This window comes from Cervus canadensis, chromosome 15 (assembly GCF_019320065.1).
Source record: "Cervus canadensis isolate Bull #8, Minnesota chromosome 15, ASM1932006v1, whole genome shotgun sequence".
Classification (NCBI taxonomy): domain Eukaryota; kingdom Metazoa; phylum Chordata; class Mammalia; order Artiodactyla; family Cervidae; genus Cervus; species Cervus canadensis.
The window spans coordinates 9,339,819-9,411,907 of record NC_057400.1 but is presented as its reverse complement, the minus strand read 5'-3'; positions in this window follow the sequence as shown (position 1 = coordinate 9,411,907).

The window sequence follows — 72,089 nt, the reverse complement described above, 5'->3', positions numbered from 1 at the left end:
ACCCAAATCCCCATTGATGGATAAATGGGTAAGCAAAGGTGGCACGCATATACAGTGCAACAGTATTTAATCTTTAGAAAGGAATCAGATTCTGATACATTCTGCAGTATGGATGAACCTTGAAAACATTATGCTAAGAGAAAGTAACATATTGTTCTCACTCATATGGGCATCTGGAATAATCAAATTCATAGAGACAGAAAGTAGAATAATAATTACACGGACCTAAGGGGAGGGAGATGCTGGGAAAGACTGAAGGCAAAAGGAGAAGAGGTCAGCGGAGGGTGAGATTAGACAGCATCACCAACTCAGTGGGTATGAACTTGAACAAACTCCGGCAGAGAGTGGAGGACGGGGAAGCCTGGCGTCCTGCAGTCCATGGGATCACAAAGAGTTGGACACAACTTATCAACTCAACAACAACAAAGGGAGGAGGTAGTGGGGAGTCCCTGTTTAATGGATATAGAGTTTAAGTTTGGGATGATGGAAAAGTTATGGCCATGAATAGTGGTGATGGTTGGCAATAATGTTCTATATTTGGTTCTGTGTGTAGTCACTCATTTGTGTCCAACCCTTAGTGACCCCATGGACTGTAGCCCCCCAGGCTCTTCTGTCCATGGGGATTCTTCAGGCAAGAATACTAGCAAAGGTTGCCATGCCCTCCTCCAAGAGATCTTCCCAACCCAGGGATTGAACACAGGTCTACCCGCACTGCAGGTGGTTTCTTTACTGACTGAGCCACAAGGGAAGCCCATTTATGTTCAGTATATGTTGCCATATTTAAAAAAAGACAAAAGTTAACCAATCTCTATAAGAATAGCCACAACAAAAAGCTACGCTAAACTAATTAAATAATATCACACTTCAAGTTTCTTCAACAATCTAGCAAATAAGTCATGAGCCAGAGTTTCTGAGAAAAATGCTTTCGGTACTTTCTCACTTAGCTCTCACTTTTTTTCTCCACAGTAAATATACTGATTTTAGGCTATGACTAAAATGTGGAGGAACTGATAGCATATGGATACAATGCTGACAGTAGAACACAATGAATCTAGTAAAAGACATACAAACACTCCACAATTTGGGATCATTTGGAATTAGGGCAAGCAGATCTGCACATACCTCACTAATTGCTACATGTATCTCAATTGTTCCTGCCTTGTAGCTCTGTGGAGTATGAAAATGAGCTTTTCGTCTTGAGTTAGCAAGAAACATGCTCAAGCTATTTCAGTGTTTATGTATTTTCAGTACTTAAAGATTGTGTGGCTATGTGTTATAGAGTCTCATCCAAGAGAAACATAAAGATAGAAAATAAAGACTTAGTAAATGAAGTCTGAGTTGCCTTTATTTAGAAATGTGGGTTCAGTTCAGTTCAATCGCTCAGTCGTGTCCGACTCTTTGCAACCCCATGGACTGCAGCACACCACTCTTCTTTGTCCATCACCAACTCCCGGAGTTTACTCAAACTCATGTCCATTGAGTCTGTGATGCCATCCAACCATCTCATCCTCTGTCGTCCCCTTCTCCTCCCGCCTTCAACCTTTCCCAGAAGCAGGGTCTTTTCAAATGAGTCAGTTCTTTGCATCAGGTGGCCAAAGTATTAGAGTTTCAGCTTTAGCAACATTCCTTCCAATGAATATTCAGGACTGATTTCCTTTAGGATGGACTAGTTGAAACATGGGTTACAGGGAATCAAGTCCCACAAATTGATGTTATTGGATAAATTAGTTTTTTTATTTATTATATAAATAGTAAAAGAAAAATAGAGGTTGGCAAGTTTTCAGAGAAGTCTGAGACAAAAAAAAATCAAAAATAATTTTAATCATTATCCAATATTTTATTCATTGATTTAAAGATATGTGGTAACTAATTTTTATTTCTGTCAAGTTCATTTAAACTACAAGTCAGGAAGAACCAATGTAAACAAATTTATTTCTCAATAAAGTACATTGTTGTTGTTTGAAATAGCTTGAAGATATACTCTCCACAACTCATATGGGATGTAAAAGTCATTACTGGAAATTCAGAGTACACACTTAAAAGTAAAGATTTACTTGGTACTGTTTTTGAATCATTGAAAAAATGGAATGAATGTTTTAATTTGAATTATGTTTAAATATGCCAACTTAAATTTGTCAATTTTAGTTAAACATGGTAAATCCAACCTATTAGTTGAATAAGTTATCTGCATATGTACAAAAGTATATTTAGACATAATCTTTCAAAGGATTTTAACAAGTTAATGTAAAAGAAAACTGATTCTAATGTAGACACATTGGGTTAAGTGCTATGATAAGAGATATAAACAAAGTTATTAGTATATAGAAAAAATTCATTCATAGAGATATGCTATTTGGCAAAGCATTTAAATGAAAATAATTTTTAAAAACTGATAAATGAAAATTATGATGTTATATATGGATTGGTTTTGATGGCTACAGATTGAGACTATAACTTGGCTGCCAAAGAAATTCAGAGGAAAATTAGTCTTCACATCTCTGAAAATCAGTGGGAAGTTTATCTACACTGAGGATGAGGTACATGCAAACTTGTTTTAACTGCAACAAGCAATTTTTGACAGGGAGGAAGAAGAGCTTTCTGACTTTCAGACCATGAGCTCTAAGCCCTGCCAGGCTCATGTGCCCACTCGACCGGCCTTTTATCAGTGAAATCACTTACCCATGCAAAGGACAGGTGGATGTGTTATAATATAGAGCTCACTACCAGGCACTAATTTCTATAACAGCCAGGATAGGCAACGTTATGCTGCTGTAACAACCACCCACCACCATTTTAGAAATTTATAACAATATAAGACTATTTCCTGCTAAGACTACACATTTGCTGTGGGTCGGCTGCAGGATCTGTTCCACATACTTCATCCTGGGTCCAGACTGACAAGGCAGCAACCGCCCCAAACTCTGTCACTTGTCGTGATAAACAAGAATGTGTCTAATCGTGCACTGGCTCTCAAATCTTTGCTGTGTGTTTAACTGGTCAAAGCAACTCACACAGATACAAATAATTTAATTATGTGCCTGAGGAAGACAAATGGAATTATTTGATTAATACTAGTACTGATTACCACACACTTTCTAACAGCATACACAACCTGACTTTTCCAAATAAATTAGTCCTTGATTTGGATGTGAGTTTTCAGTTTCTAATCCTCTGTCTAGACATACGTTCACATTTTTATGGACAAGATAACTGAAACTCCATGAGGATTTATTAATGAAAGAAACCCAGCAAGTGAATGTCGGGTACTAATCCTCACTAAATTGCACAGAGCAGTGTGCTGTTTCAGAAAGAGCCCAGGCTTGGTTTCAGTATGAATTGGGTTCAAGTCTCAGCTACACAAGTATGTTTCTGAGTTTATGTAGTTGTTAGTTTACAGCTCTGAACTTCGTGTTCTTCATTTGCCAAATAGAAAGATATTAGAACTTGCTAAACTGCATGAACTGCTGTAAAGTTAAAAAAATTATTGAAGATGCTTCAACAATTCTACTGTTAAATTAATACTTATTGCTGAAATGTGTCATTTTAGTGTAGACAAGTCATGTCTTGCTAGTTGAACTTAAATTTTCAAGGACTCCTAAGCAAAAGGTGATTGCTCTTGGCCCGTATGTGTTTCAGAAGTCTTACTCTTCAGGAGGCAGCAAATCATCTCATGAGAAAAGAGACTCAATTAGGCAGCTGAGCAACAAAGTGGATTTTTTTGTGATCAGCGGTGAAAGCTCAGTGTGACATCAAATGTTTGCTTGAGGAAAGAAATCAGAGAACAAGATGCCAGTTGGAGCCAGAGTCCTTTACTGTAGCCAAGCTTAAGGATCTTTGAAAACTGATTCCCCAAGGAACACCCTTCAGTTTGACTGAAGAGTATGCTGACTATGCTAATTCCTGAAGGAATTTATTCAAGTCATGAAATTTGATGAATGGAATTCAAACTGAAATGACACTGGGCTTCGTTCTGATCCCTCTCGGAAAATCCATCTAAACTTTTAAAGGGTTAGGAATGAGGTATTTTCTTCTGAATTAACTAAATGTTTTAGTGTGAAAGCAATGGTTCCCATACCTGTCCATAATTTTCCATAAGCATCAATTGTGAAGCATATAAGACCACTATGATTTCAAGATTCAGCCACCAAATTCCAAGATTTTGATTTGATAGTTTGAGGATCAGGCCTGGAAAGCTGTTTGCATTTGGACTATGATTTGAGAAATTCCAGACCTATTTTGGCTGCAAATTAGAATCACTTGCAAAGCTCTTAAAATTGAACTGTGTCTGGGCTCCATCCCCAGTGTTTGGTGTTTGAGAATTTCTGAGGGTGAGGGCCTAGGCATGGAATTTTTTTTAAGCACCCAAGTGATTCTAATGTGTAGCCAAGGTTGAGAATCTCCGTATCTAGTTTAAAGAGATCTCTGTTAGGTAAAAGGATGCCACGCCAGTATCCTGAAGGATATTTGACAGGATAGGTTTTCTTCCTCTTCTTTAGTGTCATAGAATAATAGAGTAGAAAATGTCTAATGGGACTAAGGTTTTTTAACTTAGAATGTTCGCATTTTCCTGTCAGAGACAAAAAGGGTCAAGAAAGTAAATTTCCAGACCAGACTCTGGAGAAAAATGGTGCAAAGCCCAACACCTCTTTCCAGTCAGATCCATGCAGATCCTCCCAATTCCTCAACACTAAGACATCCTTAAACCTTCCTTCTACTCTTCATTTCTGTCCTCCTGGTTCTTCAAATTTGTCTTCTGTGTGCAACTTCCTGCCCTTACCAGGGTTCTGCAAGCCTGTTTTATCTACATTCCACAGACCATTTTTCTCTCAACCAACTCCAGCTTGCTGCAGAGTCTTTTAAGTTGCAAACTGAACTCCTGAAAGCCCATGGCTTTATACAGATATTCTGCTGCCCTGCATATGTGCATACTAACTTGCAGCAATTGTGTCCGACTCTGAGACGCTATGAACTGTAGCCTTCCAGGCTCCTCTGTCCATGGGATTCTCTGGGCAGGAATACTGGAGTGGGTTGCCATGACCTCCAGGGCATCTTCCCTGCCCTGAGATCAAACCCACGTCTCTTCCTATCTCCCTTGCATTGGCAGGTCATTTCTTTACCACTAGCTCCACCTGGGAATCCCCGTTCTCCTGTCTTCTCATCCTAACTACAATTTGAATTTTTCCTAGCCACATGTTTCACTAAAAAGCATCTCCAAAGGAGACCACAACTCCTAGTCTCACCTTTTGAGTTACAACTCACATAGTTATTGTTCTTCACTGAAGTTTTCAGATAAGTATTACAGGGCTTTCATTGCTCAATGAGTGAACTTTTCTGGTTTAAATTGCAGACCCGTCAGCCCCACACTGTAGTCAACTGATCTCTTTCCCAAAAGTTTATGTTTAACTTAACATATATTGAGCATCTTTAAAAAGCTAGACACCAAGATAGGCACTGTAAAGAAGCATAATAAGATTTATACTCTTACTGATAGGAAAGGAAACTGAGTTTCAGTAAGGTGTGATTTGTCAAGTAAATGAGATGGAGAGGTAGAATCTGGACTTAGATCTATTTTGACTGCAAATTGCAAGATCTTGATATCCATTCATTTTTAAATTATTCATTCATTTATCATTAAATATTTCAGAAACACACAAAGATTTTGAGGGCAGAGGAAGAGAACCAGATATAGCTTTCCTGACATAAGAGAAACCATTTGTAATCCAAATCTGGCCATAATATTCACCCATACAGAAGACCAAGTCTCTGTATTTAATGATTTTAAGGGAACATAAGAATGTAAGAACAGCTATTGCCAGGAAAAAATTGTAACCCTAACAGAGATAATAAATCAGTCATAAAGACTCTCAGTTCTGTTTCAAAGGTAAAGGTTAGTCTGTTGCACATTCCTGAGCTATTTTGTAGGGCAGCAGGCCCAACCTTTTTGGCACCAGGGATCAGTTACTTAGAAGACAATTTTTCCATTGGAGGGACGGGGGGTGGCGGGGTTTCAGGCAGTAATGTGAGTGGTTGTTCAGGCAGTATTACAAGGCATGGGCAGTGACAGGGAGTGGCAGATGAACCTTCACTCAAGTGCCCACAGCTCATTTCCTGCTATGTGGCCGGGAGGTTGGAGACCCCTGTTGTAGAGTTTGGATCTTCTTGAGTATTCAACCACCAGAGTAACTGAAGCCAAAATTGATGATGCTGATCTTTGCTGGTCCTTGTGACTTAATTAACTAGAGCCTGGATTGTGTCAACCTAGAGTGACTTTGGTCCCAATTCTGCGCTGACATTACCTCTTCACCACTCAAGCACAGGTAAGTCTCACTCTTCCTGGATGACTGTACCTGCCCCTCATGATTATGCATGAACCTTTAGCTGAAAACTTTCCCAATTTTGCTGTTCAGAGAGACACTGCTTTGGAAAATATCTTAAGTGTTCTCTTTTCTTGTTTCAAATAACAAAATCCTTCTGGTTTTTCACTCAACTTGACTTGGCTGTGTCTCTTGGTTCATAACCCACCAAGAGTTGTACCCAGTTTTCAGGTAACAGGGTAACATGTAATATAATGAACATCCAGCCACTTTGCTTAAGGAATAGACTATTTAAAACAGAATCAAAAGCCCTATAGATACCAATCTAATTGCATCCCCATCACTCATCTTCCATCCCAAAAACCAACAATAGAGCTGGAGTTGGGATGGCCCTTTAAAGTTGTCTCCAATTGAGATAAGAGGCCAGGCTTTTGGACCCCAGCATTTTTTCAAGTTCTTATGAAATACATATGTGATTCAACTTTGTGTGGGGCCTTAACATGACTTATATTGTGGCTCTGTTTCATTGTGCACTATAAAATATCTAATTGGGAAGTCATCGGGGTGACACAGGCTTTTCTCTTCTTTTCTGGCAATTTTCCTCTTCTGGTACATATGTTTGAACTTATAGCTCCTAAAAGAAAAACAAAAGACAAAAACTAAAGGCTTCATCCATTCTTAGGCTAGGAGTTCCTTGAATATTGGTGAAACCAAGCAGGACCCTGTGGGACTCCTGGGCTTGGAAGCCTTTCAAACAGTTGCTAATCAGGGAAGGGAAGGGATGCAGAGACAAGGAAGGAGCAGCCAAGAAACAGTAGTGCAACCTTGGGGCGAGGTCCTGGTTCAGCATCAAGGGACACATCACAATATCTTTGAGCTCTTTACAAAACTAAAATCCCCCCAAAATGAAAGATGTTAGCCTTCTTCAACCAGGGAAAATTATACTTTGATAATCTTCTGAAGCTCAAGAGACCACCTGCAGCCCAATTAAAGGAACGAGAAGCTCATTAGGAGAACACCTGAGGTCAGATTAAAAGATTAAAGAACAGGCCCTTTACACACCCTAAATCCTTATTAGCAAGCCCACCTCTGAACCACTGATATAAAATTCATCACCAAGTCCTCCCAGGTTGGGACACACAATTTTTGAGTGGCAAAGCAATAAAGCTATTCCTTTCTACTTCACTTGAAATCCTGTCTCCAAGATTTGATTTACCACTGCACAGAGGCTAATGTTTCAGTTAACCACTTCATTACTTATTCTCTCTCCGGTTTCCCTTCTTAAAAGGACCAGGAAGGGACTCCATGCTTGTCACACGTATGTCATGTATGTCACAGGGTAGAGTGAGGCATCTACAGTGTCCATGCCTTTAATCCACATATGTGGCAGAACATAGAGTCACCAGAACCAAGAGTTGGTCCAGGAATTAACTGGAGTGCAAACCAGGAAGAAATCCAGTAGCCAGATTCCCAAGTTTGAAAGAGGCCATTCTAAAGAAATATGTATGTGTGCTTAGTCGCTCAGTCATGTCCAACTCTTTGTGACCCCCATGGATTGTGGCCCGCCAGGCTCCTCTGTCTTTGGGAATTCTCCAGGCAAGAATACTGGAGTGGGTTGCCATGCCCTCCTCCAGGGGATCTTCCCAACCCAGAAATCAAACCCAGGTCTCTCACATTGCAGGTGGATTCTTTACCATCTGAATCACCAGGGAAGTAGAGCTAAGTTCAAATGGGTGCCAGCCAGGAAGCCCAGGTGGTCCCAGGAGTGAAGTTCAGAGAGAACAGCAGAGATTCTGGGGCCAGTGGAGCGATATTACTGCACATGATCAGTCCCCAGGTGTCTGGGCTTTCAGGTGCTCATCCAAGATCATTAAAAGTAAAACAAGAAGCAGACCAAGAAGAGAATATTGGAACTTGAACTTTGGGCTTTTGTTGCTATTTCTATTTTTTCTGCTAGGAAAGAATCAAGCCCATGACTCAGATGGTCCAAATCCACCTGCTCTTGTATCAACTGATTCACTTGAGAGGCATGTAGATGGCAAGCAAGAGGGATGGCTTAAGGTTAATCCTCAATATCAATGACTCTTAAATTTTAATTTTTTTCTTTAAACAATTAACAAAGTTTTAATTTTAACCTTTTTATCTAGATCTTCTGTCTAGAATCAAGATGAATTTCCCTTTAATCTTCTTAGTACCCTAATAATTACATTGGCAAAATTCCCTCACTTGCCTAAGAAGATATAAATTAAAAGAATTTACAAGTGTTAGCATCACTGATGGAGAAGGCAATGGCAACCCACTCCAGTACTCTTGCCTGGAAAATTCTATGGATGGAGGAGCTTGGTAGGCTGCAGTCCATGGGGTCACAAAGAGTCATACATGACTGATCAACTTCACTTTCCTTTTCACTTTCATGCATTGGAGAAGGAAATGGCAACCCACTCCAGTGTTCTTGCCTGGGGAATCCCAGGGACGGGGGAGCCTGGTGAGCTGCCGTCTATGGGGTTGCACAGAGTCGGACACGGCTGAAGCAACTTAGCAGCAACAGCAGCATCACTGAAAATGTGAGTTCTGAGAAGAGGAGGGACACGAGAGGCCTGATCCTGGTACTAGAAACCATTATCTTCTTATAAAGATCCCTAAAAAGAAATACATTCAGATTTAAACAAGCCATTACATATATTGCAGTAGCATCCAAATTCTACATGGGGTAAGATCTTATGTAGGAATAATTTTAGTTCTCAAGTCTCTTTCAGTCTAAGAAAAACAATCAAATCTACATATCTTCTCTCTCTTTATTTTGAAGAGATAATCTCTATTTTTCCCTCATCACAACTTTCAACAAGCCACTGTTCTCCTGAACATACATATCTGTCAGCAGCAGGCTTTGATTCCTGTGGTGTTGATCTCCAGCTCAGACACGAGCCTATTTTTGAAAAACAAAAGTACATGTTAGTGCATCTTAGCTGCCAGGGTTTCCGCTCATTTTCTCTGAAAGCACAGATTCCCTCACCTCCCTGACTCAGCATCAGTCTCACTCTCAGCAGGCCTTGTTATTCAAAAGGCATAACCTCCTCCTCCATTACCAGAAACCTGTTTGGAGAAAAACAGACATCTTTAACTTGCCAGCTCCTTCACAGCCTCACTCAGCTTTCTCTGCTGGTGACGACTGAAAACCTCCTTGGGGAGCCCAAGGTCGGAGTCTGTTAGTGTCTGTGATGGAAGGGCTCCTCTGAGTACCTGTTACCAGGGGTGCTGGCTGCCACTGTGCCTTTGTAGGGAGGCCTGATGACGAGGGCATCGCAACACTTTGTTTTTATTACAAGATGTTGAATATAGTTCCCTGTGCTATACAGTAAGACCTTGTTGCTTATTTATCTTATATACAGTGGTATACATCTGCTAATCCCAAATTCCTACTATATCCTTCCTCCCTTCTTTCCTGATCCTAACCATAAGTTTGTTTTATGTGTCTCTGAGTCTGTTTCTGTTTTGTAAATAAGTTCACTTGTATTATTTTTGGATTCCACAGTAAGTGATATCACATTTGTCTTTCTCTGACTTACTATCTTAGTATGATAATCTCTAGGTCCATCCATGTCACGGCAAATGGCATTATTTCTTTCTTTTTGTGGCTAATATTACATATTTTTCTTTTAGTGTGGGATCAAGAGTACCTCAGAAATTTGTATTGCCTTTTACAAAATGTGCCTCTGAGACAAGATGAGCTGAAAAGCTGAGAGCTCCCAGGATGAAAACTGTAGGAGTGTGGGAAGGTATGGGAAAAAAACTGCAAAAAAATACTAAAAAAAAAACCAAAAAAACCTCTCTTTTGTTTTCCACCTCCTCCCACCCCACCCTATATTATTTATTTTTCAAAAATCGATCTATTGTATGGAAATGCCAAGAATGAGTCAGGTCCAATTTAAATTTTTGGGCCCCCTTCTCACAGTAAAAGACAAGCTATTTAAAATATTTCCCAGGATCTCTCCTCAGTCCCTTCTGGGCCTCTGGACCCAACAATTTGTACAAATTCCTTTCCCTCTCTTACTCGTTTTAGCTACCTCGTCTTTCTGATTCTTATCATCAGCAAACCTCTTTCCCCATGACCAAATCAAATGATAACCTCTAATGACTCCAACTTTATGTAAGGCTGTGAGTGTATGTGTGTTTATGGAATCAAAGGCTATAAAGTATATAGAAAAATTTCTATTCCTACATTATTTCTGAGTTTATTGAGGAGCAATTACATGAACCAATCCTTCTGTGAGCACAAGGAGGGAAGCACCGTTATTCTGGTACTTGGTTTGGGATGTACACAAGGAATTGGAGGCTCACACAGTTTAAATGATAAATCACTATTCATGTTTAAAGCCATCATTTGAAGTTAAGTTTGCTGATTGCAAAGCATTTGCTTTTTACCATTCACCGTACCATTCTAAGAGACATGTACACAGAGTTAAATAAGAGAGCAAGTGGAAAATCACAGTTTGCGGAAAGTCACTGTCACACAGCTTCTTGTGCACACTTAAATGCCAGAGGCTTGGCACAAGCAACAGTCTCCACAGTTCACACCTTTAATCCCCACTCTGGCATCAGCTGCAGCAGTGAAGGTGGAAAGGAGGGAACAAACGCGAAGACCTAGTCAGAGGGAGTGGGCCAAGACAAAAGGATGTGTAAAATGGTTTTCTCAAACAAAAGTTAACCAGGAAGTTAGGGATTTGGTTGGTTTGGCTTTTCTGTGTCATGTTCAGAAAATTAAATTGCACAGAGAATGAGACAGTAGATTGCAGAAAAAAATTTACATTGGAGACAAGTGGATTTCTGTTTTGCTTTTTTTTTTAATCAAAATACATGGGTTTCTTTTTCTTCAATTTATTTATTTATTTTTGATTGCACTGGGCCTTCATTGCTGCAAGCAGGCTTTCTCTAGTTGTGGCAAGTAGAATCTCTCTCTAGTTATACACAGAGATCTCGCTGCAGTGGTTGGTCTTGTTGAGGCGCGCGGGCTCCAGGCACACAGGCTTCAGCTGCAGCATGCAGGCGCTAGAGCCCAGGCTCCGTAGTTGCCATGCATGGCCTTTGTTGCTCCACAACATGTGAAATCTTCCCAGACCAGGGATCGAACCCATGTCCCCTGTGTGGCAGATGGATTCTTATCCACTGTACCACCAGGGAAGTCCCAAAATAAATGTTGTGGTTTCTAGTAGCCTTTCAATATAAAAAATAGTTATAGAAATACCCTTGATGGAATCCCTGCTTCAACAATTGTAAACTCAAGAGACTGAGGACATTTTCCAACTGTCCTAATTTTTCTGATAAATAGAAGTGAACCATCAACTAGTCAGGGCTCAGGAACATACCAGAGGGTAAAGCAACCTGAGGCATCAGTACAGAGAGCAGATGAGAGGGGCTTTGTCATACCTGGGATTAAATCAGCTGGCCTTCTTAAAACAATTTTCAATTACATCATTTATTATTCAATTACTTAATGTCTACATGAGCCAGACCTGGTAATAAAACAGTCAAAAAGACAGTTATGTGGTAGATTAACTGGTGACCTTTCAAAGATGTCTATGATCTAATCCCTGTCTGTGTGAGTATGTTATATTACATGGAAAAGGTACTTTACAGAAGTGATTAAGGTTAAGGGTCTAGAAATGGAAATAGTCTGTTTGGGACATATTAGCAAGATACCATAGACCTGGTAACTTAAACAACAGAAATTATTTTTTTCACAGTTCTAGAAGCTGGAAGTCTGAGATCAAGATGCCATCAGGGCAGGTTTCTGGTGAGACCTCTCTTCATGGGTTCTAGATGGCTGCCATCTCCCTTTGTCCTTACATGGCCTCTTCTCTGTGTGTGCTCAGAGACAGAGGAGAGATCTTTGATATCTCTTCTTGCTCTCATAAAGACTCTAGTCCTATCAAGTAAAGGCCCCAGATTTATGGCAGGATTTGATTTCCTCAAGACCCTATCTCCAAATACAGTCACATTGAAGGCTTGGGATTGAACCTATGAATTTTGGGGAAACACAAATCAGTCCATAAAAAACAATATCCTGAGTTATCCAGGTGGATCCAATCTAATCACACGAGCCCCTAAAAGCAGAGACTCTCCCCTGACTGAAGTTAGAGAGATGGAGTGCAAAAGGAGGTAGGAGAGATCTGAAGCATCAGAGGAGCTCAGACTGCTGTAGCTGGCTTTGAAAATGGAATGGCCATAAATCACAGAATGCAGTTGGGTTTTTGAAGTAATTTTGGTGATGTTTCAGTCTTATAAACTCTTCTGATATCAGAAAAATACCACTGGTTGTTTGCTATCTTATTGTGTAATCAACCTACCATAGGTTTCCATGTATAATAAAGTAATTGATCCTGAAAAAAAAGAAGGACCCCAGCTGACAGGAACTCAGTCCTACAACCACAAGGAACTAAATTCTGCCAGCAACCTCAATGAACCTGGAAGCATATTCTCTCCCTGAGCATCCAGAAAGCTCTGCTGACACCTTAATCTCAGCTTTTAAGAGGCAGAGCAAGGAAATCAGCTGAATCCACTGATTTTCTGACATACAGAACTATTAGACAATAAATTTGTGTGGTTGTAACCTGCAGAGTTTGTAGCAGCATGTAACAGCAGCAATAGAAAACTAATAATAGATATGATCTCTTCTCTCCTAGATCTTATATTCTAATAGGCAAGATAACAATAGAGTAAGCTGACAAAATAATTACAAAAATATAAAATAATTGCTTTGTAAAAGTAAGCAAACAGATGAAGGAAAGAATGTCCAAGGTGCCTAAGTGTTAAGATTTGTAGGTAAAAGTGGTATTTAAGCTGACCAAAAGAAAGAAGAGGAGCTGGCTGCTCAACGAACCAGAATAAGAGCATCCCATGCAGAGGGAACAGACGTGCAAAAGCCTTGAGGTGTGAGACAGGGTATTCAAGAAAATGAAAGATGCTCAGAAGGTTGAACACGGCAAAGGACAAAATTCAGAAAAATGAAGTTGCAAAGAAAGGCTGAGCAGAAACCATGTGGTGCTTTTTAAAACATGATTAAAAATTTGGGTTTTATTCTAAGTACAGTAGAAAATCCTTGTAAGCTTTTAAAAGCAGAAGAGTGTTATAAGGATGGGATTCTGAAACAGAAAAAGGACATTAGTAGAAAAACTGGAGAAATTCCAGAAATGTCCTTAGTTTAGTTAATAGTGTTAATTTCTTGGTTTTGATAATTGTATCATAGCTATGTAAGGTGTTGACATTAGAAGAAACTCGATGAACAAATTACAGGAAATCTCTGTACAATAAGAGATGAATATCTTTGCAACCCTTCTGCAAGTCTAAAAGTATTTCAAAGTAAAATGTTAGAAGGAAAAAGAATGTCATGACCCACTTTTAATTTAGGAAGATCATTCTCACTTCCCAGTAGGAGAATAGATTGTAAATGCCAAAGGGTGAGTGTGAATGTGTGAAAAACAGTTAAGAAACTAATTCAGTAATCCAAGCAAGAGACAATTGAGCAGAGGACTTGCTACTGGGTAATTTGAAAATCTGTTTTTGAAGTGTAATCCCCAGGACTTGATGAAGAATGAGGTGTGTGTATGTGTGTGTACATCCATGTATTAATTATTGGGATAAGCAGTGAAGGAGGAATGGGAGAAATTAATTTTTAGATTCCTAGTGTGAGAAATTAGATAATGATCTCATTTACTGATGGAAAGTTTGCCGAATGTGGGGAGAAAGAAATGAGTTTTTAAGGTTACTGCTCCTCAAAATGAAGGTAACAAGGGTATTGAAACTCAAAACTGTGGTCTAGATTGGAGATATGTGTTAGGTGACTACCAGCAGCAGTGTAATATTTACATGCTGCTCCCTTGTAGTAGGAGGTAAGAGGCATGTGCTTCTTATAAATGACCAGGAGACCCAGCTTCCAGGAAAGAACCTCTCAAGGTTAAAACAGAAGACTCCTGCGAGAGGGTCAAAGGCTGTCCATTGGAAACAAAATGCTTTTAACTTATCACTGTGCTTTTTTGCTTTCTTGGTAAAGTTATCATCAGAAATGCCATGATATTGCAGCTCAACCAAGCAGAACCAGGAAAAGAAATTATTTGCTAATGTTTGAGTCAGAGTAAAACACGGAGACTAACGGCAGGAGAATCAAGACTCTGAACCATCCATGGTAATGACTCTGAGAACAGAAATTGTGTCAGTATTTGGAGCCAGGAGCTTCTCTTTCCAGTGACCATTTCTAATACATGCATGCATACATATATAAAATGTATATATAGAGAGAGAGATTTATAAAACATATGCATATGTACATTTATATTTTTATTGACATAAAACTAGCCAGTTATTTCTTCATATCAGTCATTCTGGCACAGAGATTATGGCATCTGAAAATCATTATTGAGTTTCTTAATCAGAAAATTCATAAAAGAATTCTGGGCAGCATATTTTAATTTAAAGTGTAAGAAATTCTATATTATTCTCCCACATTAAGGCATTGAGATTGGATGCTTCTTAGTGAAGCACTTTTGAGGTCTCAAATAGGATGATGGCCACATAGGAGGAGGGGGAAATGTGCACACTTACTGGCAGACAGTATATCAAAGCTGGTGGTAAAAGAGAATTCCCCTCATTTCCCTCTTTCCTTAGAATTATTGAATAGAACCTTCATTCATTTCTAATCCAGACTTAAGAGTTCAATTCCTGTCTCCCTCCTTCAATACAATATGTAAGCTTAAGTTTTAATAAGAGACTAACCCAGAAGCCAGGGACAAAACCTGGACCACTATTTCCCTGTAGCTTGGATCGTGTTGCAGAATGGATGGTCTGACCATGTTGGTTAGTTTTCCAAGTGATACATAAGAAACATATATTTCTTTTAATTAATTTTTAAAAATTGGATTTTAGATATGTTGCATAATATAATATGCTACAAACAATACCTATTTTGATATCACAAATGCCTATCTATTATTAAAGAAAATAATTTCATTGGCATGAATTTAATTTTGTTTCCAAATGGAAATGTTTTCCAAATAAATTTATATTGTTCAGTTTGATTTAGAAACTTGAAGATAGCATACTTTACTGTACAAGCTTTTAGCGTTTATTTAAATCCGTTGAGAAAAACGGGTTTGAGGACTGAGGTTTCATCCCCTAATCCATGACTCTAAGAATCAGGCACCTGAATCTTCCAGTACTCCCTTGGAGCGGAAGGCTCCATTGTGCAAAAACTAGACATGCGTGCCCCACCCAGGTCTCTACAGGGGCTACTGCTGCTGCCGCTCTCGCTACGAAGGCCTCATTTACTCTGAGAGTGGTCCAGCTCTCCGCTGTTGGGCAGAGTCCACCGCCAGTTATCTGCTACTCCCAGCATCAATTCCTTTGCTGTTGACCTCAGCTGCACAGGTAGATAATACTGCCCTGGCACACACTGCCTTTCACAAGGCAGTTACTTCAGTATCACAGTCCAGTGGGGGGAAAAAAGGAAATAGAAAGAGCTCTTTATTAGCTAGGGAGTTGTTGGCACTACATGCTGAGTCTATTGAGAGGAACTCCCAGACCAAGTTGACCCTTCAAGGAAAGAGCGGAGATATCCCATGAAGCAATTGTACAAGCCTCTTAGTGGAACTTCATTCTTTAAGCGGATCACCTGGTGGTTGACATCACTTCCTCACTTAAAAGCATTACCGTTTTCTGTGTTTTAACTTGGTTATCTTTCTGCAGACTGAACCCCCTGCTGAAATCTTCAGACACACGCTACTCACCCCAGTATACCCTCTCTGGCAGTGGGTAAATGGCAAATAAAAAGGATCTCTCCATCACATCGATTGACGAGGGCAGGTGGCAGGGTACCCAATGATGCTTTTGCTCTCCAAGCTGCTTAATGTCTCCAAGATCAAACACAAAGATCGTGGGAGGAACGGGTGATCAGCGGGCGACAATAGATGACTGTACTCGGTTCTGGATGAGTTGTGCGACTCAGACAAAATGGACGGCCCCATTTAAAATAACTTCAGAAGTATCAAAGGAGGGCTCTGTAGTTACCGAATGTGCCTTCAGACTCGAACATTATTTTCCAGCCCTGCTGGTGCTACTATTGCTGAGTGAGAAGGAAATGTAAAAAGAGATTTCTCATCATTCAGACTTCTTCTTCATGTGCTTTTTCCAAAGACGAACACAAATTTTATACATGGGTTTGGGAATGAACCTGGGACAGTATACCCCCATCCACAGAAATGTTTATGAGATACAGAAAATAGGAATACAGTGATCCATGGGTTTTCATGAAGAAAAAAATATATATAATTTTTCTATTACTGATTAGGGATATTGTGTCTTGTCTCCAATAGAGAACAGGTAATTGTATGAAAAGTTACATATTTCAGTTGTTCTATTTATTGACCAAGTTTAATCTTCCAGGCTGAGATTGCCAACTTCTTTTATTCTATGTTAGAAAGAAATACAAATAGCCCTCTACACATATATCAAACTTTTATAATGGTCAAAATAAAACCAAAATTTCTCCCAAATTTTTATATAGCAAATATGCTTTGTTTTCATTTTTTAAAATATTGATGTTTTTAGTTGATATCACAAAACTCAAACAGTACAAAGGGCATCCCATGAAAAGTCTGTCTCCTTCCCACTTAAAACTCCCAATTTCCTCATTCTCTTTTACTCAGAAATAACCCCTGTTCCTCATTTCAATGTGTCCTTCCGGAGATCATCCCCACGTTTACAAAGGTACATATATATACACATAATTTTTTCTCATTCTTCTTCATGTTTTATATAACTAAGGACCTATCATCCTTGCTGTTCTACAACATACTTTTTACCATTTAACAATGTCTAAGAAATATTTACATAAAGACACATATATGTTTACCTAATTTTCAGTAGCTACATGTATCATTCCATGATATACTGACCCCAAAATTTACTTTTCCTATCCCCTATTAATTAACATTTAGATGGTTTTCTATTTATTCCTGTTATAAGCAGTGCAGCAACTAATATTCTTATGCAGATCTTTTGGAACACATGTTCAAATGTATCTGTAAGATAATTTTTTTAAATTTTCAAGTTTAAAGGAAAAATATTGCCTTTTTGATAGATATTACTGAGTTGACTTCCCAACATATAGTACCAATCTAAATAATCACCAATAATGTTTATTCCCAATTTCCCCATGTACTTCCCCATGCAGTGTATATTTACACTTAATTTACTTTATCCATTTGAAAATGTTATTTTTAAACATGCTTTTCATTAATTATAAATGAAGTTTATTTGATTTCTATGCACCTAAATGCCTTTTTTGTGAATTACCATCTTTTTCTCATTGATTTGAAATGCCACATACATATTATGTTGAGCCATATGAAGCTGCCATCTTCATATGTTAGAAAGGACTGAAAATCAGCAGTTTCATATAGTACAACCAGATAGATAAATGAATTAATAATACATACCTCTATCAAAATTTTTTTAATCAGTATGACTTAAAAATAATATATAAAAAGATAACTTTTTATTCTCCTTTTTCAGAAATATCTTTTCTATTTTCTATTCTATTATTTATATGAACATATAAAGGTGTCATATTTTTCTGAACAAATTAATATTTCTATTTTTAAAATGTGTACTAAATTATATTTATAACTCAATTCATTAGTAGATATAATATCTTTACACTATTAAATTTTTCTATCCTCTTCCAGGATACAAAAATGCAATCTTTTAAAAAATCAATTCCTTAATGTCTCTCAGTAGTCATTCAATGTTTTTCTTTCAAATAGGTCTTATTTTTATTAATTTTATTTTATAGGTATCTTATAAATATCATGCCATTATAAGATTTTTTTCTTCTATTATATTTTCTAGTTTTGGGTCTTTAGAGAAAAATATTACTTTTGAATATTAACTTTATAATCTTATGCAAAATTAAATCTTTGTTAATAATTTTGCTTGATTTCATTAGTTCTCAAATAATAATCATACCATTTGCATGTAATCATGTTATTTCTATCTCTTACATTATCATGCTTCTTTTTCTTCCTTATATCTAATTGTATCAACTAGTACTTAGGACTTAGTACTTCTACAGCATTTTCAAAAGCAGAGACATTACTTTGCTGACAAAGGTCCGTATATTCAAAGCTATGGTTTTTCCAGTAGTCATGTATGGATATGAGAGCTGGACCATAAAGAAGGCTGAGCACCGAAGAACTGATGTTTTTGAACTGTGGTGTTGGAGAAGACTCTTGAGAGTCCTTTGGAGTGCAAGGAGATCAAGCCTGTCAATCTTAAAGGAAATCAGTCCTGAATATTCATTGGAAGGACTGATGCTGAAGCTGAAACTCCAATACTTTGGCCACCTACTATGAAGAACTGACTTATTAGAAAAGACCATGATGCTGAGAAAGATTGAAGGCACGAGGAGAAAAGGATGACAGAGGATGAGATGGTTGGATGGCATCACTGACTCAACGGACATGAGTTAGAGCAAGCTCCAGGAGATAGTGAAGTACAGGGAAGCCTGGCATGCTGCAGCCCATGGGGTCACAAACAGGTGGACACGACTGAGCAGGTAAACAACAAGTACTTAGGAAACTAATATTTTGATCTTAAGCAAAGATCAAATGGTTTCTGATTAGAAATTATATATATATTAGGAAGTATTTTATTTCTGTGAACATTTGACTAAGAGTTTTTATGCAATATGTCTGTTAAATTTCATCAAATACTATTTTGGAATACCTTTTACAGACAGTGAAAGAACTATGACTTTCCTCCTTCTATCTCTATTAACAGCATATTATATTGACAGAGTCACTAAAACTAAACCATCCTTGCCTTCTGTATGTAATTGCACTCATTTTCTTCATGTGTTGCTGAATCCTATTTGCTGATGTACCATTTTATTTCAAAATTTCATATTAATACTCATAAATGAGAGCTATATATGTTTATGATATAATATTATCAAGTGCAATAATGGCCTCAGAAAAAGTAAATTGGGAATTTTCCACCTCTCCCAATTTTCTGAATAATTTGGCAACATTTGAACAATTTGATCTCTGAATATGAGAAGTTTTAAGTTTTCTTATGAAAAGGTTTAAGTTTTCTTATGAAGTTTTCCATGTCTAGTGTTTTGGGGGAGAATAGTTCTTTGACAAAATTTCCAGTTTTTTCTAAGATTAAATGTTTTATTTCCTCTTAAATATTTTATTTTAGTCATTCATTCTACATAATTTTAGTATATTTTATATATTTTTTCAGTTTTTCATTGAAATAGGCTATTGAGAATAGAATGATATGGTGAACATATTTTGATGGACTTTACAGGAAGCATTTAAGTCAATGATCAATTATCCATGAAAACTTTGTGTTTGTGTGACCTCACTGGTTCTTAAATATTAATGACCAACAGAATCAGGAGACAGAGAAAGTAGTCTTGTGTATTTATGTCTTATATGTGTAATGTGAGTCTAAGGGGGCTTCTGACAACATTTTTATAAATAATGAGTTTTAATTTGGTATTACATATTTGAATGAAATCTTAAAATTAAAATATGCATATAACATTAAGTAATAAATAAAAATAAATAAGAAGAAGAAGAAGTAATTTGCCCGAGTTTTTAAAACTAAAAGATTGAGCTAGGACTATCATGCCTGAGAATTCTGAGATTATTTATACTCTACTGTATTCCTTTCTTTCCTCAAAAAGCATGAAGAATTGTAAAATATCTAATTTTAGTTATGTAACTTGTAGTTTAAATATATATAAGGATTTTAGACAGTTAGTAATGCTTCTTTAAGTGAGAAAATACCATCAGTAAGCCAGGAGATTTTTTTTTTTAATTTCTCTTCAACATATCTATCAGCAAAGGTTACTGCATTCAAAAAATACTTTGGTAAACTATAGTTAAAATTGGATTTGTCACACACTATTCCAATCTCTCTGATAGCAGAGAAATGTTTATTAACAACCACAGGAGTCATATTTGGAACCACAAGGATGATTAAAAGACAACGTCATTTTGGGCTCTACTGTTCTTTTAAGGAAAATATTAGTGAGAATTGTGAGTGGTTCTGGTAGATTCATAGAAAAGGTAAGAACCTTCCTTAAACACAGTAGATATTGGTGAAAATTTTGGAATTTGGAGACATTTTTCCAGTTTCAAAACCACATAGGTGTGTGCATAGATGTCAAAATGACATTTAAAATGTACAGTGATAAAAAAGATCATTTTTCTGTTAAATTATTTAGAATTTTCATTTGTCTGATTATGTTCAACTAAATAGGATATGAGACTGTGTATCTGAACAGAATATGCTTCCCAGGTGGCTCAGTGGTAAAAAGAATCTGCCTGTCAATGCAAGAGACAGACGCAGGAGATGCAGGTTTAATTCCTGGGTTGGAAAGAACCCCTGGAGGAGTATATGGCAAACCACTCCAGTATTTTTGCCTTGAGAACCCCACGGACAGAGGAGACTGGCATGCTACGGTCCATAGGGTCGCAGTCGGACGTGACGGAACGAATGAGCACACATACCCAGAGTCACTGCTTATATTTTGACAGCTAGAACCATTTCCTTGTCTAGTCGTTATGATCAATACAAATGGTTGGAATTGGGTTAGGTAAATTAAGATATATATGCTTGGGATTTTTTTAAGTACAGAAAGCCAAAAATCCCATGAGAATTCGGCAATGAACCATCCAAGACTGACATAACTTGATATAGTCATAAAAAATATTTTATAAGCCAATTTTCATCAATTTCTCTGGTAACTACTTACATCTTATGATGAGTGGGAAGTAGGAGGAGGGAGAAAAAGAGATGGAAAAAAATAACTCCTAAAAACCTTGATTCTATCTTTTCCAAATCTTCAATCCTTTTAATATTCTAAGTATACTATAACTATACGCTACAATGTCTCATATGAAAATCAAAAATCAGAATGATCAGAATGAGCTTCATAGAAAGGATAAACCTTCACATTCTTTCTTTCACTTCCATTCGTCTAGAATTGAAGCAAGAGAAAGTTACCAGGGTCATTCTCATGTTGTCAGCTATGCATGAAAAATATAAAGGACTGGCAATTATAAAAAATTGGCCTTAACAAACTTGAATCAATAGAGGAAGACATACTTGAAATTTTTGTCTGCCTGTATGTGTTATTCACCACTTTTAATTAATATAAATTCCTTTCTGGATATTACTATTCCTCTAGAGTATAAACTTGACTCTGTCGAACTTTGTTATTATATAACAAAGAGTAGAATTAATCTTATCATGATTTCGCACCAAATCTTGATGGAGGAGAAAGCTCGTAAAATATGAGTGATTGCAAAAGTCACTGCATTCTTCCAGGCCTCAGTCTCCTCAACCATGAAAAGAAAAAGGTGGCCAGACTAACTTGAGAATACAAAACTTTCAGTTGCTAAACTGCTTCTGAAACTCAGGAGGTTGCTTCTTTACTTGTGTCTCTTCTGAAGTTGGGAATCTTTCCATGAGATGTAAGTTTCAGTTAGGAAAGGAAGAACAGTCTCACGGTAAATAAATCATTCTTAAATGGATATAGAAGCATCCAGCATTGCTTAATGAAGCAAGAATAGCCATTATTTTGAGTACAGTCCCAAATATTCATCAATAGTTTTATAGCCTTATTCCCTCATAATAGAAAGTAATCTCCTTGCATTGAATTTACCTCTTTTATTATGTAAAAGTCACTCAGTTGTGTCCAGCTCTTTGTGACCCCATGAACTGTAGCCTGCCAGGTTCCTCTGTCCATGGAATTTTCCAGGCCAGAATCCTGAAGTGGGTAGCCACCGTTCCCTTCCCCAGGGGATCTTCCCAACCCAGGGATAGAACCCAGATCTCCTGCACTGCAGGCAGATTCTTTACCTTCTGAGCTACCAAGAAAGCTATTCCCTCATAATAGAAAGCAATCTCCTTGCATTGAATTTACCTCTTATATTATGGGTAGGGACTAAGCCTACATTTCAACTCAGACCATCACAAGTTTAGAGATTCCTCTTTACTTTCTCTCTACATATCCAGATATAAGTGTGTGTGGCAGGAGGAAAAAAAGCTATTTTTACCTGGATAACTTCCATTTCTAAATATTAAACATCTTCTTCTATGACAAAATTTAAAATCAAACCCTGATTATAGTTTCACTTACCCTAATGACAATATTAATGAAAAGAGTCCACTCACAGAATAAAGCAGCATAATTCTATATTATAATATTTAGAATTGTGAATACACAGCGTTGGCCCTGTGGTGTTAACCATTACCTATGAACCAGTTAGACAATGAATACTAATCATAAGAAATACAAAAAGATGTCAATATTCACGATGCTGAGGGAGATGGAAATATAAAATAATGATTTCTGTTACTCTCCGCTGGGAGTTATAAGTAGAGCTGAGTACAAGGGACAATAGCTTGTGTGAGAACAGGAGCATAGCAGCAAGTTAAATGGGAAGGCAAAGTCACAGAATTTTGTGGTTCTTAACAGTCCTCAATTATCTCTAACCGAAAGCTGGCCATGAGTGATGAGAGTCTGCCTTGTCTTTGTCAGGGTTTATTGGGAGCACAGAAAGGCAACTTTCCCATCATCTCGTGCCATAACGAACTAACTGGAATCTCCAGGACGCTACGCCAGGAAGGCAAGTTCTGCTGGTGGTTCAGAACTATAGCTGGTGGCTGAGCTGAAACTGTGGCTTGAGTCACATTTCTGTGCCTTCATCTAGCAAAGTGGAAAACAGCTCATTGTCCATATATCCTACAGTTATGAGGAAATTCTGAGGAAAAATTTGCTATGGAAACCAGCAGGAGAATATGTCTAAGTGGCACCAAATTGCAGAAAGTACTTTAGAGTATTTTGAAATGTTTATGAACTAGGTAAATGGTGATGGCCATGTACAAAAAAAAAAAACAAAACAAAACAAGGAGTATAAACATTCTCAAATTAAATTTCCATGGCAGAAGAGACAAGAGGCTAAGGCAGAGACTATATTTTGAGAGAGAAGGTCCAATGCTAAAACTGCTGTGTGTCAATTATATCTCATAACTGAAGGAAAAATTAAAATACTTTTTGGTACCATAAAATTTATATATTTTTTAAATGGTATGACTACTTCCACTGGAGCGGCAAGTGCAGCTGCACAGTGTTGGGTCAAGAGCAGCAGAGAGACATACCCCACGTCCAAGGTCAGTAGCTGCAGCCGTGAGGAGATACCACACGTCCAAGGTAAGGAGTAGCAACTGCGCTTTGCTGGAGCAGCCGTGAAGAGATACCCCACGTCCAAGGTAAGAGAAACCCAAGTAAGACGGTAGGCCCTGAGAGAGGGCATCAGAGGGCAGACAGACTGAAACCACAATCACAGAAAACTAACCAATCTGATCACATGGACCACAGACTTGTCTAACTCAATGAAACTAAGCCATGCTGTGTAGGGTCACCCAAGACAGGTGGGTCATGGTGAAGAGTTCTGACAAAATGTGGTCCACTGGAGAAGGGAATAGCAAACCAATTCAGTATTCTTGCTTTGAGAGCCCCATGAACAGTATGAAAAAGATAGGACACTGAAAGATGAACTCCCCAGGTCAGTAGATGCCCAATATGCTACTGAAGATCAGTGGAGGAATAACTCCAGAAAGAATGAAGAGAGGGAGCCAAAGCAAAATCAACACCCAGTTGTAGATGTGACTGGTGATAGAAGCAAGGTCCGATGCTGTAAAGAGGAATATTGCATAGGAACCTGGATGTTAGGTCCATGAATCAAGGCAAATTGGAAGTGGTCAAACAGGAGATGGCAAGAGTGAACGTTGATGTTTTAGGAATCAGCTAAATAAAATGGACTGGAATGGGTGAATTTAACTCAGATGACCATTATATCTACTACTCTGGGCAGGAATCCCTTAGAAAAAATGGAGTAGCCATCGTAGTCAACAAAAGAGTCCAAAAGGCAGTACTTGGATGCAATCTCAAAAATGACAGAATGATCTCTGTTCATTTCCAAGGCAAACCATTCAATATCACAGTAATCCAAGTCTATGCTCCAACCAGTAATGCTGAAGAAGCTGAAGTTGAACAGTTCTATGAAGACCTACAAGACCTTTTAGAACTAACACCAAAAAAAGATGTTCTTTTCATCATAGGGGACTGGAATGCAAAAGTAGGAAGTTAAGAAGCATCTGGAGCAACAGGCAAATTTGCCCTTGGAGTACAAAATGAAGCAGGGCAAAGGCTAACAGAGTTTTGCCAAGAGAACGCACTGGTCATAGCAAACACCCTCTTCCAACAACACAAGAGAAGCCTCTATACATGGACATCACCAGATGGCCAACACCGAAATCAGATTGATTATATTCTTTGAAGTCAAAGATGAAGAAGCTCTATATAGTCAGCAAAAACAAGACCAGAAGCTGACTGTGGCTCAGATCATGAATTCCTTATTGCCAAATTCAGACTTAAATTGAAGAAAGTAGGGAAAACCACTAGACCATTCAGGTATGACCTAAATCAAATCCCTTATGATTATACAGTGGGAGTGAGAAATAGATTTAAGGGACCAGATCTGATAGACAGAGTGCCTGATGAACTACGGACGGAGGTTCATAACATTGTACAGGAGGCCGGGATCAAGACCATCCCCAAGAAAAAGAAATGCAAAAAAGCAAAATGGCTGTCTGAGCAGGCCTTACAAAGAGCTGTGAAAAGAAGAGAAGTGAAAAGCAAAGGAGAAAAGGACACATACACCCATTTGAAGGCAGATTTCCAAAGAATATCATGGAGAGATAAGAAAGCCTTCCTCAGTGACCAGTGCAAAGAAATAGAGGAAAACAATAGAATGGGAAAGACTAGAGATCTCTTCAAGAAAATTAGAGATACCAAGGGAACATTTCATGCAAAGATGGGCTCAATAAAGGACAGAAATGGTGTGGACCTAACCGAAGCAGAAGATATTAAGAAGAGGTGGCAAGAGTACACAGAAGAACTGTACAAAGAAGATCTTCATGACCCAGATAATCACAATGGTGTGATCACTCACCTAGTGCCAGACATCCTGGGATGTGAAGTCAAGTGGGCCTTAGGAAGCATCACTATATCAGTACAAACAAAGCTCGTGGAGGTGATGGAATTCCAGTTGAGTTATTTCAAATCCTGAAAGATGATGCTGTGAAAGTGCTGCACTCAATATGCCAGCAAATTTGGAAAACTCAGCAGTGGCCACAGGACTTGGAAAGGTCAGTTTTCATTCCAATCACAAAGAAAGGCAATGCCAAAGAATGCTCAAACTACTGCACAATTACATTCATCTCACAGGCTAGTAAAGTAATGCTCAAAATTCTCCAAACCAGGCTTCAGCAATACATGAACCATGAAATTCCAGATGTTCAAGCTGGTTTTAGAAAAGGCACAGGAACCAGAGGTCAAATTGCCAACATCTATGGGATCACCAAAAAAGCAAGAGAGTTCCAAAAAACCATCTAATTCTGCTTTATTGACTATACCAAAGCCTTTGACTGTGTGGATCACATCAAAATGTGGAAAATTCTGAGAGATGAGAATACCAGACCACCTGACCTGCCTCTTGAGAAACCTGTATGCAGGTCAGGAAGCAACAGTTAGAACCAGACATGGAACAACAGACTGGTTCCAAATAGGAAAAGGAGTTCATCAAGGCTGTATACTGTCACCCTACTTAATTAACATATATGCAGAGTACATCATGAGAAATACTGGGCTGGAGGAAGCACAAGCTGGAATCAAGATTGCTGGGGGAAATATCAATAACCTCAGATACACAGATGACACCACCCTTATGGCAGAAAGTGAAGAAGAACTGAAGATCCTCTTGATGAAAGGGAAAAGGAGAGTGAAAACCTTGACTTAAAGCTCAACATTCAGAAAACTAAGATCATGGCATCTGGTCCCATCACTTCATAGCAAGTAGATGGGTAAACAGTGGAAACAGTGAGACTTTATTTTGGGGGCTCCAAAATCACTGCAGATGGTGACTGTAGCCATGAAATTAAAAGACGCTTGCTCCTTGGAAGGAAAGTTATGACCAACCTAGATAGTATATTAAAAAACAGGCATTACTTTGCCAACAAAGGTCTGTCTAGTCAAGGCTATGGTGTTTCCAGTAGTCATGTATGGATGTGAGAGTTGGACTATAAAGAAAGCTGAGTGGCAAAGAACTGATGCTTTTGAACTGTGGTGTTGGAGAAGACTCTTGAGAGTCCCTTGGACTGCAAGGAGATCCAACCAGTCCATCCTAAAGGAGATCAGTCCTAAATATTCATTGGAAGGACTGATGTTGAAGCTGAAACTCCAATACTTTGGCCACCTGATGCAAAGAGCTGACTCATTTGAAAAGACCCTGATGCTGGGAAAGACTGAGGGCAGGAGGAGAAGGTGATGACAGAGGATGAGATGGTTGGATGGCATCACTGACTCAGTAGACGTGAGTTTGGATAAACTCCGGCAGTTGGTGATGGACAGGGATGGCTGGTGTGCTGTATTCCATGGGATCGCAAAGAATTAGACACGACTGATCGACTGGACTGAACTGAACTGAAGGCTACTTCCATTTTCTTTTTTTCTAACAGGAATTTTAATCATATTTTTTCCAGAAAACCATAATTATTTAAAGGCCATTAGGAAGTGGAGAGTGTGTTTTTAGTGCAAATTAGCATTCTGAAATATTTGCCCTATAAAATGGCCTTAAGTTGCTCACTGAGATACAGTAGTCTGTATTTATGACTTGCTCAAGTTTGAACACAACTGAGCACACACACACACACACACACACACACACACACACAGAGTGCAAATGTGGTAACTGGGCTAGGGTTTTGGAGATAGGCATTCAGATTTGCCACTATGAGCTGGGTGATCACGAGCAGTGTATTAAATCGGGAGACAGTTCTCCTTACCTAAAAAATGAGCCCAATCAACCTTGCACCACTTACTCCACAGGTTGGTGGGGAGAATAATGGAAGATAATTATTGTCACAGTGTTTTGATTAGAATATGACAGAATACATAGAATGCTAATAATGTGCTCATTTATTCAATAAAGGTTTTTACTAAGTGCCTAAAGGCATGATGGGCACTATTTTAGGTGCAAGAAATTCAGTGGTTAATCAAATAGTTCTTGCCTTTATGATCTTACATGTTGATGGAAGAGGAAAGCAACCTCTAGTACAATTGAAAGTATAGTCTCTTGGTGGAACGAAAAACCAAGGAAATTAGTTGAGAGCAAGGGGCTTTGAGCACTTAAAGTGAGGGAAGGTGTATAATAGCTATATTGAAATGTGGGAAAGTAAACTGACTAAGGAAGTGTAGTGAGACTAATAAGCATGATAATGAGTGACTTGAAATCAGTGGTGCTTATTTAACATCAGACTACTGAGACTGGCATTGTATTTTTCATATCCAGCTAGAGTTACTTGAAATCAGGAGCACAGAACATAGAGTGCTGGATGTAACCACCTTCAGGTTTTCCAGGAACTGTGATGCAGGAGAAAGGGAGTTGAAGAGACATGGAATATAAGTTAGGTATGATAAAGAATCCGCCTGCAATGCAGGAGACCTGGGTTCAATTGTTGGGTTGAGAAGATCCCCTGGAGGAGGGCATGGCAACCCATTCCAGTATTCTTGCCCGGAGAATTCCCATGGACAGAGGGGCCTGGCGGGCTACAGTCCATGGGGTCGCAAAGAGTCAGACATGACAAGTGACTAAGCACAGCACAGCACAAGAGACTGGAGGATGGATATTGTAAAAGTCAATAGATGGAAGGACTATTAAAGTACACAGACCAAAGACAAAATTCTAGAAAGAAAGAACTGTTCAGAGATGGAGTCATTGAAATGGGTGATGTCATTATTTATAATTGGCGAGGTTTGCGTACGTCCATGGGCGTGGGTGGCTATTATAGATGCTGTAGCTTAAATAGGAAAGGCATTCACCAGGTATTTTTGGCAGAAGACTGACTCTAAAATGATGATACTGAGCTTCTGTGTCATCTTTAAGCCTGAATTCTTTGCAGGGCATTTTTATTTGTATGTTTTGTCCTTTTATTAACCACATGTTAGGTTGGAAGTGTTTAGGATATTTTCTTTGAGAAGATAGGAAAACAGGGCAAAATCTTTTCCCATAAAACTCATAGATAATATATATTGTTTTGGATCTTTCTGAGATTTCAACTGTAAGTGTGAAAGCATTGTTTAACAGAGATCAAAATCCCATGCTCTGAAATGAAGTATCTCTTGCAGACACTAATTCATTTATTTCCTCATCCCTTCTCTGCTCCTCCTCCTTTCCTTTCTCTTCTTTCTTCTCTCTTCTCTTTCTTTTCCCCTCTCTGCTTTGTTTCCAGATAGATTTGTCAATAAATAAAATTTAGATAAATATATAAATAAAATACCTTTGCAATAGATTTTAATATCCTTTCAATTACCTTTTAATTAACTTTTGCATTTAAATTTAACTGAAATATATTGTGAATCAAATTCTATCACTGATGGATCAGTTCAGTTCAGTTCAGTCACTCAGTCATGTCCAACTCTTTGTGACACCATGGACTATAGCACACCAGGCTTCCCTGTTCATCACAAACTCCCAGAGCTTGCTCAAACTCGTATCCATCAAGTCAGTCATGCCATCCACCCATCTCATCCTCTGTCGTGCCCTTCTCCTCCTGCCTTCAATCTTTCCCAGCATCAGGGTCTTTTTCAATGAGCTGGTTCTTTGCACCAGGTAGCCAAAGTATAGCAGCAGCTTTTTAGCATTAAAATGAAGTAAATACATTCCAAAGACTTATGAAACATCAAACTATAGGTCCATAACTCCCAGAAATTTAAGAAATACAGACTTTAAAATAATAGATTTTAGAAAACAGAATCTAAAATAATAAGTCACTCTGTGTTACAGACAAAGACAAATTAGCATAGAAGATATGGCTATATGGTAAATGATTTATTTTTTTATCAACATTGAGAGTTTCCACCTTCAAAGAAGCCACCTGGGTGGGTTATAGGTCTATTCCAGGAAAGACTTTAGCAAAGATATAGTTTGGTTTAATTGCAAGTATTGTAGATCAACTCTGAAAGCAAGAAAGAAAGAAGACTTCTTTCTTTTCATAAAGAAAGAAGACTAATATTTTGAGCTGTGAACGCACCACTTGACTAAATTCCTGACCTAAATTCCTGACCATTTTGCAATAGAGAGCTCACCATAGGGATCTTTAATTCCTGACCCAAAGGAGAGCAAAAATTACAGACACCTAATAGTAAACACTCCATTTCCGTAGTTCACAGTCCCACAGTCCATAGAGTTACAGTAAAACATTTTATTCTTCAACAAAATTTAAATATTTGATACCAGAATGGGGCCATGGTTGGATTCCTGGGGAAGCATCTGCAGCCTGCCTTGTGAAATTCCAAGAGAAGCAGAGAGAGGCCAGTGCCCTGGCACCATCACACAGGTCCTTTCTCCCATAGAATGAATGCATTTCAAGATCATCTCCCCCAGACCATAGTTGTTTCATTAGACGACTGTCTGTTCTTGAGAATACAGAGGCTCAAAGGACAGCCACCTTAGTCTCTTGGCCGGCTGAGGATTCGTTAACAATCAAAGCTTGTGCCATCAAAATTCTGATGTTATTTTTAACATCCTGCACTCCTTTACCTGTGGTTCACAGTAAAACCATTATCCAGAAAGTGGTTAGCAGTTGATTTGATTTTTTTAAAAAATGGCCTCTGGAGCATCAGGTGTTCCTGGTCTTTGCTCTCCTGCGGGTCAGGAACAAATCCCCTCTTACCGCTCCTCTTGTATCCAGTTTTTATCTGATGGGTGAAGCTATTCTCCTGCTCAGCTTCTCTGCTCCAGGCATGCTGCTCTTTGAAAGAAAGAAAAGTATTCCAGTGTATCGTGTCTACCTAAAGTGTGATGATCCTGTTGTTAATATAAAATGGTATATACTCTGGTGAAGAGTCTTTTTACTTCAAAGCTCTTTCTACTATATTATTTTATTTCCATCTCTCTGAAAGCATAAGAATCCATTTTTTGTATAATTGGGAATAGCTTAATGTTCTTAGGGAAGATTTTTACCTAGTTATAAAGTTTGTGCACTTTTATTTAGGTAATTGGGGGATATCAGTGGCTTTGGCATTGGTGACAACCTTGCTGAGATTAAGAAAAAAGTCCCTGGGTTTGTCATCTATGGCCTTTATTATACTGAGGTATATTCCTTCTATGCCCACTTTCTGGAGAGTCTTACTATAAAGAGATATTGAATTTTGTCAAAAGGTTTGCTGGCATCTATTGAGAAGATCATATGGTTTTTATTCATTAATTTATTAATATATTGTATCACACTGATTGATTTACAGGTATTGAAAAGTCTTAGCATCCCTCAGATAAATCCCACTTGATCATGTGAATGATTCTTTTAATGTATTGTAGGATTTGGTTTGCTAGTATTTTGTTGAGAATTTTTGTGTCTGTGTTCCTCAGTGACATTGATCTGGAGCATGTATCTAGAGAAAACCATACTTCAAAAATATACATGCACCCCAATGTTCATTGCAGTACTATTTACAGTAGCAAAGACATGTAAGCAACCTAAATGTCCATGAATAGATGAATGGATAAAGAAGATGTGGTATGTATATACAAGGGAATATTACTCAGCTATAAAAAAGAATGAAATAATGCCAGTTGCAGCAACATGAATTAATCTAGATATTATCATACTAAGTGAAGTAAATCAGAGGACATATCACATGATATCACTTATATTTGGAGTCAAAAAAATGATACAAGTGAACTTATTGACAAAGTAGAAACAGACTCACCAGACTTAGAAAAAAACTTACGGTTACCAAGGAGAAAGATTGTGGTGGGGGTGGGGGTGGGGACAGATAAATTAGAAGGTTGAGGTTAACATATATACACACACTTACCCATAAAATATATAATTGATAAGGACTTGTTGTATAACAAAGGGAACTCTATGCAAAACTATGTAATAGACTATACGTGAAAAGAATCTGAAAAAGAATAGATATATGTATTTACGTAACTAAATCACTTCTCTGTATACCTTAAACTGACACATAGTAAATCAGCTATGAAAAGCGAAAGTTTTAGTCGATCAGTCATGTCAGACTCTTTGTGACCCCATGGACTGTAGCCCTCCAGGCTCCTCTGTCCATGGAATTCTCCAGGCAAGAATATTGGAGTGAGTTGCCATTTCCTTCTCCAGGGATCTTCCCATCCCAGGGATCAAACCCAGGTCTCCTGCATTGCAGGCAGATTCTTTACTGTCTGAGCCACTCCAATATGAAACTGAAAGAAATAAAAAATAAGTTTTAAAAAAGATACCAATGAATTCTATCACTGATGGATCAGTTCAGTTCAGAAAAACAGAAACAGAAAATCAGTTCAGAACAGAAAGAGACTCACAAACATAGAAAACAAATTTGTGGCTACCAAAGGAGAAAGGGTGGGGAGGGATAAATTAGGAGTTTGAGATTAACATATTCAGGCTATTAGATAAACAACAAGGACAACAAGGACCTACTGTGTGTCACAGAGAGCTATGCTCAGTATTTTAAAATAGCCCATAAGGAAAAAGAATATATATATACATGTATTCATTGTATATATAATGCTGAGATTAAGAAGGAAGTCCCTAGGTTTGTCATCTATGGCCTTTATTATATTGAGGTGATTCTTTCTATGCCCACTTTCTGGAGAGTCTTGCTATAAAGAGAAGGAAGACTTTATTCTTACTTCCAATTGGGCTTCCCAGGTGGCACTAGTGATAAAGAATCTGCCTGCCAATTCAGGAGACATCAGAGAGGCAGGTTTGATCCCTGAGTTTGGAAGATCCCCTGGAGGAGGGCATGGCAACCCACTCCAGTACTCTTGACTGAGAAACCCATGGACAGAGGAGCCTGGCGGGCTACAGTCCACAGGGTCGCAGAGTATCGGACAGGATTGAAGTGACTTATCACAGCACATTACTAAATCACTGTGATGTACACCTGAAATTAACAGGACATAGTAAATCCGTTATACTGCAATAAAATAAGATACAGGAAGGCCCTGGAGAGGAAGAAATTGGATGAATAAAAGATGTTTCCAATGACTAGGGATCTATTGTGGTTACCAGGGCTGGAGGGTTGGGGAAACGGGGAGATGTTGATCAAAGATTACAAACTTCCAGCTATAAAATGAATAAGTTCTAGGAATACAATGCACACATTTGGGCTATAATTAATAAAACTGTATCACATACATGAAAGTTGCAAAGAGAATAGATTTTTAATGTTTCCACCACACACACAAAAGTGGTAATTATGTGAGGTTACAGAGGTATTAATGTGGTATTACTACAACTCCATTGTGGTAATCATTTCATTTCATTTCACAGTACATTCATACATCAAATCATCACACTGTACACTTAAAACCTAAGTAATGTTTTTTGTCAACTATATCTCAATCAGAGAAGAAGAGAAAAATGCAAATTTTCATTTCTCACGTCATATCTATTGAAAACTCCAGAAGGGGAGCTAGGAAATAGGTATTTCATCAAGCCCACAAGGTTATTCTAAAAACATTCAAGTTCAAGGACTATTGCCCTACAGAAATGTTCCCTGTGCCCAGGCCTAATATGCCTTCTCCTCCTGTCACCACTTGAGCTTAGGGCAGGCAGACCTAACTTCTCTCAACTTCCTGTTTCTGAATTTCTGCTTCTCTGCTCATTTGTGGTCATCTAAATTCTAGATTTCTGTCCATTGATAAAAAGTGTGTGCTTTGTCAGACTCAGGTTGCCTCCCACTGTATATCTAAGTTTTATTAAGACTGGATGACACCATTGTTAACAGTATACAAGCCACATCCTCACAAGTAAGAACACTGCTGCCAGCCTCCTACTATATCATGACTAATATCTGGGTAGAAACATCCCTCAATGCAAAGCTGACCTCACAGCAATTTGTGTCTTTCCATGCCTCTAAGCAAAGGAATCCAAGAAGATGGATATTTAAGTAGTACAGGGGTAGGCGAAGACTTTTACTTATTGCAACTTTAATCACGCCTATTCCCTCCCAAAGAATCCTTAGCAATTGAGAACCAACTTCAGAAATAAATCATAGCATTTTCCAGGTAAAATCAATACTGAGAGACTTCGAATCTAGTATCCTGTTGAATATAAACTACCTCATCACACTGGTGGGAAATGCTTAGTTGAAGCCAGTGAGAGGTATATAAAATGCAATGGCACCCTTGATATGAACAGGTGATATAACTCTAGTCATTTTGCATTTATGATCCTGGATTTGGAAGGCCAAAGGGAACTGCCTTCTAGGGCCTGAAGGAAATGTTTGTTGTGAACACAGAGCAAGTGTTATCCTCTGTGGATCATATATAAGTTTAATTCTAGACACTGGGGAAATGTTATTGTAAAGTCAAATTTAACAGTTTTGATAGGAAAAATACATCAGAGATCAATGTGTATTTTTACATGCTTATTTTTCTCCAGATTTTTTCCAAGTAATTTCATTCCCCTCTAATGAACCCTTTTCCCAATTACTCAAACAGAATTTATTAGTCTGGAGTCTGATAAAGCATGTTTGAGGAATGATAAAGATGTTGTTAGTTACTGGCTGCCTCTTAGTCCTGAAAACCCTCTATAGAGGAGAGTGTGTTTGCTGGATGCAGGTACTATTACGGTTTTGCACAGCTGGTGCAAGGAAGGTCTTGTGTCTGCAAAATGTAAGGTGCAACAGTAAAGAGAACGGGGTCATGTTTCTAACTAGGTAGAGCCTGGAGAGAAAAAAACTCACACAAGATTCCCCAAGGCAAGCGCTGCATCTTCAGTCCTGCATCGTCACCCATCAGAACACGCCTAGTCTTGAGAGCATATTCTTCAGATATCTGTATCTGAGCACATTTGATGGACTAGTGGGCAAGGTGCCAGAAGCCAACTTGCAAGGGGATTTTATGGTTTTGACTTTTTGGGTTTTGCCCAGAGAATTCTGGGAAATAAGTGGAATAGGAAGATCAGATAGTATTTACCTAAGATCCTGGACCCCAGCCTCATCCACTCATGTATCTGAGCCCTGATAAGAGAAGCTTAAAGTCCTCATTTCTTAAGGTACTCAGTAAGGGGATGGAACCCAGGTGAGAAGAAGGTTCAGTGTGTGGGGGAGATGGCCTCATATCCATTTCTATGAGTGGCTTTGACGTGGCAAGGACAACAGTGCCAGCATCGCTCAGCAGGGCACCGGGGACCACACCTAAATCAGAGGCACCCTGATCACGGTAAGCTGGCCCTGTTAGCAACGGGGGTCACGAGGCGTTGTTCTTTCATAGCCACCAATCATCAAGCATAAATCAGAGCAGATTGCCATGAGTTCAGGAGACAGAATTTCCAAGGCAGGAAGAATATCATAAGCACAGATAAAGAGGCATGAAATTATGTGATATATTTGTGAAAAGGTAACTATTCCAGGACTGTTTAAACATTAAGTTTGTAGGGAAGAGAAGTGATGAGAACTAAATTTGGAAATGGAGTTTGAGGACTGTATCAGTTGTTTTCCTGGCTGTAAGCAAGAGATATTATGACTAGCTGACTGATGCCCCAAAAGGACACATAGGATTAAACAGATTTGAAATAGGTAATAGAATCTCCTAAAGACCTAGAAAAATGAGGCACAGAAAATAGACAAGAAAAAATGGATGCTAAGCAGCAGCCCCCCCACACACTGCCAATTATCCCGAAAGTCATCCCCACAATTAGTCCCAAGATGACACCACTGTCCCCATAGCTTCTCCCACAGACTCTGTGGATGCTGGACCCTGGAGCCTGGATCCCATTAGATGCTTTACCATTGCTGCTCCAGAAAACCGCTGTTGCAGCTGCTGACCCATGATGAGTGTGGAATCTTTGGTGCGGCTCCAAGTCACTCACTTCCAGTTCAGAGTCAGGGATGGGCATATCTGAGGGGCAAGGTCAGTTTACATGCCTGATACAAGAGAGACTGGTACATTGGGAATCACCTTCAAACAAGACTCAGACGGTGAATAATTTCCTAAATGTTATAAAACATTGGCAATTAATTATTTAGGCAATGGAGGATACTGCTGCTGATGACAAAAATGATGAGGGGAATAATAATAATTGGGAACATCACCATTTAATTAATACCTATATTATGCTTACCCTTACAACTTGATGAAGGACATTATTATTCTCATTTTACAGATAACATTCTTAGAGAAGTCACTCATGTAAGGTACTCAAAGGGGGAGTGGAGTGGCCTGATAAATATGCTCTAAAAATATAGGATTATGAGGGTAGAAATTATATGAATAGTCAGAGAGCCCCATCAGAGGATGAGAGCCTAAACAGAGGCAAGGAGGAAGGATTAGAGCAGTTGTTCTGGAACTTCAGTGCCAGGCACAGATCAGCATCACCTGGAGGGCTTGTGAAACCACAGGTTGCTGGGCTCTATCCCCAGAGTTTCTTGATTCAGCAGGTCTGGCTGGGATCCATGAATTTGCAGCACTTATCAGTTCTAAGTTGATGATGCTGTTGCTGGTTCAAGGGTCATATTTTAAATTGAATGGACTAAGTGGATCTAAATTAAATGGATTAAAGAACCGTTTCCCAAACCTCAGCGGTATATGGACCACTTTTAGTGAAATACATTATTGAGACCTCCCCTCTGTTTTTACTACAATAGCACTTAAAAATATACAGATATAAAATTAGGTATAAACTCATTACATATATAGCTCACATACAACAATAAAACCTAAACCACATTTAAATTAAATACAAACAAAAGTATGAAATTAATAAAATTTAAATTAACATTAACTTTAAAGTGACATATATTGTTCTGCTGAAATTAAAGGACTATTGTTGCATTTAAAAAGAAAAAACAAATAACCTCAAAGCAAATCTTGCTTTTAATCTGTTTTTGTAATACTTGTGTAAGGAATGGCTATTTGCATAAGTATATTCTACAAAATGGTATTAATAACATCCAGACTCTGTTTCCAACCTTATACTTAATCACAGTAAATGCTACCACGGTGGCAGTTTTAGAATGATGCTTCCTAGCCACTAGTTTCTTGTGCATTCTACGAGAATTGTAGCGTTACTGAAATCTGGATTAAATGGTTACCTAGTGCATCTAACACTGAACCTGGGGACCTGAAAATTTCTCATTACACATTTACTACTATACTTTTGCTGCTAGTGATCTGTTTCAAGTTGATATGTCCCATGGCCTGATCCATTACAAATCTTGAATTCACAATACAGATAAGGCATAAATGGCAAGACACACGTGTCATCAGCCCTTTTAATTCAGCATTTCTTACCACCATGTGTTGTATGATGATTTGATTCTACTTTTGCAGTTCTCTTTTCAAATTAATGCGAAACTTTTATCATATATTATACAGCATCTGACTTCATTTGAATTCTCCAGAAGCAATCCCTAAGACAAGGAACCGAATCAATGGAATGCATTAGGAAGCACTCTCAGGAAAGACTAGTAGGGGAATGAGAAATGAGAGTGGCATAGAAGGAAGCCAGGTGAGGGCCTGATGCCAGGGAAAGTCCTTGCAGAGGATAACTTTCATTTAATCCTGCAAGGGAAATCCAGAAACAAGTAGGTCACACCCAGAGTTCTGACTAGGGAGAGGGGAACTCAATATTTATTCTCATGCACTCAGTACACCCATCACTCATTGGATAAAAGATGTCCCAAGAGAGTCATAAATTACCAAGCACTTCAGGAAAGCAGGCTCTGGCAACCTGAGGGCAACCCTCAGACAGATAGACAAGTGCTGACCGTGGGGTGTAAAAGCAGGCTATGAATCAGTGCATGAAAATGATGATAGTATCGACAGGAGACGGATGGAGCCCCGAGAGACTGTCCCCAGAGCCTGAAACAGGCATGCCTTGCTTATTCATTCTCTTCAGGTCCCTGCTAAATGTCACCTTCCCAGTGAGTGCTTCCCCATCAACCCTATTAAAACAGCATCTCCCCCATAATTCTCTGTCGCCTTACATTAGTATTTTTGCATTTTCCCACTTATCAGCAAATTATATATGTACTGTTTATATTAATACATGTATGTGTTTTGTGCATGTACCCTCACACTAGAATTTAAATTGCATAAAAACAAGGGCTTCTTGTTTATTGCTACATGTCCAGCGGTAAGAACAGCTTCCAGACACATAGTAGACACTCAATAAATATTTACTGAATAAGTACATGAATAAATTAATTAAGCTGGAGAATTAGGCAAGACCAGCTTGGCCTGTGGTCCAAGAAAGGTTATTCTTAAAACAAATCATTTTTAAGCAGGCAGGCTGATGTGATCAGATTCATCTCTTAAAAACTCGTACTGATTGGAGGAGAAAATATGAGATGCAGAGCAATAATCTAAAAGGTGATGGTGATAATCATGGAGAAAGATGATACTGGCTTGGACTTGGATCACAACAGTGGAGATAAAGAGATGTAAACATACTTGAGAATTACTTAAGAGGTGAAATCAGCTGTGAATATTAGATATTGATGGATAAGGAAAAGGAGTATCATGGATATTACCACAGAATAAGATAGATAGGAAACACTGGAAATAATCATATTTTACATAGATAATGATGAGACTATTCCAGACATGTTTTAAATCGAGGCATCAAGGAGGCATATGGACATTAATGTCTGCAGCTCAGAGGAGAAATCTGAGCTTGTGATGGAAGTTGGTAAGCAACCTAGCTATAGATTGTTATTAAAACCTTGGACATAGATGGAATTGCTTAGGAAAAGAATAACTTATAATAACTTAACAACTTATGATCTGTTAAGGACACTATTAAAAGAATTTAAAAAAACAGGTCACAGAAGTGGAGAAAACATTTGCAAATTACATATCAGACAAAAGACATATCAAGAATAGTTAAAGAACTCTCAAAACTCAAAAATAAGACATTCAATTTTTTCAATGGTCAAAAGATTTGAAGAGACACTTCACCAAAAATTTTTTTCATATGGCAAATAAGCATACTAAAAGATGTTTAACATCACTAGTCATTATGGGAGTTCAAATTAGATCCACAATGAAATACCATATTTATTATAAGATTAAAATTTTTTAAATATTCATAATATCAAATGATGGCAAGAATGCAGACCAATAGGAATTCTCATACTTTGCTGCTGGGAATGTGAAATCTTTCAGTCAACCGTAGAGAACAATTTGGTTATTTCTTATGAAGTTGAATACACATTTTATGTGACCTGGTAACTCCACCTCCAGATATTCATTCTAGAGAAACAAAACTTGCATTCATTGAAAAACCTAAACAAAAAAATGTATGTAGCATCATTATTCAGAAATGCCAAAAACTGAAAACAATCCAAATGTTTTTCAGTTGGTAAGTGGATAAACCAACATTCACACATGGACTACTATTCAGCTACTTTTGCATTGATTAAAACGGTTCTTATTAGCTTCTGGTTAGCAGGGACTCAAAGTACCTAACAAAATGCAGTTGTTCTGACACTCTCCAATCATCCATGAAAATAACCTTCCACCATCCGAGAAAATGCCTTTAAAGTTTTGGGCATCTTTTGCTATTTTTTTTTTTTTTTTTTTGCTTATTATTGTTGTTGTTTTTGTTCTCCATTTAAGTCCAAGAAAATCATGTGACCACAAACAACTCAATTATCTCAAAGCACATGCACTGGGGTCAACACATGCAAAGTGTTAGAACAAAACAAGTTTCAGTTCAGTTTAGTCACTCAGTCGTGTCCGAGTCTTTGTGACCCCACGAACCGCAGCACGCCAGGCCTCCCTGTCCATCACCAAATCCTGGAGTTCACCCAAACTCATGTCCATTGAGTTGTTGATGCCATCCAACCATCTTATCCTCTGTCGTCCTCTTCTCCTCCTGCCCTCAATCTTTCCCAGCCTCAGGGTCTTTTCCAATGAGTCAGCATTTCGCATCAGGTGGTCAAAGTATTGGAGTTTCAGCTTCAACATCAGTCCTTCCAATGAACACCCAGGACTGATCTCCTTTAGGATGGACTGGTTGGATCTCCTTGCAGTCCAAGGGACTCTCAAGAGTCTTCTCCAACACCAAGTTTAATCAGAATATAAAATAAGGCCGGTGTGTATAACACTAGCATATATAACTAGTGAAACCAGTCCAACTAATTGACCAGTCCCCACAGCCTGTATCTGGATATATCAATTGGTCTCTTCTGACGCTGCAGTTTCTCCTTGTTCTTCTCTGCTCCTGTCACACCCTATCATTTTTCTCTCATCTCTTGGCTATGTTGCATGATCCTGCTGCGTAGATGTTCAGTTTGTTCTGGCCTCTCAGGATAAACCTGCTTCTACACACTGCAGCCACCTAACCTGCTCCAGCCCTGCCTTGGACTTGGCACCAGTTCAGCCCTTTGTAACTTGACAAGCACTGCCTGTTGGCCTTGAACTCTGCAGAAAAGAATCAGACCAGACCCACCCGGAGAGGGTGGCCTTGGAATATGGCTAAGAAAGAAAACTGGATTTCCAAGGACAAGAATAAATTCATTCTAAGAAATTGAGAGAGCTTATGCAGATACTCCATGAGTAAAGTGAGAGGCGAGAGGAAAATCTGTGTAGTCTAAACGGCAAAGCACAACATCAGTGTTTGGGGGCACTGCTGCACCAGAAGGAAAACTGAATCTTCAGACCCGCACGCTCCAGCCTCAGCTTCAGTCAGCATATCTAATAGCGTTTCAAAGTTCAGCCTTCCTGTGCAGAGACACCAGTTAAATAATGAACTTTCAATACCAGCACAGAATGTCATCAGGCGAACAGACACTTCTGCCATTTTCTCCTGCACGTGCTAAATAAATCCATTTGGTATTGATCTCCACAGCTAAGTTTGCAGCCTTAATGCAATTCTTACCGTCAAAGCTGAGTAAACAGATAGTTCCTGGAAGAAGCTAAACATGTTATCTTTTACTCATCAGATGAGGCCTCTATAGATTACGAGGCAACCTGATCCACTGGGTGTCTCATTACAAAAGTTCCCAGGGTGGAGGGTCACCCTGTCCAGCTGGAGCAGAGCTATTAATACAGGGTCTGAATAGCAATGGCAGTTTAAGAAACTAAGAAAATAAAGGTTTCTCAGAATACAGTCTTAAGTTCTGCAGACTTCTGATTCATGATCACTGCTGCTACACAAAGATAACAAGAAGGGAACCCACCCCCAGAGTTCTGGCATTTAACCCTGGTGACCTGGCTAGATGACATTTTATGTGACAACATCCCCATATGGACATATTGTGGCCAACCCAATGGCTGGAGTTATGGTTTGGGGATAAGTTCCATGTACTATAATCACCGGCTTTACTTGTCTCCAGGTCATTTCAAATACTGTCCCCTGCACAAGGAGCACTCCAGGATTCTATACCCTGCTCCCTTCAACTTGAGAAGGAAGGGTCCGTTTCTAGCCTCATGCTTAGAGCAATAGTCGTCAAATGGTTCTAATAGCACCAAGATCGCCTAGGGACTTGCTAGAAATGCAAACTCATGGACCACAAACCAGACCTATTGAATCAGAAAATCAGTAAGGTATACCCCCAGATATTTGTGTTTTAGTAAACCATCCAGGTGATTCTGATTAACTGTAAAGTTTGAGAACCACTGCTTTTAGGGCCCTAGTCTGCTCCTTTCCATGGAACAGAAATCCTAGATTCATGCCTTTTCCTTGAATACCTCACTCCTGGGACCTGGGATCCCAGAATTCCTGTCCAAGTGGCCGCAAGCTTGCTTCCAGTGTCTGTCTTCTCTGATTCTGTCCCAAGTGTTGGGCTGGTCACAGGCCTGTGCATCCCCAAGTCTGGAAGTTGGCCAGGAAGAAGTTGGGCAAGGGGGGGATCATGTGGAGGTATCATGGATGGAGTTATCCATCCATGTATGTGCACACAAGGCCCCTCGTGGTGCTGAAGGTTCTGTGGATGGGATGCAAAAGAAGTCTGTCTGTGACCAAGGAGGGGCCAGGGATCAGCTGCCCCTGTGCTACCCCATTTCAACACAAAACTCAGAGTCTGAGAATTATGATTTTGGACTCAGCCTTCCAGGTTGTCAGGAAGGTATATTTTTCAATGAAGGAAAGATAAAACTTAGTTTATTACCTAGTGTGTTAGTTTGATTTAAACATTCACATATTCAGACCTATGACACACAAACTTCTATATGTATACTTTCTCAGTTCCAGAAAAAGATAAAGCTTTATCTGCTTAATTTTGCAGACTCAGCCCCAAAATATCTTTTCTCAACGATTTCCCTGATCCCCTAATTCATGCTCTTATTAGAGGCTGCTGACTTGTACTCATGAACTGTACTATCAGCTCTTGTTTAATAATACGCTTTCCCCATTAATAAACTCTGAGATCCAAGAGGATTTGTGTATATAAACCAATGTATAGCATAGTGCCTAGCTTACAATTTGCCCAATAAATAAATAATGAAGGAGTTAATCATAACAATAAATAGCAAACTTATATAGCCCTCATTATTTGACAGTATTCTAAGCAATTTTTGTATATTAATTCATTTAATCCTCGCAATAACCCTATGAGACAGGTAATACCATTATCGTCACTTTAAAAATAAAGCAATAAGTCCAGGGAGACTAAGAATCTTCCCATAGTCACACAGGAACAAAATCAAGATTCAGATCTGCAGACTGAGTTTTCTAAACTCCATGTGAGTGAATGAACGGAAGAGGAGGCAAAAGATACTATAAGGAGTATTTCAAGTAATGCTGAGTGCTTAAAAACAGACAAGCCAGGAAAGTTCCTAGTAGCCTAGTGGGTTAGACCCCATGCTTTCAATGCAGTGGCCCAGGTTCAATCCCTGGTCAGGCAACTGAGACCCTCTAAGTTACATGGCCAGGAAAAAAAAAAAAAAGCAAGCCAAATTTATCATCAAAAACAGGAAACAAATTCAAAATATTAAAAAGTTACTAATAGAGTGAGCCAGGGATAAGCTGAAAGGCCAAGACTAGATAAAGTCTTAAAGCCTGGTGGTCTTTTTCATTGACTTCCAGTCACATGGCAAAAGATCAACTGAGTTTAGGAACAGAATTAGGGCAAGCTATTTAAATATTCCAAGTTGCCTGTGGGCTGACATCTAAATTTTTAATGGAGTTCTACAACCTCCTGATGCTGGGAAATGTCAACTTTAATTTCATATTCATACTCTAGGGATGGAGGCTATTTGGTAACAAAATGATCTCTGGTTAATATACTATCATGACCAAAGCCCCAATAGAAACCATGATGAGATATGGAGTAGGAAAGTACCCAGCATAGCAGAAAGCAGGGCAAAACTCTCCTGTTCAGAACAGGGAACTCTACTCAATATCCTGTAATAACTTATATGAGAAAAGGATCTGAAAAAAATAGATATATGTATGTATTGATATAACTGAATCACTTTGTTGTATCCCTGAAACTAACACAACATTGTAAATCAACTACATTCCAATATCCAAGAAAACTAAAAACAAACAGAGCACAGCTTGCCTCTTGCACACCGTGGCATAGTCCAATCTGACTTTTCTAAACAAGGCCATTTCTTACACCCCTAGCAGCTATGGAGTCTTTAGAGACCCAAGGTGTCTGGGACACCATATCTCCTAGTGATGGAATGGCAGACAGCGGAGTCACACTGATTAAGTTAGAATCCTGACTTGACAGACACCCAGTGGCTGTAGGCACATGAGCTAAAGATTCTGAGCTTCAGTTTGCACATTTTATTTCAGTGTGGATAATATCTACTCTTGAGTGGAGTTGTTATGAAGATACAATTGGAAGATTCATGCATTCAGCAAATATCAAATGATGGTCAGCTATATTTTCACTACTCTTCTAATCTGTGAATAGTGGCTCAACAAAGAAGATATGCCTTAAGTCTGCCGGGTCTGGTTCACCAAAAGCACCCATTAATTCTGACATCAAAAGAGACCTCCTCGAGAGATTTATCCCTCCCTTCTCTGACTATCCCACATCACATTATAAGGAACTTCCAGGAAGCACAACATGAAACAGAGGGATGAGGGGAACCACTATGTGCCTGGGTAAGAGCAAGAAAGGTCCTCCAGAAGAGCCTAAGGCAGTGAAACCTCGAAGAAGAGGCAAAATCACTGTTAAGAGGGCCAAGGCCTCACTTATGCACAGGCCGGCATCAGGCCCAAGGGGACGGTCAGAGTGGGAATGAGGGTGCTGGGCTGCATCCCACAGGCCTACACGCTGTGTGCTTGCCCAGCCCTGCACGTGCCCAGCTTTAAGAGCAAGGACAGAGCCTGAAGTCAGCAACAGAGACGTCAGCAGTTTAATGGATATGGGACCTCATACCTCTGAAGCAAGGTCCTGGGGCAACACCACCCCACTGGGTGAGGCAGACAGATGTCAGTGGGCAGGACAAGGCAGCAGTCTTCCCTGGGGGTGAGTTTGGGGGTTGCCAGTCATAGGGGAATCACATCTGGTTGGCTCATTAGTTACCAGGGAAACCAGGAGAGGGACACGCCCTTCACCACCCCAGCTAGAACAATCGCTAGCTGCAGTCTGGGGCAAGTATGAAGGAAGGTCTGTCCTGTGAGCGGGGTGTAGGTAAAGCAGGAACTGGTCCAGAAGAGGGTGTACAAACAGCAATAGAATAGCCATTGCCACTGGCCTGACCATACAGAGGGTAAGTAGGCTGATGACTGGCAAAGCAAGGCCAATGATTGGGAGCTAAGGCTACTGACACTTTTATTATGCCCAGCAGTGAGGAGTGTAGGTTAAGGGAAAACACATACAATAATCTAAACACCTTGAAATCAGAGCCCTTGTAAATACAAAAGGTATCATTAAAATAATAACAGTAATAGTAATCATAATATTATTAGCAACTGCCTTTCATTGAGTGTTTATAATGTGCTGTAAGAAGCACTTCACAAATTGTATCTGATCTTTACCAGGATCAATTGCTAAACTTTAATATTCACATTTATTTATTTCAATACCAAAGGAGATAATGAGGCTCACACAAAATCACTGAGCTAATGAGTGGTGAAGATGAGATTTAAACTCAGGTCTATGGTCCACACAGTACCACCTCTCTAAGGAGCTCAGGTGATCCAGTGTCAGTTAATAACCAACTGAATCTCTCTGGATTTTAGTTTGCATGCACACGTGTGCTAAGTCACCTTAGTCATGTTCAACTCTTTGCTTCCCTATGGACTGTAACCCACCAGGCTCCTCTGTCCACGGGATTCTCCAGACAAGAATACTGGAGTGGGTTGCTATGCTTTCCTCCAGCAGATCTTCCTGACCCAGGGATCGAACCCACGTCTCTTATGTCTCCTGCATTGGCAGGCAGGTTCTTTACCACTAGTACCACCTGGGGAATCTTAGTTTATTCATGTGTAAATGGATCTAGATTGGCTCTACCTCATGAAATCACCCTCAATATTCAAGGAGCTAATTCATATACAGCACTTATCACAGTGACACATAATAAGTACAACAAATAATACATATTACTATGATTAGGCATATCATCCTGGCTTCCAAATGTCTGCTCTTGAAATGAATATATACATCTTTGTCATAAAATATTGATACTAGATTGATTAAGATAATAAAAACATAATAAAAAGTAATTACAATTGGATGATAGTGGTAGAAACTCTCATATATTATGTTTTCAACTTGAAGAGAATTAAGTAAATTAAGTTTAGTTATGTAAGAAACCGCTGCTCAAAACCACATATTTAAATGAATCAATTTTATACCTCTATGTATGAATTAGCTTCTTCATAAACATAAAAACCCATTCAAAGTTGTCCAGTGCTTTATACTTTTAGAAAGTTGTTCACAGGCATCATCTTTTTTGATCCTGCCCAACACCCTGGGGGTATTACATGATTTCATTTTTCACAAAGGAATCTGAGTCCCAAAAGAGAAGAAGCTTGCTACAGGTATCACATCAAAATAGGTGATCTGAGATTAATTCCCAATCTCCCAATTCCTCATCTACTCTTTAAACCAAACTACAGGTCTGAAATTGAAAATGGCATTGCAGTCCTAGTTACGATCAATAAAGCCAAGGAGATGTCACAGTGGAACTCTTGTTTGGGAGGAAAATTAAAGGTGATTAATGTTATCAAGATCAACTTAGTCACAAATGTTTAAATACGCTAAGAATACCCTTGCCCCTGACTTGTGGCTTGCACTTCTCATGGAAGTGGTTGTCCAGACCACTCAAGGTAGATCCAAGAAGAATAGAATGGAAGGGAAAAGACATAATGATTCTGGACCCAATAATACATGTCACAGTCAAGGAGAGTTACCTTTTCCGTGAAAGACAAATTAATTCTTGCTTTTTAAAACAACAGTGACATCCCCTACCAGTTTCCATCTATTTTTACAGCACTTATCAGTTGTAAACACAAAGGCACTGAGCTTGGTTGAACTAAAATTAAAGCTTGCATTGATGAAAGCTCCCTCAAGGCACTCAGTAGGATGAAAGTAATGAAATCATGAAAAAGCAGATAATTAATAAGAGTTCATGCTTTTAATATTTGGAGAAAAGTTCTACTTAAATTCAGACAAATAATTATTTGCTAAGGAATATGTTGACCTCAATTATTATAATTATATTACAATTGTGTCAGTGTGGTTATTCATTGGGAGCACAATGACCAAAACAGAGAAAAGTTCAACTGAAAAATTATTCTTTTTAAGAATTCAAGTCAACTGAAATAATTTCTTCAGATTGTTATTTTCTTAGCAGTAACAAAAGTTTGACAATTCTAAATCTAAACAATTTCCATTTTCCCACATTGTCTTTTAGTCCTTAGTACACATAATTTGTGCACTGTGAAATTTCAGTTTCTGCTTTTTTAACTTATCACAAAACTACAAGGGTTTTCACATATGCTGCTTTCTCTGTATAGAACATCTCATCCTCGGGGTCCATCTGTCATGGCTCTCTTGTTCCTTCAAGGAAAGAATTATCTTGGGACTTCCCTGGTAGTCAAGTGGTTAAGACTTCACCTTCCAATGCAGATGTGGGTTCAATCCCTGGTCAGAGAGCTAAGATCCCACATGCCTTAGGGTCAAAAAACTAAAACATAAAACAGAAGCAATATTGCAATAAATTCAATTAAGACTTTGAAAAATAGTGCACATCAAGAAATCTTTAAAAAAAGAAAGATAGAAACTGTCTTGGTGATGTTTTTTTTTTTTTAATCCCCTTAAAAAAAGTATTCAGTTCTTCTTTGGGATTTTTATATTCTGCATATATATTCAAGATATCTCAGTTGTGTAGCAGTTGTCTCATATGGTGGAATTATAAACAGATTTCCAACTTGGACACATGGTAAAATCTGAAATGACTGCATTTTTTTTTTCAAGGAGTTTGGCCAGTCATACTGCTGATTTCCAGACTCTGTTGGAAGATTTCTCCCACTCCTTTTTCCAGTGCTGACACATTCCAGGACTTGACTTCCTTCAAATGATGACTCTTGATCACCATTATTTTTATTACATGACTCACATGTGTGCTTGTTGTCCTAAAACATAGGGAATGTTTGCATGTATGGCCAGAACTTAAGAGTCAGAGAGGGAAGAAGGTCTGGACTCCTCTCTCCAAACTAGACGACTACCCCGAATAGGGCCACTTACACTACATTCTCAGTAAAAACTTTTTGAATGCATGGACAAATAAACTCCTAGGTATTTAAACATGAGTCAGATGTGACCATAGCAAAAATTGGTAAACTGCTGGCAGTTTAATCTTACCCACATTAAGATCCATCTCCATTAGCTTAGATAATGGACAGTTTGCTAACTATGTATGCTAGTACATACTTCTTTCCAGAAAATAATTCCTTTTACCCAAAAGATTACTGATATCATTTCTTCCAGCTGGCTCAGGACAGTCCTAGTTTGCTCCTATTGCATCACCACTCTACCCCATCTGGATTTTCTCCTTATTTATGAGGTGGTGTTACTAGTGATTGCATTAAAATAAAGCTGGCTGGGATTGGCTGGCTCCACTCTGTATTCCAGCATCTGCTGTCATCTCATCTGATAGGCTAGAAACAGATTTCCAACCTGGATACGTGGTAAAGTCTGACTTGACTAGCCATAACCCACGTTTCTTTTCCTGGCCCTTTTTAGGCATAATATAACTAATACTTTACTTTTAAGCACATTGCTCAGGATGTTCAGGATTTAAACAAAACGTTCTCAGATACTAGCAACTGAAGACTGCTAAGGGGCTGGTGAAAAACGTATTCAAAACCGCTGTCTCCGCCATCAGCTGGTGAACCAGCCGGTTATGTCATGGCCTGGGCCACAGAGTATAAATCCCTCCAGGCAGCTGGGTCATTGAGAAACATGGGAAATCATATATTATAAAGTGATGAGTTGTAAGATGTAAAATATTTTACAGGAAATGAAAGCTGAGCACCCCTGATATAAGCACATAGATAGGATTTGACACACTTCTGTTACAGTGATTTTGTCATTTGTTATATAGTGTCATTCTAGAATGTTTACTAATTTTATATTTTTGTTTTTTTTCTTTTTATTTTTCAATTTACATTGGCAACAATAAACTAAAAATGCACATTTATTTTTAATTACTAAATGAATTCAGGAGTTTGGCCTATATCACAACCTGTTTCATAAATTGGTGAACATATAACTTGCATCATTTTTTGATATATATCCAAGTAAACGGAGGGGCATGCAGTGAAACCACCAACCAAAGAGAAACAGGAACACACATCTGTGCAAAACAGCAGCATCTATCTCAAAAGCTTGTAGTTACTTTAAGACTATACACTAGGCAATTATTTAGCATATGTCTGTTACTCCAGCTATCTCTTAACTTCCTACTTTTGCATTCCAGTCCCCTATGATGAAAAGGACATCTTTTTTTTTTGGTGTTAGTTCTAGAAGGTCTTGTAGATCTTTATAGAACCATTCAACTTCAGCTTCTTCAGCATTACTGGTTGGGGTATAGACTTGGATTATTGTAATTTTGAATGGTTTGCCTTGGAAATGAACAGCGATCATTCTGTCGTTTTTGAGACTGTACCCGAGTATGGCATCTTAAACTCTTTGGTTGACCATGAGGGATACCCCATTTCTTCTAAGGGATTCTTGCCCACAGTAGTAGATATAATGGTCATCTGAATTAAAATCACCCATTCTGGTCCATTTTATTCACTGATTCCTAAAATATCGATGTTCACTCTTGCCATCTCCTGTTTGACCACTCCCAATTTGCCTTGATTCATGGACCTAACATTCCAGGTTCCTATTCAATACTTTTCTTTACAGCATCAGACTTTACTTCCATCACCAGTTATATCCACAACTGGGTGGTATGTCCAGAATCATGTATAAATTCTGCTCAAGCTTTTTGTCTATTTGGGTTTTTTTTGTTTTGTTTTGTTTTATTAGTTCATGGCACACTATCATCTTTAGGTCATGAAAAGCACTTTTTATTTTAATTTTAAGTAAATATTTTCATCTATTTTTGATCCAGCTTCTAACCTCCAACATGTTCCAACCCAACATACGGTCATACATGTCAATGGATAATTATGCTTCTTTTGAAATGAAAAACGCTGTTTTATGCACAATGAATCTCATTCAGTTTCTTTTTTTTTGTTGCTCAATGCTGCTTTTGAATGTATTTGTGTTATCATCTGTACATCTAGTTCACAAAATATTCTTGCTAACATAATCCATCATTTGTATTCATGATATTTTACCAAATCATGTCCCTGGTAATGCACACCTGTATTGCCTCTAACTCCCTGCTTTCAACAAGAATACTATAAATGAACACCTTCAAACACATCCCTCTGGGGACCTGAGTTTCTCTGAAGTGGGATTTCTGGGTCATAGACTATCCTCTGCTTAGTCCACTTACTGCTGTGATTTTGGACTCCACAGTTACTGTATCATTATAGCCTCTCCCTGGCTGTGTGTTAAGGGTCCTTCTACGTCCCCACCTTCTCACAGTATTTGAAATTAGCCGCATTTCTAATTTTTAGCAGTCTGATGAAGGTAAAGTGGTATTTTGTTTTGATTTGCATTTATTTAATTACTAATATGGTTTAATTATTATTTGGCATCCATCTGTTTTCATGGTATCACTCCAAATTTCTCCCTCATTCACTCACTGACTCATATCCTATGCTTATTTTTCTTCTAGGGGGTCCCCCATCTTTTTCTTGTTAATTTTTGGCCATTCTTTGTATTGAAGATTCAACCATTCAACCATTCTTAGGTTGAGTTCTGTACTGTTTTCAGATCATGCAAATGTCTTTTCCCAGACAGCCATCCTTCTGTTAATAGTGTCTCTGGTGACTTTCATTAAACACAATTCCTTATGATTGACATAGAAAAGTCTACAAATCTTTCAGTGTATGGCTTGTGTGCTTTGAGGGTCATTCCAATATCATGAAGGGATTCTTTCAGTTTTATAGTTTTACTTTCCACATACGGACTTTAATCTCTGTGTAGTTCATCTTGGTATGAAAAGAAAGTGAAAGTGAAAGTTGCTCAGTAGGGTCTGACTCTTGTGACCCCATGGACTATACCATCCATGGAATTCTCCAAGCCAGAATACTGGAGTGGGTATCCTTTCCCTTCTCCAGGGGATCTTCCCAACCCAGGGATCGAACCCAGGTCTCCTACATTGCAGGTGGCTTTTTTTACCAGCTGAGCCACAAGGGAAGCCCTCATCTTGGTACACGGAATGACTATTTCGCTCTATGAGGTGAGCTCATTTTCTCTAGCCTGACTCTCTTGCTGTTCTGATCACCAACTTCAGTGTGTGGAGGAAGGGCCTTCCCACACCAACAAGCCATGATTTAGACACTAACAGGTGAAAGTAGTAATTGCTCAGTCATGTCTGACTCTCTGTGACCCCATGGACTGTAGCCCTCCAGGCTCCTCTGTCCATGGGATTTCCCAGGCAAGAATACTGGAGTAGGTTGCCATTTCCTTCTCCAGGGGCTCTTCCCCACCCAGGGATCAAGCCCAGGTCTCCTGCATTGCAGGCAGATTCCTTATCATCTGAGCCACAAATTCAAGTCAGTTCTGACTCTATGTACCTGAAGATAGTATCAGATCCTACAGGTTAAGGGTTCAGTCCTTCAGACTGCCCCCACCTACTTCAGGTGCCAGTTGCAAGCCTGGGTTGTTAACCTGTGCTTCTGACCAACTTACTACAGGTTGGAGGTTCCCACCACCTCCTCTTGCAACTTAAACACCAGTCGCAAGTTTAGGTTGTTACCTGTAGATCTCTGACCAGCTGGATATAAATCAGTCCTCTTGCAGTTTAAACACCAGTCACAAGTTCAGGTTGTTACCTGTAGGTCTCTGACTAACTGGATATAAATCAGAACCTCCTCCTCTGATTGGAGTAATTTGCTAGCACCGCTCACAGAATTTAGAGAAACATTTTACTTACAAGGTCACTGGTTTATTTAATTAAAAAAAAAAAAAAAAGGATATAAGTCAGATAGAAGAGATACTGGGGAAAGGTATGGGGCAAAGACACCGCGTTTCCTTGCTCTCTCTGCATGCATCACTCTGCCCAAACCTCCACATGTCCACAAAGCGAGGGGCTCTCGGAATCCAGTCTCTTGGGTTTTCATGATGGCTTCATTACACAGGCAAGGTTGATTCCATCATTGGTCATTAGTGATTGATGCAACCTTCAGCTCTTCTTTTCTTCCAGAGGCCATGGGGTGGGACTAAAATTTCCACCCCTCTAACAACCTGGTTGATTCTCCTGGCAACCAGCCCTCAAGTTCAGGTACTTCTGAAGGTCACCTTATTAACAAAATAAGGACACTTTTTATTACTGTCAAAGCTTAGGAAATTCCAAGGGTTTGGAGAGCTATGAATCAGGAGACATAGATGAAGACCAAATGTATATGACACATCTGTAAATCACAATAGCACGCCAACTTACTCCTGATTTTTGATGCCACATTTATCATATAGAAAGCTTCCATGGACCTTGGAGTCTTTTGTTATCTCTATTTTCCCACAGAAGCATTTTTCTTCCTCTACACTTGTATACACTGCTTTTATCACAATAACTTATAGTCTGCTTTCATATCTGGTATAGCAAGACCGTACTTTGTTATTCTCTTCAATAACTGACCTGTTTGTGAACATTTACTCTCCCATAGAAGTGTAACCGAGTAGGACTCTGAGGGGCCTTCCTGGGGTAGACTCCTCCCCCATAGCCTCTGCTTTATTCCCTCTCTGTAGTGCCTGTGTAACAGTGTCCAATGCACATTTCCTGTGTTGTTTTATAGAGGCTAAGACCCCCACCAAATGGAAGACATTAACTACTTGATGATCTGGAGCACAAAACTCCCTGACCTACTGGACCCTAAGGATTATGTTGTTTTCAGGAGCTCAGTCGTGTCTGACTCTTTGCCACCCCATGAACTGGAACACGTCAGGCTTTCCTGTCCTTCACTGTCTCCTGGAGTTTGCTCAAACTCATGCCCATTGAGTCGGTGATGCCATCCAATCATCTCACCCTCTGTCATCCCCTTCTTCTCCTGTCCTAAATCTTTCCCAGCATCAGGGCCTTTTCAAATGAGTCAGCTCTTCACATCAAGTGGCCAAAGTACTGGAGCTTCAGCATCAGTCCTTCCAATGAATACTCAGGGTTGATTTCTTTTATGATTGACTGGTTTGATCTCCTTGCAGTCCAAGAGACTCTTAAGAGTCTTCTCCAACACCACAGTTTGAAAGCATCAATTCTTTGGCACTCAGCCTTCTTTAAGGTCCAACTCTTACGTCAGTACATGACTACAGAAAAAGCCATAGCTTTGATTATACAGATTTTTGTCTGCAAAGTGATGTCTCAGCTTTTTAATGCACTGTCTAGGTTCATCATAGCTTTTCTTCTAAGGAGCAAGGGAAACCGTGTAATACCACCCTGTCACTTCACCATCAACCAATCAGAGAATTGTGCACAAGCTGACTACACACCCTGCAACTCCCCTCCCTCACCCGGCTTTTAAAAATGCTTTCTCAAAATCCATAGGGAAATTGAGGTTTTTGAGCATTAGCTGTCCCAGACTCCTTGTATGGTACCTGAAAATAAACACTGCACTTTCCTTCACCACAACTCAATCTCAGTATATTGGCTTTGCTTTATGTGGATGAATAGACCCAAGTTTGGTTCCATAACAGAAGTAATTGTAGACTGTTTACACAAAAATTCCAAGAGGAGTATTACATTGAATTTATAAACTAATTCTGAGAGACATCACTATAGGACTAGGGCTTTCTATCCTGAATCCCTAATATATTTATTCAAGCCTTACTAAACACTCCTTATTTTTTTCTCTGCAAAGAAAATGATGAATCCGTATATTATTGTTGTCTTGCTCTTTATTGAGAATTTTTTCATGACTGTGATTAGGTGATGACAACTTCAGGGCTGGGGGAATGCCATTGATTATTTTTAATACGTCTGAATCTAGCAAACTTTCAGAATTCTCTGTTTTGTCCTCTGTTCTGTCAGAATAATCTACTGGGTTATCAGTGCAGATAAATATATCATGTCTAAGGAGTAAATATTGTGTCTCCCTTTCCAATTTCTTATCTTTTACTTTTTCACCTCTCATTTATTTTTTTTTCTTTTTAATTTTTTTATTAGTTGGAGGCTAATTACTTCACAACATTTCAGTGGGTTTTGTCATACATTGATATGAATCAGCCATAGATTTACACTTATTCCCCATCCCGATCCCCCCTCCCATCTCCCTCTCCACCCGATTCCTCTGGGTCTTCCCAGTGTTCCAGGCCCGAGCACTTGTCTCATGCATCCCACCTGGGCTGGTGATCTGTTTCACCATAGATAGTATACATGCTGTTCTTTTGAAACATCCCACCCTCACCTTCTCCCACAGAGTTCAAAAGTCTGTTTTGTATTTCTGTGTCTCTTTTTCTGTTTTGCATATAGGGTTATCGTTACCATCTTTCTAAATTCCATATATATGTGTTAGTATGCTGTAATGTTCTTTATCTTTCTGGCTTACTTCACTCTGTATAAGGGGCTCCAGTTTCATCCATCTCATTAGGACTGGTTCAAATGAATTCTTTTTGACGGCTGAGTAAAATTCCATGGTGTATATGTACCACAGCTTCCTTATCCATTCATCTGCTGATGGGCATCTAGGTTGCTTCCATGTCCTGGCTATTATAAACAGTGCTGCGATGAACATTGGGGTGCACGTGTCTCTTTCAGATCTGGTTTCCTCAGTGTGTATGCCCAGAAGTGGGATTGCTGGGTCATATGGCAGTTCTATTTCCAGTTTTTTAAGGAATCTCCACACTGTTTTCCATAGTGGCTGTACTAGTTTGCATTCCCACCAACAGTGTAAGAGGGTTCCCTTTTCTCCACAGCCTCTCCAGCATTTATTGCTTGTAGACTTTTGGATAGCAGCCATCCTGACTGGTGTGTAATGGTACCTCATTGTGGTTTTGATTTGCATTTCTCTAATAATGAGTGATGTTGAGCACCTTTTCATGTGTTTGTTAGCCATCTGTATGTCTTCTTTGGAGAAATGTCTGTTTAGTTCTCTGGCCCATTTTTTGATTGGGTCATTTATTTTTCTGGAATTGAGCTGCAGGAGTTGCTTGTATATTTTTGAGATTAATCCTTTGTCTGTTTCTTCATTTGCTATTATTTTCTCCCAATCTGACGGCTGTCTTTTCACCTTACTTATAGTTTCTTTTGTAGTGCAAAAGCTTTTAAGTTTCATTAGATCCCATTTGTTTATTTTTGCTTTTATTTCCAATATTCTGGGAGGTGGGTCATAGAGGATCTTGCTGTGATTTATGTCGGAGCACCTCTCATTTATTTATCCAGGCACTGCTATGGTAAATAATCATGGTAATAACAGGCATTCAGGTCTTATTTTTGAACTGGTCTTAAAAGCAATATGTCATGTAAGACATATTTTGTAAAATGTTTGTACATAGATTTTGCCAAGTTAAGGAAATTATCTTAATCAGAATTTTCTAAATATTTTTATCACAAGTCTGGAACTTTATCAAATGCTCTTTTGTTTTTCATCTCTTGAAATAATCACATATTTTTTCCTTTGGTCTATTAATGTGGTGAGTTACATTGATAGATTCTCCTAGGACTAAAGCTTTCTTACATTCCTGAAATCAACCTGATGTATTTTTTAACATGCTGTTGAATTTGGTTAGCTAATATTTCATTTGTACTCAAATAGTTTATAAAACAGTATTTTCTGATATACTGAAGGTCAAAAGTAAATACAAAATTCATGTGAGCCTCTATGCTTTAGAAGTTGACCAGCTACCAGTCATGAGAGAGAAACTTGAAAACACAACTAGTTTTCTTTGTTTCCTTTCTTCCATGTGATATGTTCTGCCACCTACTCTGCACCCAGGGAAACTTGCTCTTAAATATTTAAGTAGAGAAGGTTGAAAAGAGGATCACACTAGCACCTGCATGGGAAAAAAATAAACGATTCAAAGCATTGATCCCCTACTCCAGAAGTTAGGGGAAACAAATCTCAAACTACAGGCACATTTGAACTCATGCTGCGAAGTTTGCAGGCAATGCCATCAGACATCTCACAGTGGGACTGCTTCTATTCCTAATGATTAATCAGCTGCAGGATTGGGGTGTAGGCACACATAGTACACAAACGGATTAGAAAAGGAGTCTGTTAGGCATCTGCACCTACCTCCACCCTCCTCTGCAAGAGACTTCAATTGTTTCTGCTGAAGCCTGCCTTTGAGAGTTATCAGCAGTATCACCAGACACTGGGGAACAAAACTAAAAACACAACACGCAGGGACTGGTTACGCCATAAAAAGCTGCTTGGTGAGCAACTTCAATATGGACTGCTGTTGAAATTACAAGTGCTGTTTGGGCAGAGAGCAGGGGTCTGGGGCCTTAGCCCTGAATCCCCACCTCCTCTGAGCCAGTTTTTTGTAATATGCTGAGACAGAGATCAGTGTCAAAGGCAAACTCCAAGCAAGAATTAATTAATGGTTTAATCAACTCACCCATACTCATCGAGCTCCTGCTAGTGCTGATCACTGAGACTATAAAAATGCTGACCCAGTTGCTAAGTCCCTACTCTTAGGAATGTAGAGTAAGAGAGACCCAGAGTAAACAACTAATGATTATAATGAGGATGGTGATACAATGAGTTAATGCTAAGAACACCTGGAACAACTGGGGCAGAAAAGGTTTGCAGTCTGGACAAGGAGGAAGTCAACTGCATTTCCCATAGAAAAAGACATTTCAGCTGACTCACAAAGAAGTAAAAGTTAGCCAGGTGAAGAGAATGCATTTCTGTGTACAAGTGTGTGTCTGTGTGTGTGGTTTTACACATGCATGTGGGTGTAGAAATAGTGATGAAAGACAGAAAGCTCCAGATACAAGGAAAAGCATAAGTAAAGTCCCAGAGGAAAGAGAGTTTACATGTGTTTGTGATAATAGACTGCTAATAAATTGCTTTATGAGATTCAAGAATTAAAGAAGTCCCTATATATCAGGCCAAGGTAATTGATCTTTTATTAAAGGTTAAGGGAAGCAACCGAAGAAGGTTAAGCCTAAGAATGACGTTAGCCATGAGAAACTGCCCTGCATAGCAGTCAGTGCCTCATAGGGACCATTACCCTAGAAAGTTCCCCACTCACTCCCTCTTGTTTCAGGAAATAGCACATCACAGAAAAACCTCTGCTTATACTAGTGAACAGTCCTTCATTTTTTGAAATGTCCCTAAACTGCTTGCTTGACCCCTTGCAGCCAAAGATTGTCAAATGGACCAAAGAGCAATGAGAAAATCTCAAACTCTCAATTTAGTAGAACATTTGCAAATCAGAGATTGTCTCCATATTTCCTCTTGTTACTCTAGGAAACTGACTCTCCTTTCTGCAACTTTGAAACTCTGCTGAAACAAAAGTGACAGCAGATGGGTCCCTCTGCAAAATTTTATGATACACAGCCTGTGTTAATTTCGTCTTGGATTTAGTTTTGTCTTTGACATCAGATGCCACAAAACAGAAAGCAGACTAAGAATGATGGAGTGATTAGACTAAAGACAAGAAAACAAATGAGGATGCTGATTCTGTAGTCTTGGTGAAAAGGGATGTAGGGAGAGAAGGAAGGTAGAAAGGAAGAGAGGAAGGAAGGAAGAGGAGAAATGGGGAGGGAGGGAAAGAGGGGACTTTAACTAAGGACTGGCAATAGAGATTAAAATAAAGAGACAGATTCAACAGGTACTAAGAAGAAAGAATGAAACAGTTCCTGATTTCCAGATGGGAAAATTAACATTCTCTAAATGAATGTATCAACCAGGACATTGCCTGTTCCTAAATAATCAAGCTAAGCTTTCAAAAAATAAAAATATCATGAATTAAATGGATGCAAAATAAACCCACAAGATTTTTAAAGTAGAACAGAAGTAAAGTACAGGATTCCTGCTCATAGGCCCTCATTTGGAGAGAGGGCTATCAGATTAGGTGGCCTGGGAGTTACCCACAGCCATAGACATGAGGCCCCTGGGACAGAAGGTGCTGCCAGGAAGAATAAGACTCAGCCAGCACCCCCAGCAACCAGGGCAGAATTCATTGACCAGGTCACAAGTTATTACCTCCGCAGAATAAGTCAGAAGTGATGACACTTGGGAGTTAGATTTTCTCGCTCTTCCATTTCAACAGTTCCCTTTATAATTATGCTAACATTGCTATTCTGCTTGTCCTTTTTCCTGCTCAGCTGGCTGTTTTTCCACTCATAGATTGTGAGAGCCTTAAAAGCAAAGCACTGAATCTGTATTTTCTCACTCTTGCCTCCCATTCCATTTCTATTTTTCTATTTCCCAATTTCTCTGTCACTGTCTTTCTCTTTGCTTCTTTTCTGCCTCCATCTCCATCTCTGTCTCTATATGAACATCCAAAACTGTCCTTTGGTCCCTCCTGGTAAGCATCTTTACCAGCTTACATAGGAGGCATGGCAATGAAACCACAACTGACTTCTGAAAATGGCTTCTTTTTGTCCTCATCTTTCCCCTGAGGACAAGCACGTCTGTGCAGTCTACCTTAGGCTCTGTTTTGGCATTTCAGGTGCACGTATGGATACACACGCATACACACAGAACCACAAAGTTTGTGACCTTCTATTTACTTATTGAGCTCTTTAAAGAGAATCTCATGGGTAAGAACTATGTGATTATATTTGTATTCCTAGCACCCAGTGTAGCACCTGATACCTAAGAAGTACTTAACAAGTATTTGTTAAGAGTGTTTAATAAATGCAGAAAATCTAAACTAATGAAGAATATGAGTCAGGCATCCCTGAAACAAGTAGGATAATTAAATACTAAAGTGTGAATATAATTAGAGGAGGTATAGACAAATAGACTTCCCAGGTGGCTCAGACGGTAAAGCGTCTGTCTAAACGCACCACAAATTGCCCATCATAATAAACATGCATAACCAGGGAAGCTCCAGGTTTAGGTGGGAGAGGGTGTCATTCCCACGGAAAACTATGTCATCTCGTTCAAAAAATATTTAGCAAACACAGTATCTGTGTGCAAGTTGGTCAGTTTGTGTCCAACTCTTTGCAATCCCAAGGACTATAGAGTCCATAGAATTCTGCAGGCCAGAATACTGGAGTGGGTAGCGTTTCCCTCCTCCAGGGGATCTTCCCAACCCAGGAATCAAACCCAGGTCTCCTGCATTGTAGGCATTTTAAAATTGAAAACATCAGCATCTATTATCATTTTTCCTTGCTAGTTAAAGTTTCTGAGTTGGGTAGTAAGGGGTTGCTGTCTGTAAAGGCAGTAATGCAATAGGCCACTGCATGTGTGGGTCCTTCTGCAAGATTCAAGTTACATATCAAATATCAATCCCCCTCCCCCACCCAAAAAATATTTAAGCTTTTCTCAATCATCCCAGTCTAGGAAAAATTCAACAGACATAGGGTAGAGCCTCCCTCAAAATTCATTCCCTAAAGGTACAAGTTCTTTGAACAATTTGAGGACATGGCACAAACTGGGAAGGAGGTTGACGGATGGAAATGTAAATATGAAATTTTAATCAGGGCTCTTCCTACTCACCTGAAAGGAGATGGTAAATATTTCATGCCCTGCTCAGCAGGGTTTCAAGCATTGGGCACCATTAGTGAGGTAGTCCTCATCTTCTCCAAATTACTAACCCTGGTTTGTGATATTGCATGATACCCAAACCTAGCCCAACTCTCCCACCCCCACACAACAAATCCTCAAATTTCTGGGGTCAAAAGATCACTTGATCATCTTGAAAATGTTGTATTTTTTTCTCCCTTTGGTACAACAATTTTGGCATGTTAAAACAAAGCTCCAATGTATTGGAATAAGCAGAGGGAAAAAAAGCAACTTTTGATTAATTAGATTGCAAATTAATTGAAATTTTTATTTCATTCAATGTTCTTACAAATCTATTTTGTTTGCAATGAGCTACTTTGATCATAGTGATTCTTCTAAGCCCAGGACAGGGTTGGCATAGTTGTAAAGAAGAAGGAAATACAGCAAGTGACAAGCATAGAAACAGAAAGAAAACTTCAGGAAATTACAAGAATCACCAGGGAGTGGGGAACCTTTCCCAGAATCAAAACCAGGATCTAGGGTGACAGAAATCTCAAAATGGCCATGTCTAGAAGGTGACTTTGGAGGAGAAAAGCAAAAACAGTAGTATCATTAAATACCAAGTCAGGTCACCTGAAGAATTTCATTCTTCAGGAGAAGAGCAAAGAGTCATGGGGCCCAGGGCAGCAAATGCAGGGTGAACAGGAATAAAATGAGAACAGGCCTCCTTCAGCTGATTGGGGTAAAGCAAGATTCAATCCTGTACACCAAGAGCCTTGAAGGTAACTGAGAATCCCCTGAAACCAGGAAACTCAAGGGTAAGTGCCCTGATGCACCTGCCTAAAGCCCTGAGGACCAGGTTATTGACTCCAGGAGCAGTTGGCAAAGTAAATAAGCCCACGGTTTCTGATCTCTAGCTGTGCGATCTTGGGGAAATTCATCCACTTTTCTAAATCTCAGTTGTGGGATTTAATAGTACTTGGCCCATGTATTATTAGTGTGACAACCTCCCTAAAGGCATGCAAGGTGTTGTTCCCAATCTGATTTTGTTCCCAAACTATTTGTAATTTTAGCCCTCCACCTCCTTCACAAACAAAACAAAGCAAAAACCAGGGGGGAAAAGCAATAACCGTTTTTGAAATGACTGCTTCTATTTACAAACATAAGAAATATCTACTTAGCCTATCATCTGATTGATTCTGGAAAGTTGAATGAAAGCCAACAGACATCTGGATATTTAAAGAGCAGCAGAGAGCAGGTTAGAAAACTAGGGCTGAGCCTGTCGCCTTTCGGCAGCCTTCTCCATCTTCCTCTAGGTGTTGCCCTGTCCACTTCCGGTTGTCCAGTACCCATTACTTAACTTCCTCCTCAGCAGAATTAGGAAATGACCCATAAAGGTCATTTATAGGAGAGTGTGAGAGTCTAGGGTTATTTTCTTTCACATCAGAATTGTGTTCTAAGCTTTATCTCGGATGAGGAATAAAAGGCTCTCAGTTAATGGGATATTAAACAATTAAGAAATTAAAAAGGTGATCTATAACTAGAACTTTAGATCTCATAGTCAATCGCCAAAGACTAGTCCGCTGACCGCTAAGGCTGGTCCCAATTCAATCTATGGAAACTAATTCAATCTTCCTTTAATAAGTCAGAATCACAGTCTCAAATTTATCACTCAGAACATCAAAGATTTTATGAAAGGGAAATGGAGACTGTGTGCTAATTCTAGGTCATAGCCTGGAAGTTCCTCTTTGGAAAAAACCCACGATATTAACTTTGAGTCTCATCTGACCTTTTTTCCTAAAACTGAAAACAAAGCCATACAGTCAGCTGAGGAATCCAATTCAATAGAGTTTTCCTTAGTTTGGACCTTAACTGCAATTCACAGCAAAAGGGATTTCCGTCTATTTCTTATTTATGAAACTCATTACCCAACAAACCAAAACTGCCCTCCCAGGCAGGGTGACCTGAAAACCTTCCCGACTTCAACTTGATAAGAAACACTGAATTAATTAAATCTAAGCAGTGTCCTGAACTGAGACAGTGGCTCTCTCAGTGAGAACTGCACACACACGTCCCAGAAGGCGTTTATGGCTGGCAGCATGAGCAGCCGAGCCCCTCAACTGCCTTTCAATTAGTTGGGAAGGCAGGGACTGCGAACTCGGGTTTGGAGCGCGCCGAGGCTCCTCTGGTGGGTATGGCATGTAATTAGTGGACACATTGCCGAGCAGTTGGTTCTGCATCACGCAGCTGTGGGAATTAAAACCGCAGAACTCCCACCCCCAGCCACATCTCTCTTCTTGAGTTTGCAGCATCCAACCACCATTCCAGGCAGTAGGGGGGAAATGAATAACGAAAGATGCAGAGCTTGTGCCTGCCTGCCTTTGTTCTGGGGTTTTGAAAATGGGCTCTTTTATTATATTAGGAAGCCAAGGTATCAGAGAGCCCCAGGGAGGTCAAGCAGGCAGAGGCCAGAGCCCTGGGCCCAGACGGGTCTCCTCCATCGGTGATTCAGCCTTTGCCAATGACGGCTCTTCTCATTTTACACCCCAGGAGCAGCAGGTGACGGATCGAAAGGGTAGAGAGTGACAAGCCGTTGTAAGACTAACAGTTCAAAGTTGGAGCATTTGAGCCAGGCTGCCGGTCGTGGGGGAGTTGGAGAGGCAGGCTGAATCTCAATGTGTTCAGCACTTAGCCTGCAACTGGTAGGGAGACCTTCAACTCTGTTGTCGTAAAGATTATAATATGAGCACCAATTATTAATATATTGAACATCTATTATGTGTCAGATCACTAAATCTCATTTAGTTGTAGTCTTAATTATTTTTTATTGGATAAGGAAAGGGATTCAGAGGGGTGAAACGGCTTACTCCAAGTCACCCGAGGAGCAGGAGTTGAAGGTGGTCCTTAGACCCAGGCCTGCTTGCTAGTGCCCCTCTATATCAGAGCCAATCGTTATAATCCTTGGCAAACACAAACTCAAAAGCATTCTGAGGCCCCAGAGGGGCCAGTGTTCTCTCCAGCTCATCCTCCTAGGAGGTTCACTTTTAGGAGATGCTTTTCCAAAGGAAAACCAAAAACAGATACATGCATGCATGTTTAGTCGCTTAGCTGTGTGCAACTCTTTGCAACCCCATGGACTGTGGCCAGAAATAAAGTAGATAATGGCAGTCCAAAAAGCTATACTCTCTTTTAGGCCTAATTGCAATTACCACATAAACTCAGCCTCCAATTATGATGTATTTAGCGCTGGAAATTAAATTCATTAATTATGGTGCAGCTACCACTGAAATCTTACAGCAAGTCTATTCTCTGAATAAAGTATTTTAAAATTAATGACATACTTATTTCTGCTTATTAACAATTTAATAGTTATATGTTAAGCATTTTTAATTAAGCAAAAAAAGAAAAAGGTTGGATGGAGAATTGGAAGATAATCAAATCAGCAGCACCCTCAACTGGAAAGCAATAAAACCAAGACCTATGGAGAAAACTGTCTTCATAAGAGTTCAAACAAGAGAAAGATATTTGCGCTTACCCATAGGCTAGTACATGAAGTGTACTATGCAATAAGAATATTGGATGCTTAGGATGCTCCGAAAGCTCAGAGGAGGATTTGGAGGAATCACACTGGGAGAGACAAGGAAGACTTCCTGGGGGAAGTTGAACTGGTTATTTAAAGACTGTAACAGTTGACCAGTCCAAGAAGTAGGAGAAAATAAAGAAGAGTAGACCATTTGGGAGAGGCACCCATTATAGACAGTCTGTGAAAATATATGGGCTAAAAATAGGAAATTGTGTGCTATGTTGTTCCTACAACCAGTTTGGTAAACCAGCTGTAGAATAATTAGACTAGGGGAAGAGTGAAGCAGAGAAGACACCATGGAGAGCCTTGAATCAATGAATGTTAGTCAATCTGGACTTTGTCTCATCACGCAACATTTTTCCATCATTGTGCTTGCCAACCAGGAAACAAACGCATTTTACAACCAGGAGTGAGACAGTTCACAAGGGAGGTGTTACTAATAAAAACTTAAATAAATAAGATTTTTACATGATTAACTTCTTGTAAATTACAGGCTCAAAGTTAGTCCTATAATATGCGTAACCTTTAGTTACTCACTTTTTTACATATTTTCTTGAGCTGGAGTGAAAAAGAGGACATGAAGAGTGCCAAGAAGCAATCATAACCCGAACAAGGTGTGTATAAGAAAGTCTCCCGTGTGAAGAGCATCTGCCGTGTGACTCTGTGAGGAAAAGGCTGACGGTATCGACAATAGTGGTGGGATGTCCCAGAGCAACTGTTCACTGAGTATTATTACCATGCTTCCCTTGGCAAAGGTGTCATTGTCTAGGTGTGCCACTGTCCGCTCATAGAGCTTCTTCTCCCCTCCTTGACAGCTCTCATCATCAATTTTGTTCAATCTCAGTGTCTAAAACAATACTCAAGGCCAGGAGATGCTTAATATATTTTGGCTATTGAATTACTCAACTAGAGAGAAATTTCCTAGCACCAATCATCCGTCATCTGGTGCCTTGCCTGCTATGCAGCACTGTATAATGGCAGTAGATAACTGACTCAAAAGTTGATGCTGAATGTGAGTCTGACATAGCAGACCTCCTGGGTGCTACAATCCCAAACTCCACGGTGATAGTATTAGGGGCTGGGGCCCTGGAGGTAATCAGGGGATGAGAGCGGAGCCCTCATGAAAGGGATAATGCCCTTATAAGAGAGAACTCAGACAGTTCTCTCACTCCTTCCATCATATGAGGGCACACAAAGTCAGCCATCTCTGAACCAGGAAGTAAGGCTTCACTAGACACCAAGTCTTGATCTTAGCCTCTCAGCCTCCAGAACAGTGAGAAACTTCTGTCGTTTATAAGGCACCAGCCTATGTTACTTTGTCGTAGCATGCCACACTAAGACAGGAAACTAGAAAATGCCGAGGAAAGTATCTTAGAATTCTATAAAAACATGAGAAATCGCTGGACAAGGTTGGGAAATGATAAGAAATCTACTATAAGAAGCTAGGTAAATGGTCCATGATATGGTGTGGTGAGACATTTGGTATCCTCATTTCCTTGTCTAAACCATTGTATTTATAAATCCAGCATCAGTCCTGCAACTAGATATCTACACAATATGTCATCTGTCTTTGGTGGCTGACTAGTTTAACAGGAAGGTCAAAGTCTTTGCGAACTTTCTGACACAGTAGATTTTGTAGCATAAACTCTGGGATAAGAGTCATTTGGGAAAACAGTAATCACTGACTGTAAGCTAAGACTTGCCACTGGACTTCTCTGTACCTCCATTATTTCATCTATAATCTGGGTGTTGGGGAGATGGATAGACAAGGAGAAATATGTTAATACACTTGAATCTGTTCTCCAACTGAGTATAAAGGACAGTCTGTAGCCAGGAAAAGCCAACCAAATTTGCCAGGCCTAGAAGAAGAAAGACTGAGTGTAATTGAGAAATAATTGTCTTGAATGGGAGAAAACACGAGCAAACAAAAGTTCCACTGAGTTGAAAAAATTACCTGCAGTCAAAGAAAAAGTAATTTTTAAGTCAACATTGAATATAGCAAAAGTTATGAGACTAATACAGGAAAAAAACAAGAGAAGTCACACAAAGGCCTTTCTCTGAAAGATGAGTATCTTAGGCAACAGACTGCTTTGATAAATAACAAGAACATAGACTTCATTTAAAAATAAAAAAGATCAAATATAAAAGACAACAGAATGTGTGGAAAGGAATATGCAGAGCTAAGGAGGAAAGTTGAGGAGAAAAATAATATCATTGCAGAAATTTATACTGAATTAGAAGCAAAAAAATTGTATCACATGTAATTTTAAAGGAAATGGCAAGGAGGGTATTGAAGATACATAAGAAAAAACAAAATGAGAAATCCAAAATACAGGTAACTGGTGTTTCCTGAAAAGATAATAGAATAAGATGAAATAAAATAAATCTGAAAGATACATTTTAGTCATAACTATTTATCTATGTTTAGAATAAAAATATTTAGAAAATGGAAAGCTCATTTTTATCATTGGACAGTGGAATTTCAGGTGATTTTTATTTGTTTTTTCCTTTCCTATATTTCATGATTTTTCTACCGACAAAAAAAAAAAGAATCTCTCTCTGTGGTAATACAAAGTAATGATAGCTCTTACTTGTAGACTCAGCACGTTGTTCCAAGATGTCCTGGGGGCTCAGTCAAAGGCAAATCAGACCATCATAGTATATGACATGACTTCAATGAAAGCAGTCTTTGTTCACCTCCGAGATCTGTCTCATGGTCCAGCCACAATATTTCCTCTTTAAAATCAGACAGAATTTGAAAGACTATTGTCAAGATCTGTCTTTCTTCTGAAACAGATGCACCCTATGGTCCTTCATTATCACCTGTACCAAAGAAAACACTACAAAATCTCTAGAACCCAGATTAGGTTACCAAGTAGCACAACCATTATTTAGCTTTATCTATTTCTTCTATCTAGAATCAGAGATGAAAGCTTCAGAGTGCAGAGACAGTGTTGCAAATCTCTCTTGCCTTTTGCACACTGCCTAGTACAATTTACGGAACAGAGAGGAGTGAAATGAATGCATATATGTGTATGACTGAGTCCCTTTGTCCAGCCAAAACTACCACAACACTGTTAATCAGCTACACCTCAATATAAAATAAAAAGTTTACAAAAGCACAAAATTTAAAAAATGAAATAATAAACAGAGTTCTCTAAACCTTTCTGAAATAGATGTCAGTGTTAAGGAAGTTACAAGTGTCCCCGCTTCAAATCTGGACCTAGACACCAAATGCAGGACAACCTAGTTCTTTTTCCTCCTAGATGGAAATGAAATTTTTGCTTTATTCAAATCTCCAGCAGCCTTGCTTTTCCTGCAGTCCAAAAGAGAGCATTAAAATAGGACACACGAATATTTCATGTTGACACTTGGTTCCTTTGTGAACGCTAACTAGTAAAGATCAATGATAACAAAATAGGCTTGCTCTGCAAACCATCTGGTGGAATACACTGAAGCTGTTAGGAATGGCCATTAAGTTTCACACACACAGAAGGTCCATCTTTGTGATCCTTCTCAAATAGTTCTGGGGTAATTCAATGCTCCTTCTTTTTCAGTTCAAAATGGATGAGAATTGGTGGGCTTCATCTGTCAGAGAAAGCCTTACACTTCAGTTTAGAGAAGAAAGCAATTTATTGTTTCAAGAGACGGACCCACATTAAATTTATCCAGCTGTCCAAGGTCAAGGTGGAGGTTCTCATCCATACCAAAGAGCAAGACTGATCACGGAATGCAGCAACTCAAAGAAAAACTACAGGTTGGCTACAGGTAAGCATGTGACTCCAAACAAGGGATTAAAATATAATAAAAATAAAATAATTTGTAAGGTGGTTTCCTCCCATGTACCCTCCACCCAAAGCAGTCAAGGAGATTAAGTGCCCATCCACAAAAGCAAGTGCATTTCCTTGAATGAGAAAAACAGATATTTTATGGCCTCAGAATTTACTGAAGAACTATTTTGTGTAGTTTGTTCCATTCAGTTGTGAATCTAGCAGACCTTCCATACAGAAGGAAGTCTAATATCTTTTGAATGATTAAATGAACAACTATAAACTCAGTCTATATTTCTTTCTAACTTAACATGCCCTCCTCAAATAAACCATATTGTTAGTCTTCTTTAAAACTCAATGCAAGTGTAGCACAGGGAACTCTGCTCCGTACTGGATAATGACCTATGTGGGAAAAGAATCTTAAAAAGAGTAGATACATGTATATGTATAACTGATTCCCTTTGCCATACACCAGAAAGTAACACAACATTGTAAATCAACCGTACTCCAGTAAATTTTTTTAAAACCTTAATGTAAGTAAAGATTCCTCAGGACGTACCTCACATTATTCCCTTTTGCTCCCTTCCATAGGCACTCCAGTTCTTCAGACACATAAAAATGAGGGAAAACTTCTATGACATTTTACATCATCTATAATAATTAAAAGCAAGAAGAATAGGAAATTTAGAATCCCAAATTCTATTTACTCTTATATTTGGGAAAATAATCATTTGTGGTACAAAGTACAAGGATTCTTACAACCATGTAAGAATGGTTCAGTATAAGTCTTCACCAGGAAATTCAGGATGAGATGGTCATATCTACTTATGAAAATGCAAACTTTGTTTTCACTTACTTAAAGACATTAATATCTCTAATGAAAGCATAGGATTTAATTGACATTCAAAGACATATTTACTTAATATTTACCTACTTCACTTTTGTTTTTCAAAGCTTGCCTTATTTAAGACAGCACTAAGTGTTGAAAGAATATAAAGATAAATAAGACCCAGTCAAGGACTCAGGACTCACTATGTAAATGGTTACAATTCAACATAAAATTAACTCATTCAGCAAATATGGTTTGATCAGCCATGATTTGTCAGGCAATGTGCCAAGTACTGGGATGATGAGACAAACATGTGAAATACCCCCCAAACTCAGGGAGCTTACTGACTAGCCTAGGACTACTGATATGCACTGGAGAGGCAGAGTGCAGCTGGGCCAAGCTAAGGTTGGCAGGAGGGTAGTTCTTGGGGGAGATCAGAGAAGCCTTAATTAAAGGGGTTATGATAATATTCTAGCAATGAAACTGTAAAACAACATTCATTATGAATTGGACATTTGTTTTTCCTTGCTGCAGGTATAAGCCAATTTTCAGTCCTCTGAAGTGATGACTGTATCTTTGTTGGCTCCATGTTTTTTCTTCAGAATGCCTGCCTGGCCTAGTTTCTGCATCAGTCTCTAAGCTCCCATGGTCATATCCCCTGAAACATTTATCAAAGTCTTTTTATAAGCAGAGAACTTGCTGAGAGATTTTCAATATCAGTAGAGTGAGCAGATTATCAATTAAAATCAGAGTTTGCAAATCCATTTTTGGCAGAGTCTCAGACTATATTCTTTTTAATGTATGGCTGGCCTCTAAGAAGAAATGGAAATCTCTCAAGTCCTTACCCTACCACCAAAGCTGAAAGGGGATCTGTAAGTAGTCAGCAAATTTAAAGGAAAGGTTTCCCTAAGAGCCAATCTGAACAGCAACAGTGAAATCTAGAGACCATTTCTGGGGACAGCAGCAAAGTAAAAGAATTGAACCACTTTAATTCTTCAATTCAAGAATTGTCGGAAACACTTACAACAAAGCAAGAAACCATCAAAAGAAGACAATTGTGAGAATCCCCACTCCAGTATTCTTGCCTGGAAAATCCCATGGACAGAGGAGCCTCACTGGCTACAGTCCATGGGATCACAAAGACGTGACTACAGCAATTTAGCACACGTGTACATACCTAGGTATATTGTAGTGAAACAAGACTATCAGACTACCAAGACCAGAGAGAAGACAATTAAGTGGCCAAGGAGGAAACGAAAGGTCACACAAGGTTGGCAGCAAACTTCTCAACCCTAATAGAAGCCAGAAAACAGTGGAATAATCTCTTCAAATAGTTGCAACAAAATTACTAAACCTAGAATTGCATATCCAGACTTCCAATAAGAAACTCCCAAGGTGGGAGGGGGTATCGGGATGGGGAACACATGTAAATCCATGGCTGATTCATGTCAATGTATGGCAAAAACCACTACAATATTGTAAAGTAATTAGCCTCCAACTAATAAAAATAAATGAGAAAAAAAAGAAACTCCCAAATAAAGTGCTCATACATGTAAGAAAAAATGAGCAAATTAAATTGTTAACACATGTATAAATCTAATCTAAAATTATCTTATAAAATATTAAAAATGGCAATAATGTCAGATGTAGGGGTTTAAGAGGACAGAAATAGTGGACAGAAAGTACAAGCTGGGAGTGGGTATGTGATCAGAGTTAAAATGTTCTGAAGTTCTTCTATCAAAGGAGTTTTTTAAAAAAGAGAGAGAGATTGAGAAAACACAGAATTAGTATTGATCATGTTATAGAACTGAAGCTGGATAGTACATTACTAGCATGCTTATAATTTACGTATAGGTTACACACGTTCTTCGTAAGTCTTTTCATTAGTTCTTGCAAAAACTAATTTTGCAAAAAGAGCTTTGTTAAAATTATGTTTTCTTCCTGGTGCACAATGGGCCCAGAGAATAAACAAGCTTTTTGGTGTCCGCATTCTCCTTCAAGACTCTGCTAAACTCCTCCACTTAATCTGTTTATTTAGGAACATGGACTAACATCATGAATGAAAAATGGAGGAGACTCATTTAGTTATACTTTTTTTTTCTTCTTACCTGATAACAGCATCCTCTAGATTAGCAGGGATCAAGTGAGATTTGTGCTCGCAAAATAGAAAATTAGCTACATGAAATGCATTACCAAGTACCAGCAGCTTCTAGGGAGAGGACGATTTCACAGACAGAGGAATTAAAAACCCTGTTATGTCAGTGCATGGATGAGGGAAGCAGAAGCAGCATTTTTGCTGTTTGTATTAATAGTTAACTATGTTGCTATGTGTATGGGAATTTTGGGGGTACATATCCCAAAAATTACAATCCAACATTAACAGGTGGATGTGAATAACATTAGGAAATAGAAATGGTAGTGAATGTGTTTAAAATATAGCTGTGTTATGAAGGTTTATACATCTGTGTGTCTGCATTTTATCTGTTTTACATGAGTTTTATCTGTTTTATCTGTCTGAGTTTTATCTGTCTTTACATGAGAGCTAATAGCACCCTATTATATCTATACTGAAGATAGAGTTTGGGGTGGAATTCTGTGTGCTGTAAAGGCTGAAATATGGGAGTTTATTTACATGGGAAGATATTGGACTGTGTGTACATATTTGAGTACTGTAATATTTTGTACCTTCACTTAGTTTGTCTTTTTAAATGACCAAATTATATTTCATTAGGAATTTTGTTGCAGGAAGTCGGGTGTCAATGTCTTTATTCCTCTAAATATGAAGAAAGCAAAAGTCCTTGTTGAACCAATAAGCATATTGAACCTGTCCCCAAATGTTAATGAGAACATTAATTCACTTAATATGCTGGGTAACTGCTCTGCCTCAGATAAATTATTTCTACAAAAGCTGCCAAATCCTCTTTGTTTTGTTGTTGTTGTTATTTGGTTTTTTGCCCCAGCATTTACACAAAAGGAAATATCCAAAAGCCAATTGCCTGCCCAAGAAAGCCTGACATCTTAGGGACTTTTCTATCACTAATCTGACTTGAATTTGCATGTAATAATGGAGCAAGTGTTCTGTTACTTGTCAGAGAAGAGAATGGATAATTTTACTTTAACACATTTTCCATATCATCATATCAAAACAATTTCAAAAATATTGCAGTTAATCTTAATGATAAAATTATACCCCCATTAATTTCTATTAATATTCCAAAAGAAACTATGTAACAAAAGAGAAATTGAGTTGGAATTCCCATCCTTTGACTCATTAGCAATATGACAGCGCTAGTCATCTGAGGTAGATAACTCAGATTACTCTAAAACTAAAGAGATAATCCCACCTAACTCACAAGGTTTTCTGAGGATCAAGTAAGATACAATACACGTAACAGCACTAGGAAACTCCCAAGGTCAGTACAAATGTCAATTATTTTTATTACAGTTACTAGATGTGGTTTTTAGGTGCGCAAAGATGCTCACAGTTCTAGGAAATAATATTTCAATGAACCAATCTTTAGTGTGTATAGATCTTTACTTTTGTGAATGCTATAGTTTTTACTAATGTCTAGTGTAATAGCCACGTTGCTAATCCAGAAAATCTGTGTATTCTGAAAGGCAGTCTCAAAACCTACTGGGAAAAAAAAAAAAAAAAAAAAAACCTACTGGGCAAAGCAGATAGACCTCCTCGCTCTACAACTCTTTCCCACGTGTGGACTCAGTTTAAGAAGCACATTTCATGACCACTGTGGAAAGCATGGTGCAACAAGGTTTTATAAAGTCTTCAGTAGGAAAATATCTATAGAAGAATGAGAATATTATATGAAAATAGAAAACCCATTTGCTGTGAAATTAAATATCACAGTCTTCATATTGCAAAGTGATAAATTGAGATCTTGCTCTCACTGGTAATGAGAAAAATAGAAGAGTTTGACATTAACTGTACTTTAAAACTTTGAGTAACATATGTAACACTTTGTTACAAATTCTTGCTAGACAAATTCTAGTGAAAGTAACCTTTAAATCTAGATGGTGGTAAAAGGGCCATATCTTTGTTTTCAGAGCTGTTTCAAACATGTTTTTTTTGTAGGAAAAAAAAAAAAGTATAAGGCCAATCCCTGATTTCCTTTTTCTCAATCACCACGCATTTTTCTTATTAGTGGGCTTCCCAGGTGGCCCTAGTGGTAAAGAATCCATCTGCCCGCCTATACAGGAGACACAAGACATGCAGGTTCAGTCCCTGGGTCAGGAAGATCCCCTGGAGAAGGAAATAACAACCCACTCCAGTGTTTTCTTATTATTATACCTGTCTCTCTTGACTTGTCATCTCCTCTTTCTCTGACTCTCCTATACATGTAGACCCCAAGGACAGACACAATCTGTGAGGACTTGTGCACTAAGTCCTCTAGCCATCAGAGCCAGTGACCACCCTTCTTAAAAGATGGTTGAGACCACTTGCACAAGACCACTTATCACTCTTTCCATCCACCAGTGCCTGGAGTATAAGCCCACCTGGCCACCTCTCTTCTATACCATCATCCCCAGCAATGCCCAGGACCTCCTTCACTTCATCCAGCTCTCCACTCCTCCCTTCCTCTCCAGACCCTCTTACTGTGCCCTCCAGAACTACCACTAAAGAAGGCAAATGATCTTTTGTTGGAATAAGAATTAAACTTGTTGTAATGGTTATACAGATTTCAGGGGAACACAATATAGTAGAATAAACAATCTACAGGTTTCTCTGCTCACAATGTTTTCTAATACACTTCTGAAATGTTGGATATTATTATTGTTGTTGTCTCTATTAAGGCAATAACTGAAAAAAATAAAAAGTTAAATGAAGTGCCCAAGGTCGCTCAGGTCCCAAATAACAGAATAGAAATTTGAACCAAGTAATTCGAGCCCAGAACTCAGACTCTCCAACACAACTTGTTCTGGTCTCCATGTAAACAGCTGATTCTCCAGCTCTTCAACACTTCCCAGAGAAATCCCTACCTACTCATCTTCACTGGACTTTTATGATGATAGGACTTTCTCTTGTCTGGATAGTAACTGTTTCTCTCACATCCCAGATATAACAGTCTTCTCTTCTCCCCCACTGACCTTCCAAACAACTAAGACTCCTCCTTTGAAAATTAAGACATTTGTTTCTATGATCCATTTCTTCTTCTTAACCTGTTATCTGCCTTCCAGGTGGCTTAGTGGTAAAGAATCCGCCTGTCAATGCAGGAGATGCATAAGACACAGATTCCGTCCCTCGGTCGGGAAGATCCCATGGAGGAGGAAAT